Here is a 68222-nt window from a genome sequence, read left to right on the forward strand (position 1 = left end):
CAATCAACCCATAGACTGATGCTTTATAATTCTCTAGGCCAAGATACACATAGATCTGAAGTAGCAACTTCAGATCTGGGCTTCTAACTCGAAATGGTTCATGAACTTGTCCTAAAAGCCCCAAATCCCATGATAAAGGTTGATCTATAGGCAAAAGAGGGAAGGTCACGACTCATTACCTTCAAATGCTCTGGAAGACCTCACAAACTCTGGATCTACTGCCAATTCTTGAATCCCCAATGTGTGCCTTCTTCCTTCTTCCTTCAAATCACCCAAAATGGCAAGAAAGCTTGAATGAGCAACAATGGAGGCTTAGGGTTTCTGGTTCTGGACTATAGGGCCGCAACTGAGCCCTTAGGGAAGAGAATAAGATGCTTAAATAGGGTACCAAGTCCCGAATTTAGGGTTTCCAAACCCAGACCTGACTCGCCGAGTCCACTCGCCGACTCGCCGAGTCGGTCACTTGCTTTACACCCGGATCCCGCTCCGACTCGCCGAGTTCCTCCCTGGACTCGACGAGTCAACCCTCTTCAACTTAGGGTTTTTCCTTTCCTTTCTTGACCTTTCTGATTTCGGGTGTTACACAACTTTATGTGATAAACATGCCTTGGGAAGATTAATCTGCAATATGGAGCTGTGGAGTGGCTTAAAAAGCATCTGAATGGACAAAGGACTGAAGGGACTCGACGAGTTGCATGACCAACTCGACGAGTCCGATGACGATTGTCGTGCAAGGATTTCTGCATGTACTCGGCGAGTCAGTTAGGGTTTTCCCGACATTTAGACATGCATGAACTCGGCGAGTGTGGCAACCCGAAATTTCTATCTTGTAAAGTCAATTAATTCAATCAAAAATCAAACTTGTTTCTGTTACCTTTATGTTGTGTTAAGGGTCTGTTTGAGAGTTTTTAAGCCTGGTACACTCAAGGGTTGTGTGTTAGGAAGTGTTAGCTTGAGATCATTGAGTTGCAATCGAGCTGGAAACACCATCAAAAGGATTTCACGACTACAAACTAGGTTCACGGTCGTGATCCCATCCTAGGGTCGTGAAAAACTCTCATATATATGAAGTTGGCTCATTTTTCTTCACTTCTTCAAACTCCAGCCGTGAACATCTCCCTTCTCTCACAATTATCTTCAACCGTTATCACTTCTAAAGGCCTCAAAACATAAGAATCTAATCCATCTTCTTGTTGTCCCTTTGAAACACTTGATTCCACCCTTGATACAACACTTCCTTGCAAGATCTTCAAGATTTCACGGCCATGAACCCTTCATAGGGCCGTGAACCCTTCATAGGATCAAGCTTGGGCCATGAAGACTTCATGTGTTCTTGGCCGTGAACACCACAAAGGCCGTGAACTCCTAGAATTCGGCCGTGAACACCTTTCAGCTTCCTATTTGTGATTCTAACACTTCATTGAAAGTGTTTCCTAGATCCTAAGGTTGTTCCCTATACACTTTAGTTGTTATAAACACTAATTGTATGCCTATATATGTTATAATATGCTTAATAGGATCCATTTGTGCTCGGGACTTCACTAGTGATACCAAGCATCCTATATTGAACTTTCATCCGAATCACTCACATTAGGTGAGTTCATACCCCTAAAATACACTCTTAAATACTTTTAAATGCTTTTAGGGGGTGTAACGACCCAATTTTCACGTCCAAAAATTTCATTTTTAAATCAATACTTTGGAACGCATTTGTGAATAAACATCGTTTGATCATATCATTTCATAAACATATTTCGTGTCTGAAAACCAAAACATAAAAACAACAATACTATCAGAGTACAAAAACCCAGAATAACTCATGGTACGGAAAACAATGTGCGTGTATGATGTGCAGCTACCGCGCCAGCTCCTTCCCCTTCGATGAAGAGGTACCTGAAAACAAAACTGTAAACTGTAAGAACGAAGCTTAGTGAGTTCCCCCATCGTACCACATACCATAAATCCACATAACATACAATTACTGTCAGGCATATCTGGGTGCCCGACCTACCCCTTCGGTCCTTTCGACCGGATACTGCCTAGCATATCTGGGTGCTGGCCTCCCCTTCGGTCCTTTCGACCGGATACTCGGGACTATTTCACCCCTCTACTACTACCACATAACATGTATCACATAATCACATTCGATCTAACGTAACTGGGCATGACTACCCCTTCGGCCCTGTCGACCGATGATCTCGGGGACTATCTCCCCTACCGCTACTAGCATATAACATATCGTGTTGGTTCGTAGCATAACAGATAATAGCAAACCCAGATGATATCACAAAGACCATCATCTAACATACGTCTCCTACTGGTGGGCCGGCATTGTGGCCTTAGACCCACCGCTACTGGAAGGCAACTCACCTCGAAGTACCTGCTAATCTGTGCGGGAATCCCCTGACCAAGTCCAAGTCAAAGTCAACTTCTAGTTGACCCGACTCGCTGAGTTGGTTCGCCAACTCGCCGAGTCCCTATCCTTCCATATGACCCTATACCCGTCTATACTCGTCAAGTTAGGCGATGACTCGACGAGTTTTCCTTCTACTTGAACATCGACTGAATCTTCATCCGACTCGCCGAGTTGTATGAACAACTCGTCGAGTTCATTTCCAACTGATACACAGGTCCAGTCCTTGACTCGCCGAGTTGTATGAACAACTCATCGAGTTCATCTTCATCCATAAGAAGATTGCCTTGGACTCGCCGAGTCTGCTCATGCACTTGCCGAGTCCCATGAATTTCCAGGACAATGGCTTAGTCCGGAATGTTGGGTCACTCCCCAGGACTCCCTAAAACCTTTCCACACTCCACTGGGTCCTTTTAACCCTCAAATGATATAGGGCAGAAACCTTGGACTTGTCGATTCCAAGAATGGACTCATCGAGTCGGTCACATCCCCTCACTAAAACCTCAATTTCTGATGTACAACCCTTGATCAAAAGATGGATCTGTGCTTCTACAATCGATCTAGCATGTAAATTTACAACCTTTACATGCTTGCATGGGACTTTGAGCTCAAAAGGTCCTAAAACAAGCTCTTACAACGCATGGGGCCTCATTTGAGTGCAAAAGTCACTCCTTTCTGACTTGTAACCCCTATAAGGACCTAGATCTGAAACATCAACCCCAAACCATGCTTGCAATCATGGTTGGTGACCAAAATGGCTTAGAAAAGCCCTAAAACTCCACAAAGTGGGATCTATCAAAAGAACAAACAAGGTATAGACTTTATACCTTCTGTAGACTGCAAATGATGCTCAAAATCGGATCCCTCTAACCTCTTCTTGATCCTTCAAGCATTTTCCTTCCTTCCTTGGATCAAAAAACACCAAAATCACTCCAAATGCCTTAGATTGCTTCAATAACGGCTAGGATTTGCTATGGTGGTCTTCTGGGAGCTAATGGGACAAAGGAGGCCGAATTAAGGTGTTTAAAGATGGTGCAAACCCTCGGGTTAGGTTTTTTTTTCCAAACAGGGCCTACTCGCCGAGTCTGGGACCCGACTCATCAAGTCCACAGCTTAAACCCCATGTCTCATCCCGCTTCTACTCGGCGAGTTGGTTCTTCGACTCGCCGAGTCCAAGGCCAAAATGAAAAAATATTAAGAAAAGACTACGTACCAAGAACCAGGTGCTACAAATCTCCCCCGCTTATTTTAGACTTCGTCCTCGAAGTCTGCTGTTCGATCCTGAAACAGCTCGGGCTAAAGCTCCACCATCTCATCCGCCGGCTCCCAAGTCCACTCCGACCCCTTCCGGTGTTGCCATTGCACCTTTACGAGCTCCACTCTTTTGTTCCTCAAATCCTTCGACTTCCGGTCGAGGATTGCCGCCGGTCGCTCAATGTAGTTCAGGCTGCCATCAACCTGAATGTCCTCTTAGGGTACCACTGTTGAGGCGTCCACTAGGCACTTCCGCAGCTAATAAACATGGAAAGTGATGTGTATCTGACTGAGTTCGGCTGGCAAATCCAGCCTATAAGCCACCTTGCCCACCCGGGCTACAACCCTGAACGGTCCAATGTACCTGGGGCCCAACTTGCCCCGTTTCCTAAATCGGATAACGCCTTTCCATGGCGACACATTCAGGAGAACCATATCCCCGATCTGGAACTCCAGGTCTGATCAGCGCTTATCGGCATAGCTTTTCTGTCGACTCTGAGCAGTCTGAAGCCTGCTCCGGACCTGCTGAATCTTCTCTGTTGTCTTGAGCACTACCTCAGTGCTCCCCATCACCCTCTGGCCAACCTCGCCCCAACATATCGGGGTCCTGCACTTCCTCCCATATAGCATCTTGAAGGGAGGATGGTCAATGCTCGCATGATAACTATTATTATAGGAGAACTCTGCCAATGGGAGGTAGGTATCCCAACTACCCCTAAAGTCAAACACGCATGCTCGCAACATATCCTCCAGGGTCTGGATGGTCTGCTCGCTCTGACCATCCGTCTGCGGGTGAAAGGCGGTGCTAAAATGCAGGTGACTACCCAGCTCGTCATGAAACTTCTTCCAAAATCTGGAAGTGAACCGCACATCCCTGTCCGAAATCACAGAAACTGGCACACCGTGCCGCGCCACCACCTCCCGGATATAGATGTCGGCCAACTTCTCAGCCGAGATGCTCTCCTCAATGATGACCTAGATCGAATCCACTCCCCGCGCGGTCCTAGGAAGCTTTGTGATAAAATCCATCGTGATGTCTTCCCATTTCCACAGTGGAATATCCAACGGCTGCATTTTGCCGTGAGGTCTCTGATGCTCAGCCTTGACCTTCCTGCAGGTCAAGCACCTCTCCACGAACCAAGCCACATCCCGCTTCATGCAGGACCACCAATAATCCAGACGAAGATCCCTATACATCTTTGTCGCCCCAGGATGAATGGAGAACCGATATTTGTGTGCCTCCTCCATCAGAACCTGGCGCACACCCTCGTGGTATGGCACCCACACCCTATGGTGTAGTGTCAGTAATCCTCAGCTATCATAGTCGAAGGAGGAGACCTACCCCATGATTCGCTCGCTCTTCCGATGTTCCTCCTTCATGGCCTCCTGCTAGGCCTCCCGAATCCGCTCCAACAGCGAAGTCACCACTATCATCCTCAGGCAGATATCCCTGATCGGCGTTGTCTTGCGGCTAAGCGCATCGGCCACCACATTGGCCTCCCCCGAGTGATAAAGGATCTCACAGTCGTAATCATTTACCACGTCCATCCACCGACACTGCCTCATGTTTAGATTCGGTTGATCCATGAGGTACCTCAAACTCTTATGGTTCGTGTAGATGGTACAGCGAACCCCATAGAGGTAATGACGCCAAATCTTGAGGGCGAATACAATAACCCCCAGCTCCAAATCATGTGTCGGGTAGTTTGCCTCGTGAGGCTTCAGCTGCCTCGACGCATAGGCCATGACATGCCCTCTCTGCATCAATACTGCTCCCAAACCTGAGATGAACGCATCGCAATACACAACAAAATCCTCTATGCCCTCTGGCAGGGCTAAGATTGGCGCCTCGCATAATCTCTGTCTCAGTGTCTCGAACGCAGCCTGCTGCTCAGGCCCCAAACGAAAGACCACGGCCTTCCTTGTTTTCCTGGTCAGGGGTACGACTATCTTGGAGAAATCATGGATGAATCTCCGATAGTAGCCGACTAATCCGAGAAAACTCCAAATCTCAGATGGAGACTTCGGAACCTCCCATCTCATCACTGCCTCCACTTTGGCCGGGTCCACTGAGATCCCGTTCTGGTTGACGAGATTCCCAAGGAACTGCACCTCGCGCAACCAGAACTCACACTTGGAGAACTTAGCATACAAGTCCTCCCTCCTCAAAGTCTCTAGAACCTCTCGCAAATGTTCCTCGTGCTCCTCCTGCGTCTTGGAGTAAACCAAGATATCATCAATAAACACTATCACAGACCGGTCTAACATCAGTCTACACACGCGGTTCATGAGGTCCATGAACACGGCAGGAGCATTGGTGAGCCCGAAGGGCATCACCACAAACTCGTAGTGGCCATAGTCTGTCCAAAACACAGTCTTCTGCACATCCTCCTCTCTGACCCTCATCTGATGGTATCCTGAACGCAGATCAATATTGGAGAACCAAGATTCTCCCTGCAGCTAGTTAAAGAGGTCATCAATCCTTGAGAGTGGGTAACAGTTCTTCACTGTTACCTTGTTCGGCTCCCGTTAATCTATACACATCCGATGCGACCCGTCCTTCTTCCTCACGAACAGAATCGGGGCTCCCCAAGGAGAACTACTCAGTCTAATGAATCCCTTGTCTAACAGCTCCTGCAGCTGTGTAGACAACTCCTGCATCTCAGGAGGAGCCAGCCGATACGGTGCCTTGGCTATCGGAGCCGCACCAGGGACTAGGTCAATCCTGAACTCCACCTACCTCTCCAGAGGTATCCCTGGCAACTCCTCGGGGAATACATCCATAAACTCTCGCACCACAGGCACTTCGCCCACTGTCGCCTTACCCGCAACTCGGGTGTCCATGACATAAGAGACATATCCTGCGCAACCCTACAAAAGGTAACGCCTAGCCCTCGCTGCTGAACATACCGTTGGTCCCTGCTGTGGCCTCTCGCCCTGAACTACCAATTCTCCCCCACTTGGGGTTCTGATCTGAACCAACTTCTGTGTGCAATATATCACTGCCCCATTGGGGCTCAACTAATCCATGCCTATGATCACCTTGTTCCGTCTCAACGGAATAGGGACCAGGTCTACCAGATAACGCTCCTCGAATAATCTCAGCACACGGTCTCGGAATATCGTCGATGCTCGCACTGATCGGTCATCTGCAATCTCTACCTCTAAAGGGAAATCCAACACGCCCGAAGACTCAGGAAACTTCTTGCTAAGTGCAAGAGAGACAAATGATCGGGTATCCCTCGAATCAAATAATACCTGAACTGGGATATTGTTCACAAGGAATGATCCTAAACAGAGCACATACATAACATATCAAAATCACAGCAACGCATCATAAAAGTATAAAGATAAGAAATCATACCCGTCACCACATCGGGTGCAGCGCATGCCTCCTCGGTAGTCAACTGGAATGTCCGACTCCTCACCACTGGAGCCTCTGCCTTACCCTGCCGGCCATCGGTGATCCGCAGGGTCGCTGGAGTTGGCACCTTCACTGTCGCGACTGTTGTCAACTGGGGGCAGTTGGCCTTCTTGTGTCCCCTCTAGTTGCAATGGAAACATAGCAACTCAGACGTCTGAATAACTGGTACAGGGGCAGTACAGTCCCTGCTAAAGTGCCCTGACTTGCCGCACTTGTAGCAGCCCGATGATCCCAATCTACACGTCCCCTCATGTGCCTTGCCGCATTTCCTATAGTTGCCTCGGCTCTGTTGGTCTTTCAGCCCAGCATCTGATCCCTTGGGCTTCTTCCCTGAAGCCCCTATAACTTGCCCCTCCTCTATGTTCCTCTTCCGGATATGCTCCAGATCGATCTCCCTCTCCCTAGCCCTGACAATCATGGAGTCCAGGGTAGGGCAAGCCAAAAAACTAACATGCTCCCGAATGTCGGCTCACAGCATGTCATGATAGTGGGTCCTCTTCATATCCTCATCCCCCGCATACTGGGGCACCAGCAATGCCCTCTCCCGGAACTTGGCGGTGATATCCGCCATAGTCTATGTGGTCTGTCTTATGTCCAAAAACTCCCTGGCTAACTACTGGAGCTCCACTGCAGGTGCGAACGCCGCTCTAAACCGGATCACAAAGTCTGACCATGACATAGCCTCAACGGCCGAAGCTCCCAGAGAGTCACCAATCGACTGCCACCAATCCCTAGCCCGGTCCCTCAGACATCCTGCTACAAATTGTACCTTCAACCCCTCATGGCAGAAGCTAGTCAGTTGTGCAGACTCAATGTCTGCAATCCATCGTCTGGAAGCAATGGGGTCCTTCAGCCCATGGAAATATGGTGCACCACTGCCCCTAAAGTCCTTAAAGGACAGTGTGCGAGATCCTAACTGGCCAGATGTCATGTCACTCCTGAACGCCCTGAGGCGGTCCTCCATCAGCTCAATTATCCCTTCCTTGATTGACCCGAAAATGATGGGGGTCGACTCAAGGATGCTTCTGGTGATCTCTGACACGATGAAATCGCGTAGCCTCTCATCTACTGGATCGGAACCTGATCCCGAACCCAATCCCTCTCCTGAACTGCCAACTGCTGGCCTCGGACGTAGTACCACCATTCTGCAATACATACAGGCAACCATTGGTGATACTGATACCTCTAAAGGAATCACATCCATTACAAGTTCACTGGTCTTGCCTCAGCCCTCCTTAATTCGGGTACAGATCCTCTGCTTTCAGTAGTACGAGCCCATACTACCTTCCACATCTATCCGTACCTTCCTCAAGGACAGCTTTGACTCCACCAGACCCCTATTACCACTATTGATCACTGCTATTCTCATCCTAGGCTTACCCTAGGGAACCTCTGACCCTACCCAAACTAGTCCTCAACTACTGAAAGCATCTTTGTAATGCCAATTAGCCATTACCTGAATACAATCACGTGCAACGAGGCTCAGATAATCCTTCGAGTAAGGGACTCATCCCTATAACGGTTAGGACTCAGACAAGAGCTACGCAATAAGGTCAAATCTAACACTCTGAGATTATTCAACCCTGATCACATGTGACTTTAACGTATCCACCTAACAGCTACCTCCCATCACTCCAAACCCCTCAAAGCACAAAGCAAGCAACATTCAGACAAGAAGGGAACAATCTCACGCAAATCTGTCCTCATAATGAGAAACTATACTAGCATACAATGTTGAGCTCATACTATCAGGAATAACCTAAAAAGGCTATCCTACTGATGTCTACTCAATACTAGCATGCAATTCTCATAAGCTAAAGCGCATAAAGCAGGCACATAAGGCATCATTCCTAGATCCTTAGTCCTATTCTAGCATGCTTCTACTGAAACTGATAAACATAATCCAACCATTGTATGGATACTTTGGGGAATACTTACTTGAGCTCGGTCGGTCGCGCACATCACACACTTGTTCTTTCTCAAAAACTCTTATGTCTTATTCTTTAGAAAACCATTTTTCCTAGAAAAATCTTTTAATCCCTCGATTTGAGTCCAGACACCCCCGAAGGTGTGTCTGAATCCCTTAAACCACGGCACTGATACCAACTTGTAACGACCCAATTTTCACGTCCAAAAATTTCATTTTTAAATCAATACTTTGGAACGCATTTGTGAATAAACATCGTTTGATCATATCATTTCATAAACATATTTCGTGTCTGAAAACCAAAACATAAAAACAACAATACTATCAGAGTACAAAAACCCAGAATAACTCATGGTACGGAAAACAATGTGCGTGTATGATGTGCAGCTACCGCGCCAGCTCCTTCCCCTTCGATGAAGAGGTACCTGAAAACAAAACTGTAAACTGTAAGAACGAAGCTTAGTGAGTTCCCCCATCGTACCACATACCATAAATCCACATAACATACAATTACTGTCAGGCATATCTGGGTGCCCGACCTACCCCTTCGGTCCTTTCGACCGGATACTGCCTAGCATATCTGGGTGCTGGCCTCCCCTTCGGTCCTTTCGACCGGATACTCGGGACTATTTCACCCCTCTACTACTACCACATAACATGTATCACATAATCACATTCGATCTAACGTAACTGGGCATGACTACCCCTTCGGCCCTGTCGACCGATGATCTCGGGGACTATCTCCCCTACCGCTACTAGCATATAACATATCGTGTTGGTTCGTAGCATAACAGATAATAGCAAACCCAGATGATATCACAAAGACCATCATCTAACATACGTCTCCTACTGGTGGGCCGGCATTGTGGCCTTAGACCCACCGCTACTGGAAGGCAACTCACCTCGAAGTACCTGCTAATCTGTGCGGGAATCCTCTGACTTTCTGCCGCTGCTGCTCCGGAAATCCTCCGGCTATAATTCCCACAAAACACTTAGTCATACACTGCTAACTGTACTTACGGTAAAATGATCATTTTACCCCTAACCAAGTCCAAGTCAAAGTCAACTTCTAGTTGACCTGACTCGCCGAGTTGGTTCGCCAACTCGCCGAGTCCCTATCCTTCCATATGGCCCTATACCCGTCTATAAATCGTCGAGTTAGGCGATGACTTGACGAGTTTTCCTTCTACTTGAACATCGACTAAATCTTCATCCGACTCGCCGAGTTATATGAACAACTCGTCGAGTTCATTTCCAACTGATACACAGGTCCAGTCCTTGACTCGCCGAGTTGTATGAACAACTCGTCGAGTTCATCTTCATCCATAAGAAGATTGCCTTGGACTCGTCGAGTCTGCTCATGCACTCGCCGAGTCCCATGAATTTCCAGGACAATGGCTTAGTCTGGAATATTGGGTCACTCCCCAGGACTCCCTAAAACCTTTCCAACTCCACTGGGTCCTTTTAACCCTCAACTGATATGGGGCAGAAATCTTGGACTTGCTGAGTCCAAGAATGGACTCGTCGAGTCGGTCACATCCCCTCACTAAAACCTCGATTTCTGATGTACAACCCTTGATCAAAAGATGGATCTATGCTTCTAAATCGATCTAGCACGTAAAGTTACAACCTTTACGTGCTTCCATGCGACTTTGAGCTTAAAAGGTCCTAAAACAAGCTCTTACAATGCATGGGGCCTCCTTTGAGTGCAAAAGCCACTCCTTTCTGACTTGTAACCCCTCTAAGGACCTAGATCTGAAACATCAACCCCAAACCATGCTTGCAATCATGGTTGGTGACCAAAATGGCTTAGAAAAGCCCTAAAACTCCACAAAATGGGATCTATCAAAAGAACAAACAAGGTATATACTTTATACCTTCTTTAGACTGCAAATGATGCTCAAAATTGGATCCCTCTAGCCTCCTCTTGATCCTTCAAGCTTTTCCTTCCTTCCTTGGATCACAAAGCACCAAAATCACTCCAAATGCCTTAGATTGCTTCAATAACGGCTTGGGTTTGCTATGGGGGTCTTCTGGGAGCTAATGGGACGAAGGAGTCCGAGTTAAGGTGTTTAAATAGGGTGCAAACCCTCGGGTTAGGGTTTTCGTCTAGACAGGGCCTACTCACCGAGTCCGGGACCCGACTCGTCAAGTCTACAGCTTAAACCCCACGTCTCGTCCCGCTTCTACTCGGCGAGTTGGTCCTTCTACTCGCCGAGTCCAAGGCCAAAATGCAAAAATATTAAGAAAAGACTACGTACCAAGAACCAAGTGCTACAAGGGGAATACAAGTAGAACACAATACAAATGTGTTAACCAGTTACATGTGAAAACAGTAAACAAAAGGATTTCTTATACTCAAAACTTGTTTAAAACTTTTATAAACTTCTTTTATATCAAATCATATTCAACTATCTATTTGAGTTTAAGTATGCTTTAACGGACTTAAGACTATTGCTAAATACCTTGACTCTTGTTCCTTGTTTGGTTGTGGGCTTAGGGTAGGATCACTAGTTCAACTGTCGGTTAAATCATAGTTATACTCATCAAATACATATATGAATATTAAACCCATTTTTATGGAACATACTTAACTTAGTTGCTTATGGTGAGTAATTGAGTCTTTTCTACGAATCAGTAACAGTTCAAACAAATGTACTAGTAAACTATAATAGGTATAGTTTAAAGGTTCATTACATACTATTTCTAGAACAGAGAAACATACAAGAGTCAGTACATTCATACTATACATTACAATACATACTATAACAAGAACAGAAAGGAACATACATAGTATAACAAAAACAGAAAGGAACATACATACTATAACAAGAACAATATAACAATAATGTGAAACCACTATTTCATGGAATAGCAATATACTTGTTGTGTCACGTTTTATAACCAGAGTCTCCTGGAGGGAGAGCGTGAGTTTGTTTATAGATCTATATGGGATTGACCATCCTACACCTAGTTTCTAGCTACAGTGGGACCTGCAGGTCTACGAGTGACAAATGTCATACCATTTTCGACGTCTAAAGAACGTCGTGTTTTATACTAGTCAATCAAGCATGGTTATAACTTAATCACATTTTTACCTTAATTAACAGTTTGGTTTTAAGGTATTTAGTGCTTCAGTAGAGTATTTTTATACAAACACTAATGTAGATCTTCATTTTCCATTATATTCATACAGTGATATTCTCACGTAAGAAGTGCATACTATTTTTCGTGTAAAGATAGCTTTACAAATATGGGAAACCCACATTTAAACTATTACAAGTACAAACATACATATTACATCATTTTTCAAAGAGAAACAAACATACAAAACAGTTGAGTCTTGGTAGAAGACTACTTTTCATTTTAGTAGAAAATATAGGATTTTCTAGGAAGTATACAAGCATTTACATCTAAACACTTACAAACATTTTCTTGAAACAGATGAAAACTTTTGACACAAAAATGTTTATGAACTCACCAGCTTAAATGCTGATCTACTCTCTTTTTAAAATAACTTGTATTCTCAGGTCATCAGTAGACAGGTACATCTACACAGGTTTGAGAAGACGGAGCAGGATCAAGACTCGTCTTTCATTTTGATATATATATATTTTTGGTGTCTTACAAACTATACACAAGACACACATGTATAAACTATATTATTAATGCAATGGATGATGTTGTTGCTTGTTTTACTATTTTTCAATTCTATAATACTGCACATGACATCCTCTTCCCTCCGAATGTTTCCGCCAATTCGGTTTGGGGGTGTGACAGCGAGTTGCAGGGAAACTCGACGAGTCAACGGGGGATTTCACGAATTCTCAAGTTCTGGAGGGACTCGACGAGTCGGTGAACTGCACTCGATGATTCGGGTCAACATGGACTGTTTACATTGACCATTGACTTGGACTTTGACCAAGGGTTGACTAGTTGACTTTTGGGGTATTTTGGTAGATTAGAAATGTATGGAAATGGTCTTATGGTAAATATAGGTGGTGGAGTTCGTGGCCGTGGTTCAAGAGTTTGAGATTATCACTTCGATTCGACAGTTGAGAGGTGAGTCACCCTCACTATAATAAGGGGTCTAAGGCACCAATGTCGGTCCATTGGATCTGATATCCTAGTAGTTGGTGATATGTTGAGTATGAGTTACTTATGCATGCTAGTGTTATGCCAGTTTGGTAGATCTGTAGGACTACCTGTGTTACTATCTGATTACCTGTATGTGCATTAGTTATGTTATATATCGACATATTATGTGGGTTAGGTTGAAGTTATACTGCTCTGTGCGGTAGCCAACAAACCCTAGAGTATTCCAGATATGAGCTGAGGCCCAAGTGAGGCATGTCAGACTCATACTGAGGACTCGGGAGCATTCCAGATACGAGCTGAGGGTCGGGTAGGGCATGCCAGGCTCGTACTATGGGCACAGGAGCATTCCAGATACGAGTTGAGGGTCGGGTAGGGCATACTAGACTTGTACTATGTAATGCCCTGATTTTCAGGTATTGGTTTATGTAAGTATTTTCTTGGTTTCAAGGTCTACTCGACGATTTGGCTGGCCTACTCGTCGAGTAGCAGCGGGTTGGTCCATGTGTTTTTGTGATCTACCCGTCGAGTCCAAGAAGGGACTCGACGAGTAGGAGCAGGCAGATGAAACCCTAAATCCCTGGATTTTGCACCCTATTTAAAGGGTCATTGGCCTTCCCCAGCCTCCACTTTACAACTCCTTGGCGCCCTTAAACCCTAATCGTGTGTCTGTGTGTTTCTTTGGTGTGATAGAGCTAGGAAGAGAGATCTTGGTGAGGAACACTTAGGGAAACAAGTAAATCGAAGCTAGGAACTCGTGGGAAGCAAGGATATACATCAGTTGACACTCTCTGGAAGGTATTAAGTTGTCTCTTTGGCTCATCTTGTTGGATAAGGTATCTAAGTCCATAACTATATATGGTATGTACTTGACCCGACCCGGCATGGTCCATTTGGGCTGCATGACATCATGCATTTGGATACACTAAATGAGAGAAATAACACTTGTGATTTATTAATATATTATAATTTCTAATATATTAATAGTATTATTTAATTCGTATTGATCAAGAATTAATTTGGAATTAATTAAGTGATCAAAAGATGACTAATTAAATATATGGGTTGATTATGTAAATCACTCATACTTGTATAGTGGGCTTAAGGCTCCATGGATTGTCAAGTTGGGTTAAACCCATAGGATGATCCATGGATGCTCCATGGGAGATACAAATTCATGGGTCATGGAAATGAAGAGTCATGTCACATTAGGGTTTACATGGTGTAACCCTAGACGTGACACACTATATAAGCAACATGTTACTGACCAAAATCGGTTACACTAAGTTACAAGAAGGATAGGACGATTTTTAGAGTGTTACACATTCTCTCAAAGTCATTCCAAAGCATTTGGTGTTGTGTGAAGCATTTGAGGCATCACACTTGGGGTGCTAGGCTCTCAAGGTTTTCAAGGAATCAAATCAACTACAAGGTATGTAATTCTAGCCATCTTTTAGATTAAAAGTTCCCCATGTATGCTACATAGGATTATGAACCTTGGAAATCATATTTTGCATGTATTTTAGACAAACATAGATCCAAGGTTTTCTAGGGTTGCATGTACACTTAGGGGTGTTAGAATGCTCAAAACCCATCAGTGGTATCAGAGACTAGGCTTGTTTGTGAATACTTGATGCAAAATAGTGTTGAAAATCGATTTTTTTGCTGTCTACACAGGGGACTCGACGAGTCCATGGGGAGGACTCGACGAGTCCAAGTAAAAATGCAACCAACTCGGCGAGTTGGCCATGCAGAATGCAAAAATTCGATTTGTGCTGCTGGAAATGGAATACAAACATTACCCTAAACCGTTTTGGTGTTATTAAACTTTTTTTAGATGGTGTAATGGTTGTTCTAATCCATTTACAATGGCTAATATCAAAATTACATGATTATATGTGTTCGTATGTTCTTGAAATTTTGATATGAATGTTCATGTTCTTATGAGTTCTTGATAGATCATAGGAATTACTTGTTTAACAATTAATTCATGATCTTTATGTGTTTTAATGGAGTCCATAACTTTTCCTCAAGTTATGGATAACCAAAAGTCTCTTTGTGTTAAAAGCCATTAAAAGAACACATAAGTTATAAAATGAAGAGTCTTCATTTTACTAACTCATAAGTTATGAATGTGAAAGGTTTTGTAAAGTTACAAAACTTGCCCTCAAGTTTTGGAACATGCAAAGTCACTTAATAAACTTTAGTTCCAACCCCTAGATTTTCAAAAGTTAAAAATCAACCCTTATACTTTATAATATTATAAGTTAATTATATATATATATATATATATATATATATATATATATATATATATATATATATATATATATATATATATGTATTTATGTATAAGAGCAAGTCGTCATACCATTAGTAGGCCTCATTCACGAAGTCGGTCTATAAGGGGGGTATAAGGTTGTTGTCTATAAAATGGCAACTTAATGGGTGTCCACTCTCACCCACCGCTTCCTTGATCGGTGGAGGGTCGTTAGCCGAACGAGTAGGACAAGGACTATAAATTCTCATTAAAAGTATGATGAATAGTATAAAGTAACTAAATGTTTTAGTAAATTCTCAATCTTAGTTACTTTAGGAAATTGTGAATAAGGTGCTAATCCATGAAATTACACTTTACACTTTGATTAAGTCGTTAGTGGAGCGTGTATGGTTAATCGGCACACTAACCTGGACTTAACAAGGTAGGTAAAGAGTGACTTAAGGTTTATCATAGTATCGGTGGAGCGCGTGTCGTTAACCGGCACATCGATTGAGTGATAAACATTAAGGGTACCAAGTGATTTGCATGGTTACTTCACAAATCGTTTTGTGATCCTCGGTATCCCAGTCACAAAACTTAGAGGGCACACTCGAGATTGAAACATGCCTTTGAAAAGTTCATTGAATCTCAAAAGAATCTAGGAATTTCGAAGAACTAAATTAAAACCTAATAATTTTTAATTTTGGGTTTTTGTGGAAATTGGTGAATCGTCATTCACCTACCTTTCAAATATGTTATAGCTTAGATTATGGCATACCTCTTCTAAGTTATAATATATTGTGATTGGATCCTAGCCTTAATATTATATTTGAGTGTTTTATTAAGGACTATCTTTATATCTAAGCTAAACTTGTTCTCTTCTTTTCAGATGTCTTCCAACAACACTGCTTCTGGCTCAAACCCTACCGGATCCTTTTCCCTCATGAACCTATGTGGGAGGGTCATCTTCGATGGTTCCAACTTTATGGATTGGATCCGGAACATCAGGATGGTGACTCGCTACGAGGACAAGGAATATGTCCTCGATAAGGAGCTAAAGGAGATCGATGAGTCCACTGCTACTCCTCAGGAGATCGCTGACTTCCAGACTCATGAAAGAGATACCACCAAAGTGGCATGCATCATGATGGCCACCATGATAGCTGAACTCCAGAAGTCCTATGAGGACTACTACCCTTTTGAGATGCACCAAGATATGATGGAAAGATACCATCAGAGTGCTCGTCGAGAGCAGTATGAAATAATCTCCTCCATGATAACAACCAGGATGAAGGACGGAGAATCCGTCACGAGCCACATGCAGAAAATGCAAAGGTATGTGGATCGTTTACTGAAGCTTAATGTGAACTTCCCCGAGGAGCTTGCAATAGATATTACTTTTCACTCCTTACCCTCGTGTTAAGATCAACTCCGCATGACATACCACATGAATAAGGAAGAAGTCACACTCAGCAAACTTCAAGGACTCTTGAAGACCGCCGAAAGTGGTCTTAAGGGTAAGTCGGTTGTTAACACTCCTACTCCTACTCCAAACGTCGCCCCTATCTTGGAAATCGGGAAAGGTAGAGGGAAGAAGAGGAAGAGCTTTTCGAAGGGTACCAAGGCTAGGACCCTTGATGGCTCTTCTTCGAGTGGAACCAAGAAAGGTTTCGTCACTCCTTATTCTGTCCCAAAAGAGGCTGAATGCTTCTATTGTCATGAAAAATCACATTGGAAGCGGAACTGCACAAAGCACCAGCAAGATGTGAAGGATTGGAAAGTTAAACCCAACCATGCAGGTATTTACACTATTCTATCTAATAACTCACCCTATTCTAAATCTTGGGTCCTTGATACCGGTTGTGGTATTTATATTTATTCTGATTTGCAAGGACTAAGAAGAAGTGAGAATGTGGAGCATGGAAAGATAAACTTGATCATGGGGAACAGGAAAGCTTCACCTGTCACCAAGATTGGATTTTATTCTTTGTTGCTAAGTAGTGGGTTTATTTTAGATTTGAATAAATGTTGTTATTCGCTAGAAATGGCAAGAAATATTATTTCCTTTCATGCTTTGTACAAACAAGGGTTTACCTTTTCTTTTGATAATGAAAATGGTGGAATAAATGCTTTCCTTAATAATGTTCTTTATTTTAAAGCATTACCTTGTGATGGTGTGTATGAAGCTGTATCTGTTGTAGATAATCTAGGAAATTATGGCATTGTCGTCTTAGACATGTGAGCAAGAAACGCACAGGCCAACTCCAAAAGGATGGAGTCTTGGAGTCATTTGACCTAAAGTCAGATGATAGTTGTGAATCATGCTTACTTGGAAAAATGACAAAGTCACCCTTCACTGGTTCTTGTGAAAGGGGTGAAGGTTTGTTGGATCTCGTACACACGGATGTGTGTGGAACCTTCAAAGCTGCCACAAGGGATGCTAATCGTTATTATTTGACTTTTACTGATGATTATAGTAGATATGGATATGTCTACTTAATCAAGCATAAGTCAGAGACTTTTGAGAAGTTTAAAGAGTTTAAACAGGAAGTCGAGAATCAATTGGGCAGGAACATTAAGATGCTTCGATCCAATCGAGGTGGTGAGTATCTTAGTACAGAATACCTCGACTATCTCAAGGAATGTAGGATTATCTTACAATGAACACCTCCCAGGACACCACAGCTTAATGGTGTGGCTGAGAGGCACAATCGAACCTTGTTGGATATGGTTCGTTCCATGATGATTCGAGCTTCGCTACCAATCTCATTTTAGGGGTATGCCTTAGAGACTGTCGCCCATATCCTTAATCTGGTCCCTACAAAGAAAGTTGCCAAAACTCCTCATGAGATGTGAACTGGTAAAGTACCCAAACTAGACCACAACAATATTTGGGGTTGCGAGGCTTTCGTGAGACGCGAGACTCATGATAAGCTCGAACCTCGAAGCGAGAGATGTATTTTCATCGGCTACCCACAGAAATCCTTTGGTTACCTCTTCTACAGACCTAGTGACAATGTGGTCTTTGTAGCAAGGAGGGGTGTCTTGAGAGAGAGAGAGAGAGAGAGAGAGAGAGAGTTCATAAGCTAAGGAAACAGTGGGAGACACATTGATCTTGAAGAAATTCAAGAGTCAAGTGGTGAAGGAATTTCAAACCCTAGCACTCAACCTGAGGAGGAAACTCCTGTTGAGCCAATTGACAAGTCTGAACCTCTGAGGCGTTCCACAAGGGTTAGGAATGCACCTGCGCATTATTATGGTTTCCATATTACTGCGGAAGGTGATACACTTATCAGTGATGAGACTTTGGTAAGTCTGGATGAACCTAACAGTTACGCGGAAGCCATGGCAAGCCCCGAGTCTGCCAAATGGAAAGAGGCAATGGACAACGAGATACATTCCATGTATGACAATCAAGTTTGGAACTTGGTTGACAATGTACCATGTCATAAGACAGTTGGGTTCAAATGGATCTTCAAGAAGAAGACCGACATGGACAGTAATTTACACACTTATAAGGCGCGACTGGTTGCAAAGGGCTTTTCTCAAACTCCAGGAGTTGATTATGATGAGACCTTTTCTCCAGTGGCCAAGATTAAGTCCATTACTTAATGGAATTTTGGCTGGAGATGTTTACATGAGTCGGCCAGAAGGTTTTGTCAGTACAAAATACCCTAATACAGTGTGTAAGCTTGAGAAATTCAATTATGGATTGAAACAGGCACCTCGCAGATGGAATCTTTGCTTCGATGAGAAAGTCAAAGAATTTGGCTTTTCTAGGAGTGAAGATGAATCTTGTGTCTATGTCAAAGCTAGTGGGAGTATAGTCAGCTTTTTGGTACTATATGTGGATGGCATACTACTCATAGGAAATGACATCCCAACCTTGTAGGAAGTGAAGTCCTGGCTTGGGAAGTGTTTCTCTATGAAAGACCTAGGAAAAGCCGCCTATATTCTGGGGATAAGGATTATGAGAAACCGGAGTAAAAGACTGATTGGACTCAGTCAGAGTACCTACTTGGAGAAGGTGCTGAAGAGATTCAGCGTGCAGGACTCCAAGAAAGGAGAGCTACCCATCCAAAGTAACACCAGACTGAGTAAAACTCAGAGCCCGAGTACTGAGGTTGAGATAGCAGAAATGAGTCTAGTACCTTATGCTACTGCAGTAGGATCGATCATGTATGCTATGACGTGTACTCGACCTGATGTAGCCTTTGCTTTGAGAATGGTTAGGAGATATCAGGGGAACCCTGGCAAGGCTCACTGGACTGCGGTAAAGAATATCCTCAAGTACCTGCGGAGGACTAAGGATTGGGTCCCTACCCTCGGTGGGAGTGATGACTTGAGAGTTGTAGGGTATAGTGATGCTAGCTTTTAGATTGATACGGATAATTTCCGCTCTCAGTCAGGCTGGGTCTTTACCTTAAACGGAGGAGCAATTAATTGGAAAAGTTCCAAGCAAGAGACGGTGATTGATTCAACTTGTGAATCAGAGTATATAGAAGCAAGCGAGGCAGCAAAGGAGGCGATATGGCTGAAGATCTTCATTGGAGACCTTGGAGTTGTACCAGCTATAAAGGAGCCAATGGAAATTTTTTGTGATAGTGAAAGTGCAGTTGCCTTAGCCAAGGAACCAAGGGATCATGGGAGATCCAGAAACATCGACTGAAAATACCATTTCATCACTCATCGTGGCAAAGAGGGTATCATCGGATGAGAACCCAGCAGATCCCCTCACGAAGGGACTAATTCGGGCTAAGCATCTCCAACATGCTCGGAGCATAGGGCTGAAGGATGATATTAGTTTTAGTAGTTAGATAATTTTGAAATTTGTAAAGTGTAATTGACATTTGATGATAAATAAAAGTTGTGTTTATTTATGAGTAAAGTGTTGTTATCTCTTGTCAATCGTTTACTATATTTCTTTTGCATGTTTTGACTTCCACAATAATTATGTTTGGTATATCATATTATTCGAACCTCCACAGTCGGTCATATGTTGGAAGTAGGTATGAATCAAGACTGTCATGAGTGGTTGCAGAGGTCTAAGTTGTTGGACATGGATACAACACTCATGAGTGCTCATAAGTTCTGAGCATTCGAATCAACCCACGCTCACTGGTATCACTTCATGGAATTTATCTCGAGTGATCGTGAAACGGTAATATCATATAAGTCCTCAAACCTAGAGATATGACTTGTTGCCTATGAGTTGGTTATGCATTGATTGTACGAAAACGCATTAGTAACTGGATGTTATAAAACGTACTTTTGTGTGTGATTTAACAAGTAGTAGAAAAAGCATATGAGTCGAAGTTTATCTGTTCCTTCTTGGATTAGAAGCGATATATGGGCCCCTCGATGATTTTGTTTTGACCTATGTACCAGGCCCGGTCATAACCGAATTGATGTGTTCAATTTAGTTCTATGTCAAACAAATCGGAAATCGGGAAACAAACTGTTGGACAATAAGAAAGACATTGTTCCATGTATTTTTTCGGCTGATATCTAGAACAGAGGATTATATGATCACTTATCTTAAATGGCGCATCATCATTTTCTTAGTTCCAAGAGACCTTGAAAAGAGCTACGATTATTGATCGGTTCCTAAAGTCATACTTACAGATATAGTTATTAGACTTATTGTAACAACGTGAAATTCAAAACAATTTTTCACTTTTTAATAACACAATTTCATTCATAAAAAGATTCCAATTCTCAAAGTGTCGCATAACAAATTCATAAAATCATATCCCAAGATCAAACATATAAAACTCCAATAGTGTGTACTGGTAATGTCGGCCCCTTCCCGCGATCCTCACCGGTACCTGAAACACATCACACAAACACTGTAAGCACAAGGCTTAGTGAGTTCCCAAAAATACCACATACAACACATATGCCTCTTGACGATGCACAGTTTATATGACTAGTTCCAGTCCGATGTCATTGGCCACGTACCAATAACACCAGACTGGGGGGACTTGATGATATGTGGTCCATTAGCATGGCCCAGACTGCTCTAGCGCGTCAGCCTGGCCTGGCGCGCTCCTGCCAACCTTGCCGAGGACTCCCTTGCCAGCCTCGCTGGGGACTCTCCTATTAGTTTGTATGACTAGTTCCAGACCGATGTCATTGGCCGCGTACCAATAACACCAGACTGGGGGGGACTTTATGATATATGGTCCACTAGCATGGCCTAGACAGCTCCGGCGCGCCAACCTCGCCTGGTGCTCCCTTGCCAGCCTTGCTGGGGACTCTCCTGCCGGCCTAGCCTGGCGCTCCCTGGCTTGGCACTCCCTTGCCAACCTTTCCTGGTGCGCGCCCTCCAACCTTGCCTAGTGCGCACCCGCCAGCCTCGCCCGGCGCCTCCGAGCGGCCTCGCCTACCTCCTTGCTAGCTGGGCCTAAATTGGGCTGGCCCAAGGCCTGACCTAATTCCCCTTGACCTAATTGTCCCCTATATAATGCATAGTATCTCCTCCATGGAGACGGATCTTCCCCGATGGCTCAGCCGCCACTATACTCCGGCCGGGTGGCTCAATTGCCACCCGTCGCCGTCAGCCACCATACACCACCACCAGCACCAAGATGGTTCTCGGATAAACTCGCACTCGAACACACTAGTCTAGCCCCCGCCTAAACACATAACAACATTCTAAATAAGTAATGGCTCTCAAAGGCTAGATTAGATCCACTCTACAATTCCACAGAAGGACAAAAGACCATTTTACCCTTCCCTGACCCTAAAAGTCCAAAGGTTGACCAAAACGCTAAAAGTTAACGGAAGTCAACAGAAGGCAGTACGCGGCGCGTACCCTCTCTGTACGCAGGGCGTATGCCGGCGAGTCACAAACAGGGTCTCAACCCCTTACGATGCGCGTTCTGAGAGTTACGCCCAGTGTAAGTCTCAGCTTCAGCCTTTCCTTGATTTTTGGTCTTAAACGGTTAAGACACTCATTCAACTTTCATATCTGACTCATTCTAGACCTCTTATCCCATAAAGTCGGAACCTTTAAGCCTTTGCATGGCTGTAAAGGTCCGTACACCCTCTAACACTTTTCCATTCTCTTCAAAAGGTCTAGATCTCATGCATGGCTCAATATCCAGGTCCAAGATTGCATTTTTATGATCATACAACCCTTAAAGTCCTGAAATATGATAGATCTAGGTCAATGGAGACTATTTGCTCATAAAGTCTCCATCTTGGGACCAAAAACCCTAAATATTGGTCCAAGAAGCACACAACACAAATGACAAGCCAAGATTTGAGATTTTTACCTCAGGAAGAAGCTCCAACCTTTGAAAAGCTCAGATCTACTCTTGCTCACAACTTCTAGTCTCCAAAATGGCCTCTACTTCTCTTCCACCACCATGAAATTACACTTAGAAGCTTAGAACACCAACATACTAGCTAGAAATGAAGGAGGACTCTCTATTATGGTTTCACTCTCTGGAATGGGAGCTGAGGTCCAGGCCATAGCATTCCTTTTATAGTGCACAAGCCCCAAATTAGGGTTTTCACCTGCACTCGTTACGCCCAGCGTAACCCTGGGTACGCCCAGCGTACCCAGGCGAGTCCGCGTCCAAAATAAGCGCGCGAGTACGCGCAATGTACTCTTCTGTACGCCCAACGTACTCACAAGCCTAACAATTCATTTAAGGGCTTAACTTGGTAACTTGGGAAAAGAAGAAGGGTTTAAGAAACACACCTGAATTCGGGATGTTACACTTATCCAAATGGGAGACTGTTGGATAAGGTGTCTAAGTCCATAACTAAATTTGGTATGTACTTGACCCGACCTGGCATGGTCCATTTGGGTTGCATGGCATCATGCATTTGGATAGACTAAATGAGAGAAATAACACTTGTGGTTTATTAATATATTATAAGTTCTAATATATTAATAATATTATTTAATTAGTATTGATCAAGAATTAATTTGGAATTAATTAAGTGGTCAAAAGATGACTAATTAAATATATGGGTTGATTATGTAAATCACTCATACTTGTATAGTAGGCTTAAGGCTCCATGGATTGTCAAGTTGGGTTAAACCCATAGGATGCTCCATGGGAGTTACAAACCCATGGGTCATGGAAATGAAGAGTCATGTCACATTAGGGTTTCCATGGTGTAATCCTAGATGTGACACACTATATAAGCAACATGTTACTCACCAAAATCGGTTACACTAAGTTACAAGAGGGCTACGCCGATTTTTAGAGTGTTACACATTCTCTCAAAGTCATTCCAAAGCATTTGGTGTTGTGTGAAGCATTTGAGGCATCACACTTGGGGTGCTAGGCTCTCAAGGTTTTCAAGGAATCAAATCAACTACAAGGTATGTAATTCTAGCCATCTTTTAGATTATAAGTTTCCCATGTATGCTAGATATGATTATGAACCTTGGAAATCATATTTTGCATGTATTTTAGACAAACATAGATCCAAGGTTTTCTAGGGTTGCATGTACACTTAGGGGTGTTAGAATGCTCAAAACCCATCACACCTCATCTTTAATCTCTTTTTGGGTGGGTTTTAGGAAGGGCTTTTGTGTTTGAGCCAAGATCTGAAGCTGCAACTTCAGATCTGGACTCCCTTTGCTCTCTAGATCCATAAAGGTAGCAGGTTTGACAAGTATGAGCCTTCCCTCAAGTGTTGGACTTCATTTCAAGCTTAGTTTTGTCATTTTAGGGCCTTAAAGTTTTGCATGCACGTAAAGTTTTCAACTTTACGTGATAAGCAGGCCTTGGAAGGTTGGATCTATAATCTAGAGTCTTTGCATGGCTTACAAAGCATCTGTATGGATGAAGGTCTGAAGGGACTCGACGAGTGGAATGGTCGACTCGGCGGGTCCGATGAAGTTGGTCGTGGGCTCCATGAGTCCGATGAAGATTGCCCTATACTCGACGAGTCAGTGAGTGACTTGGCGAGTTGGTAAAATTAGGCAAGAATTCGGCGAGTGGTTGAGGGTGCTCGACGAGTTGAGGTCAACAGGGACTGTTGACCTTGACAATTGACTTTGACTTTGACCAAGGGTTGACCGGTTGACCTCTGGGGGTATCTCGAGAATTTATGAACTTTAGGATGTGTTGGATATAGGTGGTGGAATTGGTGGCAGTGATACGAGAGTTGAGCTTTCTATTTCCAGTTGGCAGTTGCAAGGTGAGTTATCCTCACTATACTTAAGGTTCTAAGGCACCAAGACCGGCCCTTTGGATTGTTATCTGGTTATGTTATGTTAGTATGATCTATTAGATCGACATACTAGAGGGTAGGATAATATTATGTGGTATGTGGTATGATCTGTTAGATCGGTATCCTAGAGGGTAGGATAATAATATGTAGTATGTGGTATGATCTGTTAGATCGGTATCCTGGTAGCTAGGATGGTATTATGTGTTATGTGGTATGATCCGTTAGATCAGTTGTTGTCTATAGACTGATATGTGATTATCTATTTTATATATATATATATATATATATATATATATATATATATATATATATATGATTCTATGTGTATTACTATGAGTATGGGTATTTTTTTTTGGGGGGGGGGGGGGGGGGGGGCTCACTAAGCTTTCGGGCTTACAGTTTCAGTTATTGTTTCAGGTACATCAGGGGATCGCGGCAAGGTAAAGGTGTGATCGTACAGCTCCTCATATTTTGTTATGGTTTCTAGGAAAACTCTGATATAGACTATTTGGAAACAAAATTGTAATAACAATTGGTTTTAAATGTTTTTGAAAAGTTTAAAATTGGCTTGACTTTTATGGGTGTTACATATTGTGGGCTCAGTGGCAATCCATATGTGAGTTATGGGCCCGGAAAGCAATCCAGACTCATACTGTGGGCCTAGGGGTAATCCAGTCTGTAAAGTGTGGACCCAGTACATGCTGTTATTTGTATATGTGTTATTTGCAGTGTATCAGTATTATGGGGGAACTCACTAAGCTTTGGGCTTACAGTTTCAGTTTTTGTTTCAGGTACATCAGATGATTGCGGGAAGGCAAAGGCGTGATCGTACAGCTCCTCATGTTTATGACTTTGTTTCTGAGATACTCTGATATTATACTATTTTGAAAACAAGTTTTGTAATGATTAATGGTTTTGAAATGTTTTTAAAAGTTTAAATTTGGCATGATTTTTATGGGTGTTACAAATCAAGTTGGCTCATTTCCCTTGATACTAAAAGTACCTGAAACACTTTAACTTAAACTATAAGCACAAAGCTTAGGGAGTTTCCTAAAGTACCACATATCATACATAACAATGCCTTCCCTCTCCTAGGAGTATATTTCAACCCATATGCATGTTATGATCCCACTATAGTCTTACCGGTACTTCCATTGCTACAGCCCCGCTGTAGTCTTTCCCACCATGGTCTTCTATGCAAGTGTTATGATCCAACCACAGTCTTTCATACAAATGTTGTGATCCCACCACAGTCTTTCATGCAAAAGTCACACAGGCAATCTAACATACCACGACACCTAGTGTCCTACAAAGTATAGTGAGAAAACTCACCTGGTCAAAAAACTGTAACCCTATACTCGAAAATATCACAAAAGCAACTACACGAACCTATTAACCAATCACAAACCAAACCTGGGCTACCACTCAAACCCTCTTCAAGTTTGACTACAAGTCAAACTGGTCAAAAGTCAACGGTCAAGGTCAATGGTTAACAGTCAAATTCAACCTCAGTTGGCTGCCACGTCGTGGCCAACCATAGACCACACCGTGGAAGCTTCACGACAAAACAGTAGTGAGAAGTCTCGCCACTACGTCGTGGTGAGCGTACCATCACATCGTGGAATCTACATTAGACAACTTAATGGATTAAGCCCTTAATCCATTAAGCCTTATACTCTTACCTTCCAAAAAGCTTCCTTACACTCATAAGCATCATAAAAATCCTTGCTTTATGGACATGCATGTCCAATGCATGTCATGCACTCAAGTTAGGTCTATTAGAAGAATGACGTTAAAAACCTCATACATGAAACTAAAACTTCATATATGGAGCATATGACCACATTGGGACCTCAAGGATACATAAACTTGCCAACTTTATTGGATCTATTCACTCAAACCAACACAAACATGAAGAAATATGCTTCAAAACCTAGATCTATAAATGTTGGACAAAAAGGTAAGAAGTTGTGGACTTACAAAGGTCCAGAATATGCATAGGAAGGTAGTGGAGAGCTTGTTTGTTGAATCCTTGCACTTAGAGCACAACTCTTCCTTCTTCAAAGCCACAAATAAGCTTCAAGATGAACACAAGAGGGCTAGGGTTGGTTTCTGGACTTTGAGGAGTGATGGAGGTTGAGGCCTGAGGGTAGACAAACCATCACATCCCTTAAATAGGGCTCTAGACCCAAAAATTAGGGTTTTTCACTCTAATCGTGGCCATGCTCTTGCCAAGTTGTTGTAGATACAAGATGTGCGTTCCTTTTCTATTGCGACCACGTCGTGGTGCTTCTCCACCACCACGTCATGGTCACCAAAAATCTCATATTTTGAGAGTCTAAAAAATGACACAAACCCAAAAGAAACATAACTGGAACGGGTGTTACAATGATCTTCTTTAGTTGGTTGTTCTTTCGGATGAGAATGATTGATAGGTATTGGAGTTCAATCCCGTGGGTTATTATTCGGTTTCCATAGCTTGGAAGGTTATATATAATTGCAGTTTTGAGGTGAGAATAGTACAAGGAAATTGAATAGAATTTCTATAGATTAAATATGGATAAAAATGAATGGATGTAGATTCAATTTTGTGCCCCTTATGTGGCGAGTATTTTCACTATTGATGAACTTTCAATTTTGTGTCGTGTGGCAAAGTATAATTGAAGTCATGTTGATCGTTTGTGGTATATTGATATGTCGAATCATATGAAGATTATTGTTGCCTAGAGGAAATGTATGGACCAAAGGGCTTCTAGCCCAGCGGTATCAGGTGGTGTCCTCTCTCTTTGAGGTCGAGGGTTCAAGCTCTGTCGTGGACATAGGTGGAATTAGGTGTTAGTTTAGGAATAGATTAGTATATTTGTATTTGCTGGTTAAAAAAAAAAAAAAAAAAAAAAAAAAAAAAAAAAAGGAAATGTATGGATACGGTCATTATAACAACTTTTTGGGTTTTTGCGAAGTTCCGTAAGTGGTAGATTTATAGAACGGTTAAGCCAAAAAGAAATTAATTAGTTGTAGTGTTTTGCCATCATATTTTTAATTTTTCTATGTAAGATTTAACTCAGTTAGTTGGCTTTACAAAATCATTATTTTTCTCTTTTTTTATTTGCTTTTTATTCTAGCTCATTAGTAATTTTTATAATTTCAAAAAAAAAACCATTTTAAAAAAGAATGATATTCACGTACATGCACAACAACTTGAAGTGGTGATAGTTACATCGCAAGATTGCAGAATCAAGGTAGATGGTCCACCTTACATTACCTTGTACACTAGGCTATTTCTTGTGTACCTTTAATACATTTTTATTTATTTTGTCACTTATATATTTAGTTCATTATATGCTCTTTAAGATATTTAATGTGAATAATTTATCTGATTCATATAGAATATCTATGTATAATCAAAGTTTTAGGTCTTTTAATAATATAATGTCGTCTCCAAAAAAATAATATGACATGTATATGATCTTTGAACCACTTTAGGATCTTTGCAACTCATATATATTATGCCTTATAATAAGATATGCAATACACGTATTTTATATTATCCAATTCGAGAGTTTCCATAGGCCGCATATCGACTAATGAATAATTTGCTTAATATCTATACTTTAAGCATGCTTTTTAATCATTTGAACAAGTTCAATATGCCTTGTATTTCAGAAGAATTACATGGATAACGCCATAAAAACATCTAAAACTACGTCTGATTGGATATGACAACATTATAGGATTCAATATATAGTTTTTATACTTGTTGAGATGTACAAATATTACGCTTAAAAATCCAAGCATTTGAATTATTGTTATATGACACACGGTTAGATGTCGACTGCATGCACATGCCACACTGTCTACTTGATTAAATGTGTACAAGTACAGCAACATATTTGGTGTGGATAAAACCAAACTAGGTACATTTGATTCAATGTATTTTGATTAGATTGATCATTCATATATGTCCACAAGGTACTATGTTATTTGCATGTTTTTAGACCTAAGAATAGTGAAAAGCCCCGACATCATCACTCACCAAGGTTTACTGATCTGTAACTTGATTCGACAGAATTTTAAATTAATTAAAATCGAGTTTTATAGTCAGTTGTCAAATATTTATAATATATTTATGATTTCATCAAATAAGACAAGCTGTGATGAACTACAACTCTTGGATTTGTTACAGTTAGACTGAAACAGGACCAAGAAATTAAAACACGTCAAGCACACAGTTATTTCACAGTATCCTTTGAAGGAGACTAAAACCACGATGGAAATCATTTATACCCCACAATTTAAGGGTTATAATGTGGTCAAGTTTCTTCCTTTTCTATACATATGGTAAGAGTTGTTACAAAAAAAAACATTATCGATCGAGCTCATCATTATGAAGAGTAATTAGAAAAAAGGAGAATTTAAAGACTTGTATTGGTGGTGTTTTATTATGTGATGTATGTTTATAAACTATGATGATTATATTATGCCTCGTGTAACTTATTAGACCTTTGAAGTCATTTGGGTTGTGATAATTTGGTAAGACATATGAAAGATATGGTGGATAACTTATTGATTCATAACTACTCAGCCTTTGTGTTCTTTGAGGTTCGTCTACAGTGACTCCAACGTATGAGGTAAAGCCTCATTTTGCAACAGCGGGGAATTAGTCGGTACGCGAAATCAGACCCGAAACCTTCGTTTGAAAATTCCCTTTAAAAAAATAAAAATAAAATAAAATAAATAAATAAAGTTATTAGACTTTTTTTTTAATCTAACAACAATGATTAGTGAAAGACCTTGACGGTGATGGTTTGGGATTAGAAATAACTTAAATATTTTATTTTATTTATTGTTTTAATACTTCATTCACGTTGTACTTTAAACAATATTTGATTTATTTCTATAGCTTATGAAATTTGGCACTTTGGTTATTACTAAGACCATTCATAATCGGAGTTTAATAGAATAAATTTGAATATAATATAGAGGAGAGAGGAGAGAGAATGTAGAGTTGAATCACAATAAAATATGTTGTGAAAAGTTATGGGTTTTTTTAATAATTTAATTGAATATATATATAGTCTTTCTCCTAGTTGACACTCTATTCAACTCTCCATGGGTTTAATGCATTGGAGATGGCTTAACAGGTGTTTTTCAAAATATTCTAACATGTTATTTCAAAACGACCCTATATACGAGGGGTGTAATATTGACGTTTATTTGGATTAGTGTACTAATAAATCATAAATCATATCACTTACGGTTAAGAGAGTGCCCAAGGTAGCGTGTGCACAAGGGCGAATTTATGTGGAGAATAAGGTGTTGTTTGTCTTTTCGAAGCAAAAATGTCTAAAGTATGTGTACCACCTTTGCAACCCTCTGTAGCAGAAGAGGAAAACCAAACGGCTGCAACATGTAATAAAAAAATATGTTTTTTTTTAACCTTTGCAGACTGTTGCAATAAGTTAAAGTAAGATGTGAAGATGTTTGAAGCAGAGGGTCAAGTGTTGCGCCACGCAGCACACGCTCAACAATTTTTAAGTCAGAAGTCTTATAAAAAAACAAACAGCTACGAAGAGCCAAGTGCTGCGCGGCGGTCGGAAGTGGTTTAAGGAAAAAAAACAAACAACACCTAAGGGTGTCCATGGACACCTCTTATTTGTTGAAATTTTGTATTGATATTATGAAAAATTTTAAATGGAAACCTTTTGCTTATAGACTTGGACACGCCTTGTTTGAAATAAAACCAATAAACAAGAACCCAATTTAAATAAGATGAGTTCAGAAAAATATTAGTTTGCCCTCGTTAATTTGTAAAAATTAGAAAAAGAAAGTATAAATGTAGCATCGAAGTTTCCTTAGCTTGAAGCTTCACCCTCTCTCTAGAACCGCAGTGTTTTGCACAGGGGCGGAGCTTGAGCGATTGACATGGGGGGGCCGAAAGTATTACAAACTAAAATTAACGTTTTTATACATGAAAGAACCAAAAGAAAAATCAGCAATTAAACACCAAAAATACCTAAATTACTCACCAAAAATTCCTTAAGTTACTGTCTTACACATAAAAAGAAACCAATTTTTTTTCAACAACTAAATACCAAAAATACCTAGAAAAAGAATTACAACTCAGCCCAACGACCTTTAAGGTCTTTAAATTCATCAATTACTGACTTCGTATCAATGTTTTCAGCAATTTCTCTTTCTATATAAACCACCAAGTTGTTTGCGAGAAAGTCATCTGACATCTTATTGCGAATGCGGTTCTTGAATATTTTCATTGCTGAAAATCCCCTCTCTGTTGTTGCGGTAGAAACTGGAAGTGTCAAGATTAACCGGACCACTCTATCAAGCAAATAATACGTCTCACGTTTCTGAGTTTCCACAAGACCCTTGCATAGGTCAGCAATAGTTGATACACGACTTAGCCTGGGATTCTTTGTCATATCGATATTAAAAATATCCAACTGATATCGTAATTGAATTCTCTCTTGCTCTGTAAAATCTTCAGGATAATACTTCTCAACAAGAAGACAAATCTGATCAATGTTAATCACTTTAGGGTGTTCTTTTGAAACTAAAGTAGAACTAAGACTTAACAACTCCATCGCCTGATCATTGAATCTACTATTCAACTCATGTAACTGTTTGTCCAATGTGGATGTAAACAAATCTACTCGATAAAAATGTGCAAAAGTAAACTGATTATCGTTTTTTCGAGGCCGATATCTAGTAGAAGTATATGGAGCTTGCATATCCGGCACATCTACTTGATGTTTCTCACAAAAAATCTTTACCTGTTCAAGTAAAGAATCCCATCCGTTGTTCCTGAAATCATTTAGACTCTCCTTTGTTGCTGAAACTAACTCCATGGCATTAAGAATATCTTGGGATTTCTTTTGTAGAGCTTGAGAAAGTATATCAGTTTTTCCCATTACTTCTTTCATCAAGTGAAGAATAAACACAAACTCAAATGATTTCAGGTAACAGTAAGCTGCATCAGCATCTCCGCGTTGAGAATAAGTAGCAGATACATCATCAATTATTCCCTGGAGAACAACACGTGTACAATCAAACATGTTAAGCAAACTGCAAACAGAACGAAAATGAGAACCCCAACGTGTATCACCAGCTCTTCTTAATGTCCCAATTTGATTCAATCCTTTACCTGATTCAATTTCACCAAGTTCTAATAAATGTTCAATCTCAGTTTCCTTTTCCTTTTGTAACTCATCATGACGCTTACTGGAAGCACAAACTACATTAATTGTAAAAATTAAGTTTGTAAAAAATTGGTGTATAGGAATAATTTCCCTTGAAGCAGCCACCAGTGTTAGTTGTAATCTGTGAGCGAAGCAGTGAACATAATACGCATAAGGACAATCCTTAAGAACAAGTGCTTGTAATCCATTCCATTCCCCTCTCATATTACTAGCACCATCATAACCTTGGCCACGGATTTTGCTAACATCAAACTGATAGTGCAAAAGTTGTCTCCACATATTTGTTTTCAAGGTTAATGATAAGGTATCCCTAACATGAACCAAATCTAAGAACCTTTCCTGTATGATCCCTTCTGCATCAACAAATCTCAAAACTATGGCCATTTGCTCTTTTTTAGACTCATCTCGTGACTCATCAACCATGACACAAAAGTACGAATCCCCGACTTCACTACGAATATGCTTTCGAACTTTATTTGCAATAATACTAAGAATTTCTTTTTGAATATCTCCAGAAGTATACTTTGAATTATAAGGAGCATTCTCTAATATAACATTTGCAACTTCATCATTATAAGACGCTAGAAGTTTTAGTAGTTGAAGAAAATTACCTCGATTTTTGGAATTAGGCGATTCATCATGTCCTCGTAATGCACAAGCTTGGAATGTCAACCAACGAACTGTGTCAATTGAAGCTTTTAATCGTAACCGGTTCTTCAATATTTGTGCTTCATTTTGCTTCACTATAATATTTTCAATGTGTGTTGCTTGGTTCATCAAGTTTTCAGCAAATGTAACAACATTTCTATGTTGTGAACAACCAATGTGCTTCAAGAATGCACAATTTTTTCCATCATTAACTTTTTTCCAATTGTCAAATCCTTTAACAGTAAATGCATCATAACCATGGCACTCACTTGGTTTATCATTAAATATATAACAAATAAAACAATAAGAAGCATGTGTTGTTGGAGAATACTCTAACCAATTAGGGAAAATGTTGAACCAAGAATATTGGAATCTACGAGGATGTTTCTTTGAACCTTTAGCATGATATTCTTGAAGACGTATTTGGAAAGGTCCTAAAGTCATATAAGCTCGTCTTACTTGTTCCCTTAAATTAACTGGATATTCCCACATTTGTTTTCGTTTAGCGGGATCTCTTTCTAGATGCTTAAGATCCACTTCATTAGGATTTGATTGTGTAGCTTCATCAATATCATTCTCTTGTTGATTTTCATGTTCTTGCGGTTGCGGCTCACTTGTTGAAGCTTTGTAACGTTTACTCTGTTGATTATCATTATGAGTTTCTTCATCATCATTCTTTCTTTTGAAAAAAGAATCAATGGTTTTCATTTTTCCCATGAAATTGTGAGATTTATATGATTGTATCTGTAAAAATCAAAAGTGAAATCATAAGCTCATAAACCAACAACCCAAATTCTGCAAAAAAAATCTTATTTCTACAAATCTTATTTGATATTTTTGCAAAATTTTGCAAAAATCTGAAATCGGTTAATTAACAATGCCTCAAAATTCTAAATTACTTAAATACAGTTGTAAATGTTTAACATAGATAACAGCTTGTGTGTAAGATTTAAGTTTTTTCTTGACAAAAAAGAAATTGTTGGACAATAATGCAGAAACATCTAGACACACGGATTGACTTTATATTATAAGATTTTCTTTATAGGGGTTAAATATCATTACTTTGCTCTATCTTTTTATAATTGTTCATGTAGGAATTTCATAAATACTACAAATTCAAATAATGGTCAATTAATGATATTCATCTTCATCATTATTGTATTTAAATAATTAAATTAACAAATAATTGGTCTCACTGAATATGTTACATTCTATAGTATTTTATGTAACCAAATATAACCTTATGTTTTTTGCAAATGTCAACAGGTTTCATCATATTCATACCAATTTACCAACACTCAAAAAGAGTATTAGGTGATAGCAAAGAATTTAGTTATAGTGTCACATAATGAATCTAGAACTTTATAGTTTATTATCAAATACAGTGGCCCCAATTAATATATATTAATATAAGGATTCCTTATTTTTTGTATCGTTAAATTAATCTTTATAATTGTAGCCTTGTAGGTTCATATCCCTCATTGTGAAAAAAAAAAAAAAAAAAAAAAAAAAAAAAAAAAAACCTGCTTAAGTAATTATGATTTTTTTTCCAGGCTTCACTTCACAATTCAATATTCACATTGATCAATTGATTCCAGGCTTCCAGCGACCAGCAAGACTTTAGAGTTCAGACTTAGACTTGGAGAATAAGGCAGGAGACAGAGTGGACTGATCACTGATCTTCTGAGTTCTGATCAGCAACACAGGCAACAGTGTGACAGCACGCAGTGATGCAGGCCACAACAACGATTAAGGAGTGTTTGGTTCAGATTTCAGACGAGGCACGAGGGTAGGGACGAACGATAATGACGATCTGATTTTTTGTTTGATTCGGACTATTGGAAAAGCGCAGGAGGGGCCACAGCCCAATTTTTTAATGTCTAGGCCTAATATGGATAAAAAAATATGGACTATTTACAATTCTAATAAAAAAATCAGGGGGGGCCACAACCCCTCCTGGCCCTTAATATACTTCGCCCCTGGTTTTGCACAAGTAATATGTTGCTGCTTCAAGTTTATTTCTTTGGCATCCCTCAAAAATAGGAAGCAGACTCGAAGGTAATAATAAACCCTATAAAGTAGTTTTATCACTCTTATAACCCTTTAAAGTTTTTTAATTATTATCCATTTGAACGGGGATCCTTGTAATCTTGTATCATTGTGTGACGAATGACGAACATGTAGAATGACACGTGGATCTTTGTTTAGTATATTACCGTATAAATGTTTTTCAAGATACAATTAAGTTGGAGGGAGTGGTATCGCACTGACTCATGAAACCGCAGTGACACGTAGGCGACACCTCACTTATTACCATAAAAGTGTGGTTTCATACCACATCCAAGAAGTGGTGTCACACTTACGTATTTTTATTTTATTTTTTGGTAATAAATAAAATGGACTAATCAGAAGGAGGTAAGAAAAAAGAACTAATCACATTGTTTGAAGTAATGCTCCCTTGAAATGTTGCATTGCACCCTCTACGGCACCAATTGGGTGGTGTTTGTGCTTATGTGGCAAAGGGAGTGCGGCCTCAGCCGCACCCACTCCCTCTAGCCTTATAGACTTTATTAATAGTTTTACTTTTTTTAAAGATGTTTTTCGTCTTCTTTTTTATTTATTATCTTATTTAAGTTGGATATGTGTGAATTTTGATTCATGAATTCATCACTTAAGCAATTAAGTTCATAAAAATATCAATGTACATCTTCATCAATTTCCCTAAGTCATCCATATCTATTATAATAAATTAAGATTTTTTTGTCACATGTGACACTCTCATTCAATTTGTCAAATGTCATTTTATGGTTATTTTGAATTAAATTTTTTTCCACATGTCATTTTATGACTTTTTCTATTTAATTAAATTCAACATAATATTTTTAATGTAATCATTGCAATAAATGTAGGAATAAATGGATATCAATTTCATTAATGAACTTACATTTTAGACAAAACTTCAAAAATGGTCCCTGTAGTTTCCAAAAATATCAAGTTTAGTCCCTAAGTTCAAAAAACCTCACGGATCGTCCCTGTGGTTTCGAAACTTTTAACAAATGGTCCTTTTCGTTAACTTCGTTAGATTTTGGCCGTTAAGTGAAGGGCATTTCGGTAATTTCACTACTACAGGGACCATTTATGAAGTTTTGTCTTATTTAAATATATATATATATATATATATATATATATATATATATATATATATATATATATATTTAATATAAAAGGGGCCCACCCATCTCTCTGATCATCATCTTCGTTATGGAGAAGCTGTGAAACAAGAAACAGCCAGCTTGGGGTGTAAACAAATTAATGTCATTGGGACATTTCCACAAACAGTTGGTGTGCAACTTAAGAAAATCACCATGAAATCCTTGTTTTTACTTCTAATTAAAATCCAAATTGGAGTTGAACTCAATACATACAGATGTATAATCAAAGAAATTGAAAATAAACACATAAACCCACCTTCTCTCCCAATCCTAATCCATGAAATCCTCCTGATTCCAATAACTATTGCACCAGAACCGGTACCTAAATCCACCCACAAACCTTCATTCAATTCTTGACTCTGCTTGATCACATCTTCCAGCAGATTGATTATCAACTCGGTTTCAGGCTTTGGAATCAGATCACCTTCTTCGACACTAAGAACCAAATCCCCCATAAAGAGTAAAGATCACCCAAGTAAGCTCTTAATTGCAAAAGAGTGTTGTGTTTGGAGTCGTTGAGGGTTAGTAATGGTTTTGGGTTTTCTATAGCATCTTCGATCAGCCAATTAAGTTCTCTGTGTAAACTTTTAGAGTCTGGTCTGTTATCTGAATCTATGAAAGATGAACCGACAGATGACACTAAGGTTTTCGCCCAATTCGGCCATTGTTGCAGGTCGGATAAGGTTTCGCTGAAGGTGGGTGGTCGGAGAAATAAGGGGGAGGTTAGGGTTTACGGCAGTGGGTGCATGGTAAACGAAAACCGATGAAGAAGGAAATAGAGCGACTGGGGGTTCTTGATGTGAATGTAGTTGAGAGAGAAGAGTGTCATGCCAAGCTCGAGAGATTCAAAACCCATATGAAATCAAGCTTGTGGAAATATGAATTTATGCGGGGGTTGCTTCAAATCGCAAAAGGATGCTCTCTTTTTGTGTATGAAGAGTGAGAATTGACTGATGTTTTGGAGTTTATGATAAAGTGAAGAAGGAGGGAGGAGATTAAAAGGGTGTGTTCTTTTTAGGAAGAAGACGTACATAGAGAGAGAGAGAGGAGGAGGAGGAGGAGGAGGGAGATGGATGGGGCCCCTTTATATTAAATAAATAAATAAATATATATATATATATATATATATATATATATATATTAAATAAGACAAAACTTCATAAATGGTCCATGTAGTAGTGAAATGACCGAAATGCCCTTCACTTAACGGCCAAAATCTAACAGAGTTAACGAAAAGGATCATTTGTTAAAAGTTTTGAAACCACAGGGACGATCCGTGAGGTTTTTTGAACTTAGGGACTAAACTTGATATTTTCGGAAACCACAGGGACCATTTTTGAAGTTTTGTCTGTCTACATTTTAATTTCAAAATTATCAAATTAAAGCTCATTGGTTTCTTTTGTTTATTTATTTAAATTATTTGTTTAAATTTAAAAGATAAAAAACATTTCAATTATAATAATTCATTATTTTTCTTATATTCTTATAAATTCAAAGTTTTCAAATATTTTGATCTTTATATTTAACTTGTTTTTTTTTAAATTAACTCATGTAATATATGAGTCTTATAACTAGTGTATATTAAATCATGGGGAAATGACTAAACTAATCATTTTATTAATTACTTATCACTTTTAGCCGAAAAATACAAATTATCCCAAAATAGCCACTGAAACCGTAGATATCTCAAATCGTCTACTGTTTCACCTTGATACCTACAATTTCGGAATATGTGTATAAGATTTTTTTTTCTTCAAAATACCATATGAAACTGTAGGTTTCTAAATGACCTATGGTATCCTCTGATAAGCCTATAGTTTCCAAAGCCGTAGGTTTCATAAGAACTTACGATGTATAAGTAGTCAATGCACAAAACATGTAGTGATTGCTTGTACACCGTAGGTTCTTAGGAAACATACGGTTTCCCTTATATTTTTTTGTGTCTTTTGTAAAAAAAATAAAAAATAAAATAAAAAAAACACCACGTCGTAATTATATGTCATTATATACGATCTACAAAAAAGAAAAAAAAAATACGAAAACAATAGGCCTCATAAGAAACCTAAGGTGTGTAGCCAATAAATGCACGTTTCTTAATAGACTGCTTGTACGTCATTGGTATCTTATGAAGCCTACGGTTTTGTTTTTTTTTCGATTTTTTCCAAAAAAAAAAAATAAATTTTATGTATTGAATCTCATCGCAAAAAAGAAAAAACAAAATAATAATAATAATAATAATAAAAGTCGAAGATTCGAAGAAATACTTGGTCGTTCTTTGAAGGCTCCATTAAGAGAGTTTTCTTAAGTTCAAAAACACAAAAAATGAGCAAAAAAGAAATTTTCAACTTTATATATTGTGGGCTAATGGCCCTGAAATAATAGACGACCCATGAAATAGTAGCTCATTGCCCGAAAAAGAAGTCAATACAACGTTGACCATAGTCAACCCTATGTTGACCGTAGGTTTTTTAATCACTCACGATTTCAGTGGCTAATTTGGGATAAATGTTAATTTTTGGTTAAAAACTGAAAAGTAATCAAAGAAAATGGTTCGTTTGGTAATTTACCCTCCTTACAATTATGTTTGAATAACCGCGCCGCTCTGACAATGTTAACATCTGTCGAACTTAGGACAAGAGTTTATGTACCATCTAAAATAAAAGCACGATATTCTTTATTCATGGTTTTATGCTAGTGGGGATCTTGTAATGCCCATAAGTATAACCAAGAGACAGAAGAGGTGATGTTGAGATTTAGACGTTGAACGGTTTTGAAACCATGAAAATTCATCGCTTTCAAAAGCGTACAATATATATATATATATATATATATATATATATATATATATATATATATATATATATATATGAATGTTTCCTACAAGTATTGTACGCATGTATGGACCAATGAGAATTTAGCAATAATTTAATAATTAAATAAATTAATAGGGGTAAATTAGTAATTGTGACTCTAAAATTATGGTAATTGAGATAAATGGGGGATTTGATTTAAAATCACCAAAATGAATATGTTGACCTAATAATAAAACCTTCAGATTTCTTCCATTCGTTTGTCCTCAGAAACCTTCTTCCCCCTAATTAACCCTCTGACACGTTCATCATCATCCCTCACAACATATCACCATTTTCTGTTCTTCTTCCTCCCTCTTCACCGTCGGACTCCATCATTATTGACAAAGGTCGAACGACACCTCATCATCATCTCGTGTTGCGATCTCCATCTCCAACGCCTCCTTCCCAATTGCCGACCGCCATTGCCACCTAATACCACCGCCAACTACTACTTTCTTCCACGATAATCAGGTTCAGCTTTTTCAGAGTCGTCTTCAAGTTGTCAGGTACGATTCTCCCTTGGTTTGATTTCTCTTTTGTCTTTGTTTGAAATTAATTTGATTTCATTGATTGAGAATTCAACAATAGAATTGGACCTGTCTTATCCAAGTGTGGTTTATTTCGCCATCACCAGAGCATAACTTAGCCGATACGAATTTGCTCCTTCTTCAATCCAGATGTGGTTTTACTTTCCTTTATTTTTAGTTTTGGTTTATTTTGCAATTCGTTTGTATGATTACAAAATTCCAATCTGAGAATTCAATAATTGAATTGGACCTGTCTTATTATGTTTTAGGGCTTGAATCCTAAGAAAATATTGAAACATTGTACTTAAATTTTCTATCTACTAGTTATGATTTTGGAAGTGAATCAGAATCAAGAATTAAATTTTTTTGTTATCAATGGTTTTGAATGTTGCTTGTATTGTTACGTTTTTTGAATGTTGACAATAACATGCCTTCCAAGTGTTTGATATAATGTCAAAAAAAGAAAGTTTTTGTGTAAAAGAGGCAAGTTTGACATATTGGAATTTTGTTGAAATATTCTATTAGAAGTAAAGTAGATAATATTTTGTTAGAATTCTTAAGGAATTGAAGTTTAAGCAACAAATAGAAACAAAATATTCTTTTAGAATTGATGTTAATATGTGTAGTTATGTTATTTTGGTGTTTTTATTTTATAAAAAAAGACGTTGTAAATTCTATTAGAATATAAGTTAAAACTTGAGTGTATTCTGTCAGAATTTATTTATATAAATGCATTTTATCAAAATGTCTTTAAGCATGTTTTGTTAACAACAAGTATATTTATTTAACTGGTAATACATTCTAGCAGAATTACGAGTAATGCATGTTATTAGAAAAGTGATAGTATATTCTAGCTGAATAACTAGTAATGCATGTTGTTAGAATAAATTACAATTGTTTGATGTCTACTACATTCTATCAGAATTTATAGTTGTTATTCTTTTAGGATGCTTCGAATTTTTTAATATTTGAAAGTTAATTATGATTTTTTTTTGTGGATTTAGGTTTTGAAGAGACTGTCATTGATATGGAAAACGAGAAAAAACATGGAAAACTAGAGTGTATTCTTGCAAAATGTATTATGCTAAAATGTATAAAGTGTTTCTTAACAATAATATTCTTTTAGAATTGATTAGTGTTTTTGTTAGATTTTGATATTTTTTCTTTTTTAACCATTTTTAGTTTTAATCTTTAAGAATAAATGTAATTCGTATTCTTTACAAAATGTTATTGTTGATAATATGTTGTATAATTCTTTAAGCATGTTTAATATAAAAAGTATCTTGAATGAAACAATATTTTGCAAGAATAAAACCGCAAATATATTTACTAGTTTATTGTTGACTTTTTGTCATTCTGACAGAATAAAATTGGTTATTATTAAAAATAATACTAAAATTTAATTAGAATTAATTTAACAAATTTGGATTTTTAAAAAATAAGGGAATTAATGATCCCTTAAAATCTGAAATTTTCCTTTTTTAAAATAGCTTAAATGACCAAAATATCATTTTGCTGAAATTTGTGTGATTATATGATACATGCTACCCTATGGTAATATCATAGACCTTCATATATATATATACCTTAAAAAACATTTAGCATGTTTAGCTAAATTTTAAGAGGTACAACCCTATATGCGATTTGTATTGTGAATTTATGCATTGCAAAATAGATAAAACTTATACAGTCAACATCTTGAAAAAGTCAAGCAAAATGATAAGCAGATTCAAATTGAAGTCCTGAATTATAGCTTTTTATCTTCAGCTCCAATTCAACCAGTTACCACCTACAGGCAATTCCAACGTCATGATCGCGACCACCATCATCCTTTACCACCTACGTCTGCCAGTACAAAAAATTTTGGTGGTTGTCGAGGCCAACACAAATAATAACCTTAAATATCACACACTAAAATAGTGTATAGTGGTAAAGGGGTCGAATCCACAGAGACTGGTTCATATGAGAAATCTCTTTGCAAAAATACTTGGAATATGACAATAAATTGAAAATGGGGGTTTTTGATGTTTTGAGATGTTTAAAAGAAAACTAGAATTGCACTAAGATTTAAAAACACAAATCAACAAAAGAAAAGTTTGATGTAAAATCAATAAAGGGAAAGATGGTTGACTTTAGACTTTCATTACTTGAACATTTGGTTAAATAATCATGAGAATACCAAGGTGCAATACTTGTGTTTGTAATCTAATTTGGCTATAGCAATTTATAAGCATAACTTGCCTCAACTCTTCTTTTTGTATTAAAATGACTAGAGAAGCTCATAGCACATTTCCTAAATCAAAGTCACAAAACTAATGAAGCATGTAATTTTGTGAAAATCAATTAGCATTAGGTTTTAAGAGTCACCAAATCCAAAGAGTAATCTATTGTTTTCATTACCACTATGGAGAAAATGTTTTCTTAGTCTAAATGAAATGAAAACAAACATTTAAACTAATTGTTGCTTGTTAAATTGAAGACCTATTACTTAGTCAAGAATTTAACCAACAAAGATGACATTCATATATCAATATTCATGACTAGAGATATATAAACATGAATGAATTTTTCATAGAAAATATAATCATAAATATTCAACACAAGTTCATGGAGTTCTTCAAAATAACCAAAACATTCAAGCAATTATATCCAAGTCAACCAAATGAAAATATAGCCAAGCATGGCTAAGATTAAACAATAACAAGAGGGATTAGAGGTACCAAACATTGTCTTAGATGCAAGATGTAAGGAAATTACACTAATCTTGCAAATATTCTTCAAATCTTCCCAAAACTTCTTAAAGAGAAAAAAAATGGAATGTGTTCTTTTTTTTGTTTTCCCCAAATGAGCCTCCAATCTCCAGCTAAAGAGGGTCAATTTCCGGATTCAAAAAGAGACCAAAAGCTACCCACCAAACTTCCACAAATAGAGTCAACAAGTCAAAACCCGGAAACAACTCAGCACAATTCACGCGGACCGCGTATGGATCCACGCGGACCGCGTGGGTCACGCTGAATGTGAGAGTTGGGCCATTTAACATGCATTTAAGCCCAGTCTTCATTTCTTCAACTTCAGCCCATAATCATAACTCTGTAAGACCCATTTGCCATTCCAAAGCCTTCTAAAAATTGACCCAACGCTCCTCCAATTTCTTGTAGCTCGATTCCGCGCCGTCTCATCATCATCTTTGCCCATAAATTAGATCCAAATTGATTTCTTCTTTTACGCATGCACCTAGCCCAATCGCACCACTTCAAGTCCGCAAGCAAATCACATGCCTCCATGAGTCCCGCATCCTTCTAAGCCTCCAATAACAAATAGTCTTCGGAAAATCCTGCAATTAAGCTCAAAAACTAGAAAGTACCCGGTGAAGGAGAAAAATGACAAAAAAGAGAAAATATGCATGAAGATTGACTAAAATAAGATGGATTGTGCTAAAAAAACTATAAAAAGAAGTAAATAAAATGAAGTTATCAAATCACCCCAAGCTTAAACCTTACTTGTCCTCAAGTAAGGCAAGACTAAAATGAACTTGGGACTAACTGCCCTAGAAATAAAAAGAATGGATAGAACCATGGAACCTGTTCATCGTTAGTCAACATGGTCAGAATTGATATCGCTGCTATCTCACAACTTTTTCATCCGATGACAATGGAATCATAAACCACAGTCGGGACAACTCCTTTAGGTGAGTAAGGAGGGATGAGCAGTCGCAGCCTCAATGGAACATGCATACAATGAAGAACATCTGTAGTAGGGAGAAAGCAACTGGATGGGCTCGGGTGGAGCTCTTCTTTAAATGTACACTCTGATCTCACGTCTGCCGGTTTCTCTCGTGTGTAACTAGGTTTAATCACTCGGGCACCGTTGTAGGAATCGGCCCACTTGGTGTTGGCCCAAACCTCCCGTAGTATCCGACTCGACAGTCTCCCTAACATCACCAATTTGTGAAAAACAACTCGATCTATATACAATAAAACATACCTAAATAAATGAATATCAAACGCTGGGTGACCAAAATGTTAGAAAATTTAGTTCAATAATTGAACCAGTCACCCTTCTCAGATTTCTGCAGCTGGGAATTTGTCTGCCCCCTTTTTTTCATACTTGAAGGTAATGTAATAACAACCCTTTGACTCAACATTTGGTTCCTAAAGTGTGTAAGTGGAACTGAAAGGGTAGTAATATAATCTGAATGGTCTAAATGAGAAAATGACCATGTGTGGAGCATAAAGATATAATGTAAGCTCCTCTTTAAACTTGTGATTTTGAATTTTTTTTTCTTTTTTTTTCAAAAATAATGAAAATGTCCACATGAGGATTAAAAGACTTCTCTAAAATCCTAAGAAAATCGCAAAAAGATATGGTGGTGTAAAGAGACCGGATATGGATTCTACTCGAGGACAAGCACTAGTGCTTCATCCTAACGGTTCAAACATGATCAAGTATGATCCTCTCGGCAGTAGTGACCGTAAGGCTAAGAACATCCATTGCTATAGTATATCCTACAGTTGTTAGTATTGTATGCATAATTTTTCATGAGACTACCTGGCCATGATCACTTACCCCTTTAAGCTACCAGCATCTGATCCCAAGTATGAGGTCCCAAACTGCAGCTAGTGGTTCCGATTCGATGGGTGAGATAGCAAGAAGATCCTGGACCAATAATGATACAATAACTGTGAACCTGTTCCATGGCATCCAAGAGAGGTGAGAATAAACAGACAACAAAAATGCATGAATGTTAATACCTTAAGCTAAATGTCATGCAAAAATAAAAAGAGAAAAAGAATAAAATAAAATCTTTTTGGAAATTAAAAAATTAAATAAATAAATAAATAAAAACTAAGATGAATGCAATTTAAGGCTAAGTGTTATGCAACCTAAGCTAAAATGCATGAGATAGAAAAAAAAAAGAAAACAAAAAGGGAATACCCCACCCCAAGCTTAGAAATAAGCATTGTCCTCAATGCTTGGGGCGAGGCAAAAGTACCTAAACCGGCGGATCGGGAGGAGGATACGGGTATTGGGGGTAGGGGTAAGGGTAAGGTGGAGGGGGATAAGGATGGGTGGGTGGGGGGTATGGATAGGGAGGGCGGAAGTGGGACGTTCTCGAAATGGTTTTAGGATTGGTGCCATCCCCACATATGGTGCGTTTGTTGGGACATGATTTGGTGTGAGACACAAAGCGCATCGAATCGCTTGGCAAAATTGGGGGGAAGCGGGTAATACCCGGGAGGGGCTTGAGGCTGGGCAGGCTGTGGACCATGGGTGGGCGCATCGCCGGGCTCGTCATCCATAGGCATCTCGTCATCATCTTGGTCTTGGAGCACATCCTCATTGACTGACTGAGTGATGATCCTCGCGAGTCTCCACTGAGTGCGATCGTGGAAGGTGAAGTTGGTGACTCGAGGGTCGGGAAGAACGAGATACCCGACCCCTTAAGGACAAAACCACGTGAAGCTGCTCCTGTTCCTGCGACGGATGTGGTGCATGTTTATGAGGGTGCGCTCATCCAAAAGATTTTTGCTGTCAACAGGCTGGAATTCATCAGGAACCTCGATGTCAAGACCGCGAGCCAAAAGTGTGACAAATCCCCCAATGCAAATATCACCGGACGTCTTGGATCTCATGTGGGCGCATTTGTGGAAGAAGAATGAAGCAAAGTCCGGGATTGGCGGCCTTTCACGCCTCTTCATACACCAAAGGAAGAAGAGTTCATTTTTTGTGACCTGGCCGGCTTCTTTGCGGGCAAAAACCGTACACACCAGGATGCGATGGGCAATGCGGAGGCATGGGTGGATGATAGATGTTGCTTTATCCTGACCGGCACACGAGAAGATACCCCCGGTGATTTCCGTCCAAAATGTCTCGTGATTGAACTCAACAGGTAGGACGTCAAAAATCGTGGATGTGTTTGAAGAAGGCAAGCCCAAGATGTCGTTTATCGTTGCAAAATCGATGTACCTTCGGTCCCCTAGAAGCTGGAATGCGGCTTTCTTTTTTTCACTGTCGTACCCGCTGTCGGCGAGAAACTCTCTAGTGGGGAGCTCGTAAGTGTGCGCCATGAGGTTGAGAAGGTTTTCCCACCCAATGCTACGAAACAATTGGGTGACCCCTTCAAGAACCCCAAGTGATATAAGCGTGGGCTTGCACACGAATTTGGTAGATGCAACTTTTCGAGGTAAGCTCTTTGTGTAGTTTTCGGATGCCTTGGCATCCCGAAACCTTGGGACATCGGGAGCATCGCTTTGATCTCTTGCTGGGGCTTTGCCTCGGCTAGCAGCCGAACGCTTCCTAGAAGTAGACATGGGCTTCCTGCACGAAAAAAAATGACCACTACACGAACCACAATTTCAACAAACAATATGTCCACCCCAAATCACCAACTAATTTCCTATGAGCTTCTAAGGCTATTCAATAATCAAAGCAAGAAGGGATTCCTAAATTCATTGGATACAATAGCATATGAATGGACATGCATCTTGATCAATTAAACAAAGGAAAGAAAATACCCGTTTTAGTTGAAAGTTCAAAGTTTGCGCGCGAAAACTTGGTATTTGACAATCTTGCAACTCTTCACCCCAAGCTTTAAACTTTTGTTTGATATCCCGAGAGAAGCAATTTACCGCGAAAACCCGACGAATCCGGCAATGGCTTGAAATTCTGGCGAAATGTTCCGGCGAGCTTTGGGAAATATTTTTGGTGGGGTTTGTAGCCTTGCCCAAGAGGAGCACAATGGTGGTGGTGGAATCGCGAGAGGTGGCCGGAGTTGGCCGGAAATCGGCCGGAAAGTGGCGGCGTGAGAGTGGTGGCGCCCCGAGATACAGCAACAAATCGGACCATTGTTTTAGTGGGGTTTGTAGAGCTCTGAATTTGGAGAAGAATGGCGGTGGTCTCGCGAAATTCCGACCTGCCGTTTGACGGGAAAGTGAGTTTTAGTGATGGAGATGAAGGTTCTTTAATGGAGGTTAGGGAGAAAAGGAGAAGAAGTGGGGAAGAAGAAAGGGCCGGCTGGATGTAAGGTGGGGCAATTGGCGGTCAAACCCTGGTCAAATAAAAAGTCAACGCTGGTCAACAGGTCACGCGGACGAGTTATCGAGTACACGCGGACCGCGTGAGTTTCACTGCATGTGTTCTGTTTCCTTTTTAATGGACACGAACGATATAGGGAGGATACGCAGAACGTGTTAATAAACACGCGGACAAGGGCTCGATAACACGCGGACCGCGTGTGTTGGGATGAAACTCTTCTGTTTTTTCTGATAATGGACGCGGATGATAGAGAGACCACACACGGACCGTGTTAATAAACACGCGGACAGGGGCTCGATAACACGCGGACCGTGTGTGTTGGGATGAAACTCTTCTTTTTTTTTCTGATAATGGACGCGGACGATAGAGAGACCACACACGGACCGTGTTAATAAACACGCGGACAGGGGCTCGATAACACGCGGACCGCGTGTGTTGAGATGACATACTCCAACATTCTTTTTGCTCAATCACCATTACGAACACCGGGCCCTTAATTCCAACATTCTTCTTTTTTTTCTCAATAAAGGAGAAAAGATGTTAAATCCAAAAATGAACCAACCACGACATTTATTCGAAACTAGAAAAGTTGAAAACTTTTAGTTTTCCAAAAATGTCCTTCTTTAACGTCTTTGGCGAGACGTGCTCCCTTCTTGATTTCAGTACACCGGGGCATCCAATTGGATGACTTCTAAGATATTCGCATTAAAACCTTCATAGAAAGGTTTCAATCGATGCCCATTGACTTTAAAAACTTGCCCCGTTTCTTCACTTTGAATTTCAACTGCTCCATGTTCAAAAACTTTTAACACAACAAATGGACCTATCCATTTTGACCTTAATTTTCCTGGAAATAACTTCAATCATGAATGGTAAAGTAAGACCCTATGCCCCGGTTCAAAATTCTTCCGGGTGATGGACTTGTCGTGGAAGAGCTTCGTTTTTTCCTTATAAATCCTTGCGTTTTCAAAGGAGTCGTTTCTCAATTCTTCTAGCTCTTGAAGTTGAAGTTTCCTATGCCTTCCCGCCTCGTCAATGCTGAAATTGCATTGCTTGACCGCCCAAAATGCACGGTGCTCTAACTCGACGGGAAGATGACATGGCTTTCCAAAGACCAACCTAAACGGGGACATTCCTATCGGGGTCTTGTACGCAGTCCGATAGGCCCATAAGGCGTCGTCAAGTCTCAAACTCCAATCCTTCCTTGTCGGATTCACTGTTTTCTCTAGAATAGACTTCACTTCACGATTCGAAACCTCCGTTTGACCATTCGTTTGAGGGTGATAGGCTGTAGAGACACGATGGGTCATGTTGTACTTTTTCAATAAAGCCTCCATCATTTTGTTGCAAAAGTGCGTCCCTCTATCACTAATCAAAGCCCTAGGCACACCAAATCTCGCAAAAACATTAGACTTTAAAAACTCGATAACCGTTTTGGCATCGTCCGATCTTGTGGCTTTGGCTTCAACCCATTTAGAAACATAGTCAACCGCGAGTAAAATATAAACGTTGCCAAATGATACGAGAAATGGGCCCATGAAATCAATCCCCCATACGTCAAAAATTTCACAAACAAGGATTGGATTTTGGGGCATTTGGTTCTTTTGTGAATTGTTTCCCGTCCTTTGGCACCGCTCACAACTTTTGCAAAACATATAACAATCGCGTGACATGGTTGGCCAAAATAATCCACACTCAAGGACCTTTCTCAAAGTCCGGCTAGGTCCGAAGTGTCCCCCACAAGCAAATTCATGACAGAATTGCAAAATGGATTGGTGCTCTTGTTGGGGTACACATCACCTAATGATTTTATCGGGACAATGTTTCCACAAATAAGGTTCATCCCACACATAGTATTTTGCATCACTTTTCAACTTGTCTTTTTGAGCACGTGTGAATGTGTCGGGATACCTTTTTGTGACCAAAAAGTTAACGATATCGGCATACCAAGGAATAGATTGGGTAATGGAAAAGAGATGCTCATCCGGAAACTCGTCCCGTAATGGGAGAGGAGTTTCATTTGAAGTGATCCGACTTAGATGATCGGCAACGAGGTTCTCGCATCCGCTCTTGTCCCGGATTTCCAAGTCAAATTCTTGTAACAGTAGGATCCACCGGATGAGTCTCGGCTTTGAATCTTTCTTCGTCATCAAGTACTTAAGAGCTGCGTGATCCAAATACACTATGACCTTGGTACCAAGTAGGTATTGTCTAAATTTCTCCAAGGCGAACACTATGGCCAATAGCTCCTTCTTCGTGGTAGAGTAGTTGCTTTGAGCATTGTCTAGTGTCCTTGATGCATAATAGATCACGTGGGAGGCCCTCCCATTCTTTTGACCCAAAACGGCGCCTATTGCATAGTTGCTTGCATCACACATGATCTCAAAGGGGAGATCCCAATTTGGTGCTTGCATGATGGGAGCGGATGTAAGCAACACTTTGAGCTTGTCAAAAGCTTCTTTGCACGCCTCATTGAACTCGAAATCGACTTCCTTTTGCAAGAGTTGGCACATTGGTCTTGTTATCTTTGAAAAATCCTTGATGAACCTTCGGTAGAAACCTGCATGGCCCAAAAAAGAACGAACTTCCTGAACACAAGTCGGGTAATGTAAGCTTTGAATAACATCAATTTTGGCCTTGTCTACCTCAATTCCTTTTTTAGACACAATGTGACCCAAAATGAGACTTTGACTCACCATGAAATGGCATTTTTCAATATTTAAAACCAAATTTGTTTCAATGCATCTTTTTAAAATTTTGGTGAGATTGGTCAACACTCTTGAAAGGAGTTGCCATGTACCGTGAAATCATCCATAAAAACCTCAATTATGTTTTCAACGTATTCCGAAAAGATACTAACCATACAACGTTGGAAAGTGGCCGGGGCGTTACACAATCCAAATGGCATTCTCCGGTATGCAAAAGTACCAAATGGACATGTAAATGTCGTCTTTTCTTGGTCTTCCGGTGCCACCGGGATACCTGTCGAGGCAACAATAATGAGATTTCCCGGCCAACCTTTCTAACATTTGGTCAATGAAAGGCAATGGGAAATGATCTTTTCTTGTGCTTGCATTGAGTTTGCGATAGTCAATACATACTCTCCACCCGTTTTGCACATGAGTGGGGACCATCATACCTTTGTTGTTCTCGACCACCATGATTCCCGTCTTCTTTGGAACGACTTGCACCTGGCTCACCCACTTGCTATCCGAGATTGGATAGATCATCCCCGCGTCTAGGAGCTTCAAAATCTCTTTCTTGACCACTTCCATCATTGGCGGATTCAACCTTCTTTGTGCGTCCCGGCTTGGCTTGCATTCATCCTCCATTAGGATCTTGTGCATACAAGTGGAGGGACTCAATCCTTTAATATCCGCAATCGTCCAACCCATTGCTTCTTTATGTTCCCTCAACACCTTTAGGAGTTGTTCCTCTTCGCACTTGGTTAGGTGAGTTGAAATGATGACTAGGAGAGTCTCGTTGTCTCCCAAGTACGCGTACTTCAAATGTTGAGGGAGGACCTTCAATTCTAATTCGGGCGGTTGGACAAGGGAGGGTGGCAATCTCGTGTGAGTTTGAGGTAATTCAATCTGCTTCACACTAAATTGGGTGGTCTTCTTGATTTCCAAATTGTTGACTAATCTTTCAATTTCGGGGTCTAATGAGTAAAGCTTCAATTTCTTGGCCAATTTTGCACAGTCAAACCCTTTGCTCAAGATCATCTCTAACATGTCATCATCACACAACTCGAACAACTCTTGGGTCATTGGTTCAATAATATCAACAAAACACAAAGAGGAAACATCACTAGGATATCTCATAGCATCATAAATGTTGAAACTTATTGTTTCACGATCAAACTCCATTGTCAAGCTTCCCGCATACACATCAATCTTCGTTCTAGCCGTCTTCAAGAATGGTCGCCCAAGTAAGATTATACCCGATTTTGAGGATACTTGTTCGTCTAGGTCAATCACATAGAAATCCGCCGGGAAGACCAATTGGTTTACTTGAACTAGGACATCTTCCAAAACACCTCTAGGAAAGACACTTGATTTATCCGCGAGAGATATTATGACACCGGTTTCGCTTAAGGGTCCGACATTCAATGATTCATACACCGAGTAAGGCATGACATTTATAGAGGCACTAAGATCAAGCATAGCACTACTGAAGGTGACATCTCCAATCTTGCAAGCGACTGTGAACATTCCGGGATCTTTACACTTGGGTGGAAGCTTCCTTTGTAAAACTGCGGATGTGTTTTCGTTCATCGAGATTTTCTTGTTCCCTTTCAACTTTCTCTTGTAGGTGAAAAGCTCCTTCAAGAACTTTGCATATCTCGGAATTTGTTTGATCGCATCAAGTAAAGGGATGTTCACTTCCACCTTTCGGAAGGTGTCCAAGATCTCTTTCTCCTCCATATTCTTCTTTGAAGTTGCAAATCGGGAGGGGAACGGTGGGTGAGTGGCTATTGGTGTCACTAGAGGAGTAGTCTTCTTTGGGACTCCGGCTTGTGCATCATTCTTAGCTATGGGATCCTCAATAGGGAGGATCTCTATTTCTTCCTCTTCTTCTCTTGGTTTCTTCTTTGAACTACTTTCTCCGGTTTGTTTGCCACTTCTCAAGGTCACCACATTGACATTTAGGTTTTTTCGGTTTGAGAAGGGAGTTTACCACGGGATTCCAACTTGCTTATGGATGTAACTATATCTCCCATTTGTGCTTCAAGGTTGGAGATACTAGTCCTTGTTTCTTTTTGGAATTGTTGGGTACTAGTGGCTAGAGATTTGACAATGTCTTCAAGAGACATTCCGGAGCTACTTGGTTGAGATTGAGGAGATTGTTGATGATGATGTGGAGGGTGCGGTTTGGGTTGATAGTGTGGTTGTTGATGTTGGTATTGAGTTTGTGGTGGTGGATAGGACGGTCTAACCAATGCATTTTGAGGCAATGGTCTTGAGTTGTAGCTCATGTTGGGATTTGGCTTCCAACTCGAATTATATGCATTTTGGTAACCGGATGGTTTGTGGTGGTAGTTTTGGAATTCTCCCGTGGCATTCACATGTTCCGCATCTTCTTGAAGGATGGGGCACATATCCGTAGGATGTCCCATTGTTGCACATATTCCACAAACCATCACTTGTGGAGTTTGTACCATGGCTAGCTTTTGGACAACGGAGGTTAGATCTTTTATTTGAGACTCAAGATTTGATGTTCCCACTTCATTGACTTTGTGTTGTGTGTCTCTCTTCATGTCTTGGCGAGGGCCAAAATGTTGTGAATTTGCGGCTATGGTGTTGAAAATTTGTCTTGTTTGTTGTGGGGTTTTACTAAAGACATCTCCACCACTTGAGGCATCAACTAGTCTTCTCTCCATTGGCAACAATCCCTCATAGAAGTGTTGAATGAGGAGTTGTTCCGGAATTTGGTGTTGTGGGCAACTATAGCACAAGTTGTTGAACCTCTCCTAATAATCATGGAAAGTCTCATTTTGACCTTGGCGGATTCCACAAATCTCATTTCTAAGACTTGAGACTCTTGAGGCGGGATAGAATTTATCAAGGAAAGCTCTTTCCATGTCGGTCCATGAGTTGATCGACCCCGGTGGAAGATAGAATAACCAATCTTTTGCTCTATCGGCCAATGAAAAGGGGAATGCCCTTAGCTTAATTTGGTCATCGGTTGACCCTTGTGTCTTCATGCTAGTGCAAATAATGTGGAACATCTTCAAATGCTTATGAGGGTCTTCATTCTCCAATCCATGAAAAGTTGGTAGATGATGGACTAAACTTGACTTCAACTCCGAGCCTCCTTCCAAAACCAGGTAATTGATACCGGTTGGAGTTTGTGTAACATCGGTCTCCATCATTTGCCTCAAAGTTCTTTCAGGAACTTCTCGTCCGTCCGCCATTGCAATTGGTTCAATAGTGGGTGGATTTTGTTGTAGGGGTGGTGTTTCGAGAATTTATTGGCGAGGGTCGGGACTAGAATCGGGTTCTATATCACTTAATGAAGCGGTTTCAACCTCCGGGTCCCCGTGGGGGTTAGAAGTTTGACCATGTTCAACTCGTTTTTCCTTCGCCAAACGCCTTGCTTCTTTTTCGATTTCCGGATTGTAAATCAAGTCACCTGTACGCTGAGATCTCGGCATAGAGAAACAAATTAATTAAAAATAAACCAATCCCCGGCAACGGCGTCAAAAAATTTTGGTGGTTGTCGAGGCCAACACAAATAATAACCCTAAATATCACACATTAAAATAGTGTATAGTGGTAAAGGGGTCGAATCCACGGAGACTGGTTCAATTTATAACTCTATGAGAAATCTCTTTGCAAAAATACTTGGAATATGACAATAAATTGAAAATGGGGGTTTTGATGTTTTGAGATGTTTAAAAGAAAACTAGAATTGCACTAAGATTTAAAAACAAAAATCAACAAAAGAAAAGTTTGATGTAAAATCAATAAAGGGAAAGATGGTTGACTTTAGACTTTCATTACTTGAACATTTGGTTAAATAATCATGAGAATACCAAGGTGCAATACTTGTGTTTGTAATCTAATTTGGCTATAGCAATTTATAAGCATAACTTGCCTCAACTCTTCTTTTTGTATTAAAATGACTAGAGAAGCTCATAACACATTTCCTAAATCAAAGTCACAAAACTAATGAAGCATGTAATTTTGTGAAAATCAATTAGCATTAGGTTTTAAGAGTCACCAAATCCAAAGAGTAATCTATTGCTTTCATTACCACTATGGAGAAAATGTTTTCTTAGTCTAAATGAAATGAAAACAAACATTTAAACTAATTGTTGCTTGTTAAATTGAAGACCTATTACTTAGTCAAGAATTTAACCAACAAAGATGACATTCATATATCAATATTCATGACTAGAGATATATAAACATGAATGAATTTTTCATAGAAAATATAATCATAAATATTCAACACAAGTTCATGGAGTTCTTCAAAATAACCAAAACATTCAAGCAATTATATCCAAGTCAACCAAATGAAAATCTAGCCAAGCATGGCTAAGATTAAACAATAACAAGAGGTATTAGAGGTACCAAACATTGTCTTAGATGCAAGATGTAAGGAAATTACACTAATCTTGCAAATATTCTTCAAATCTTCCCAAAACTTCTTAAAGAGAAAAAAAATGGAATGTGTTCTTTTTTTTTGTTTTCCCCAAATGAGCCTCCAATCTCCAGCTAAAGAGGGTCAATTTCCGGATTCAAAAAGAGACCAAAAGCTACCCACCAAACTTCCACAAATAGAGTCAACAAGTCAAAACCCGGAAACAACTCAGCACAATTCACGCGGACCGCGTATGGATCCATGCGGACCGCGTGGGTCACGCTGAATGTGAGAGTTGGGCCATTTAACATGCATTTAAGCCCAGTCTTCATTTCTTCAACTTCAGCCCATAATCATAACTCTGTAAGACCCATTTGCCATTCCAAAGCCTTCTAAAAATTGACCCAGCGCTCCTCCAATTTCTTGTAGCTCGATTCCGCGCCGTCTCATCATCATCTTTGCCCATAAATTAGATCCAAATTGATTTCTTCTTTTACGCATGCACCTAGCCCAATCGCACCACTTCAAGTCCGCAAGCAAATCACATGCCTCCATGAGTCCCGCATCCTTCTAAGCCTCCAATAACAAATAGTCATCGGAAAATCCTGCAATTAAGCTCAAAACTAGAAAGTGCCCGGTGAAGGAGAAAAATGACAAAAAAGAGAAAATATGCATGAAGATTGACTAAAATAAGATGGATTGTGCTAAAAAACCTATAAAAAGAAGTAAATAAAATGAAGCTATCAATATCTTTCACCCAATTCAACCAGTTACCACCTACAGGCAATTCCAACGTCATGATCGCGACCACCATCATCCTTTACCACCTACGTCCGCCAGTATCCTCGCCTCTAAAAATTCCTTCCAATCGAAGTTCCTATAAATAATTTTGATTTTAGGGTTGATTGATATCGTATTATATTTACTGATTTCTTTTGAGAAGAAGAAGGCTAGAAAGTCACCGCCATTCATTGCCCTCATTACCCAGGTTCTATTTTTTTCTCTCTCTCTCCCCTCCCTCTCTCTCTCTCTCTCTTTCTAACCGTGTTGTGGTCAATTTCAAGTTTCTTTTTAGTTTTTGATTTTTCAAGGTTTTATTTTGATTGGGATGGATTTGAACGACTCCAGTGATCTTGATGATTTTACATTCGATCTATCCATCTTTCATGATTTCACGATTTTAGGTCTCTCTTTTTTGTGAATGTTTATCAGGTTCCTTTTTTTACAAGTTAGGGTTTTTATTGTTTTCGAGTTTATTTCCATGTGAGGCTACCACCAGATCTCGATTTACAGATCTTCAAACCAACTCTTGTTATTAACCTTGTTCTTGCAGGACTTCTACAGATACCATCTCTATAATGACCAACTTTAAAATACTTTGAGCTTTTCCACTTTAGGTATGCTCTCTTCCTCTCTTTTTCTATTCTAGCTTTTCCTCAATCTCTCCCTCTTTGTCTCTCTCTTTGTGTTTGTGTGTGTGTCTTAAAACCTAGACGTTACTCTATCACCATTTTCAAATTGATCTTGGATTTTAATGGGTTGTGCAAATTGATGTTTAAATCTTTGTTTTTTGTTTTTTGATCAAAAGAACGAAATATTGACTCCAAGGTTTGCTTCGATTCGAAGATGGATTCCAAATCTGATTCAGTTTGAAGATTTACTTCACGGTCTATTTCATTTTTGGGTTTGTTCTTTTTATCTTATTTTATTTAGGACTTTTAAAGGACCTACTCAAGAAATAAGTTAGAGCAATATGCAATCAACCAACGTCACCCTCAGTGACTAGTTAATGTCCTCTCTTTTGGTCTTGGTGTTATATTTTTGCTTTATAACCCTCTCTATGTGCTTCTTCAATGTTCTTAACATGTATGTGGGTATTTTCTCATATCCATTTTTGTATATTAATAACTACGATTGTCTATGATTTTGTCTACTAATCTATTCATTTTTTCAATGTTCTTGAAGATGGTATTATGTATATGGATTGATAACTTCTTAACTATCAAAATGAAGCACAATGGATTATTTAGAACTAAATACCTCCATGGAAATTAGCTTGTAAAAGAAGATAAAACCAGTTGAAGCAGGTATGTCTTCATCTTCCCAACTGGTTGTTAACTTAAAAAACCAAGATCCATATGTGAAATGGCCCAACATTACAGAAAATTGAAATTAGATCTGATAAGACAAAGATGATGGTTGAGTTTTCGAGAGCCTGTTTTCCGATATTTTCATCTTTTAGATAAAGAGATTGCAAGGAAATGGTGCATAGGTAAATTCCATATGGAAATTTGAATTTAGCACTTTCAAGTTTTTTTAATATTATGAACTTTTATCTTAATGTAATGATTTTGTTTTTGTGAAATTAAGGTTTAATGGACTTTGGAGGGTCTTTTTGCTTAAAAAGGAATATCACTAAGATGATTAAGATGGGAATGAACGGTTCGATTTATATAAATCATCTACAACGGATTCATGATTATATGATTTTACAAAGGCAAAAAAAACTAAATTTGGTGTGCAGTGTAAATTATATGGTTACATGTGGCATAAGGAGTACCTTTATTAGGACCTGCAGGAATTTGATAAATGCTATATGTTTGTACATAAGCAAAAGAGAATGGGATGCCATTTGTTTTTATCTGGTGCAGTGTTCACAGATAATGGGAAATGTGAGGCTGCAAGAATAAATCAAAAGAGAATGGGATGCCATTTGTTTTTATCTGGTGCAGTGTTCACATATAATGGGAAATGTGGGGCTGCAAGAATAAATCAAATATTTTTATTTACAAGGAGAAATATAAGTCCTTATTTTCCTTTATGAACAAATAATATATTATCATTCATGGTAAGCTTTTTTGGTTTAAATGATTGTTTGTTGTGCTTGTGTGTGATCCTAATTTTATATATCCTGATGAGATTAATATGATATCCTGAATACATGTAAGAAAAGACCCACAAAATGAGATTAACAGTTGAGGCACTAATTTTGTAACGCTCTAAAAATTTCAACCAATTTAAACTTTTCAAAAACAACCCGGTTTCATAAAGTTATTACAAAAAGGTTTTCAATACAATTATTATCAGAGTCTTCCCAGAACCACATCATAAAACATAATCATGAGGAGTGGTACGATCACGCCTTTGCCTTGCCACGGTCTCCTGAAGAACCTGAAAAACATTAAACCACAACTGTAAGCCCGAAAGCTTAGTAAGATACCCCCAAAATACCAACCACATATACCATACACGCACAACATGCCATATCATAACAAAACACAGAACAACCATGCACTTCGGGTCCACTGTATGACTAGTCCGCCGCACCGGCCTTCAGTCCACCTGGTCCACCCTCCGAGTCTAACCACATACATCGAGTCTACAGTGTGATTGGTCCGCCCGCACCGGGCCTTCAATCCACCTGGTCCACTCTCTGAGTCTACAGTATGACTGGTCCGCCCGCACTGGGCCTTTAGTCGGCCTGGTCCACTCTCCGAGTGTAGCACCTGGTTCCTGGTACGTAAAATTTATCTAAGTATTTTACATTTTAGCCTTGGACTCGGCGAGTTGTAGGCCCGAATCGCCGAGTAGAGACGGGTTTGGGGGCACGTTTAAGTTGGCAACACGGCGAGTCCACATTCTGGACTCGGCGAGTCCCCGCTGTTTGATGAAACCCTAAATTCCAAGGGTTTGCACCCTATTTAAACCAATCTTATGCGCCCTAACCTCGCCCCCTTCACCCTCAGAGCTCCCAACATCGTTCAAACCCTTATTCCTTGTGAGATTGAAGTGCTTTGGTGTGTTCTTGAAGATTTTGAGAAGAAAGAAGAGTAGATCAAGAAGAGAAGAAGGAGGCCAGGCATCCTTGTGCTATCTCGGTGATTTCCTTGAGGTATAACTCGGTTTCCCCCTGTTTTCATGCTTATAGTCCCATATAGCTCCATGAAAATCCTTCTTGAGCCTTTCCCCAAGCTTGAATGTGTATTAGGGTTTGTAATAAGTTGCTTAGCCTCTAGATCTAGGCATGATTGAGCTCCAGGAGCTTGGATCTACTACCTTTATGGAGCCATATTGCATGAAAGCCCTAGATCTACCCTTTTAGTGCATTTTGAGCCCTAAAACCTTCTTTGGTGATTATTTACATGTAAAGTTGGAAACTTTACGTGTTATTCATGCCCTAGAAACCCAGATCTATGAATGGCATGAGTTGGATTCAAGAAAAATCGAGTATATAGTATTTGCATGTGACAGACTCGGCGAGTCGTTCATCGGACTCGGCAAGTCGAGTCGCGAGTCCCCGAGTTTTCCCCCTTTTCGTGGTTGCGGGGTGGAGTAGTGAGTCATGGGGTGGGACTCAATGATTCGGAAGCCAGACTCACCCATGAAGCAACTCGGCGAGTCAATTCCATGACTCGGAGAGTTCAAGGCAATCTTCTTGCCTCAAGAACAAACTCGGCGAGTTGTTCATACAACTCGAAGAGTCACAACATAGAGTGTTCTTCTGATGAAGATGAACTCGGCGAGTTGTTCATACAACTCGGCGAGTAGGATGAAGGACTAGTGGCCTTTGGTTTAGAAGGAAAACTCATCGAGTCAATGCCTAACTCGACGAGTAGAGATGGGTTTATGGTCAGACAAAGGGATAGGGACTCGGCGAGTTGGCAAGCCAACTCGGCGAGTCGGGTCAACTGGCAGTTGACTTTGACTTTGACTTTGACTCTTGGTTAGGTTAGGGGTAAATGGTCATTTTACCCTGAGGTCGGTTAGCAGTATTTGACTAAGTGTTTTGTGGGAATTATAGCCGGAGGATTTTCGGAGCAGCAGCAGCAGAAGACAGTCAGTTCCCACACAGATCAGCAGCTACTTTGAGGTGAGTTACCTTCCGGTAGCAGTGGGTCTACGACCACAATGCCGGCCCACCAGTAGGAGTTGTATGGTAGATGATTGTCTTTGTGATATCATCTAGGTTTGCTACTACCTGATATGTTATATGCTGGCATGATATGTATATGTGATAATAGTAGAGTTCGGTTGTTGGTACCGAAGGGTAGGTCAGACACCCCAGATATGTCTGACAGTATGTGATGATATTTTTATATGCTGACATGATATGTTATATGCGATAGTGGTAGTAGGAGGGGAATAGTCCCCAAGTTCAATCGTTAGGACCGAAGGGTAGATCGGACACCCCAGGTATGTATGATAATACGTTATGTTATAATATATGTGACAGTAACAGTAGGGGGTGAAATAGTCCCCGAGGATTGGTTGTTAGGACCGATGGGTAGTCAGCACCCCAGAATGGCTTGACATGGGTAGTCAGCACCCCAGAACGGCTTGACACGGGTAGTCGGCACCCCAGAATGGCCGTACCGGGTAGGTCGGGCACCCCAGAATTGCCCGGCAGTATGCATGATATATGAATGTATGGTATGTGGTATGTTGGGGGAACTCACTAAGCTTCGTGCTTACAGTTTTCAGTTTTGGTTTCAGGTACCTCTTCTTCGAAGGGGAAGGAGCTGGCGCGGTAGCGGCCCATCACACACATGTTTTGTATTCCGCATTATGAGATCTTCCTGGGGATTGTACTCTAACACTATTATGCTTTATAAAAATGTTTTCCAGACATACGATATCTTTTGTGAAATGATATGATCGTTGAACGTTTTATTCCTAATGTTTTGCTAAGTACATGTTTTAAAAATGAAATTTTTGGCTCGTATTTTTGGGACGTTACACCAAGCCTCGGCATGTCTGGTCCGCCCTCTTGGGGCCTACAGCCTATCCGGACCGCTCACTGGGCCTTCGGGAAAACCGATCCGCCCTGGGTATGTTGGCCTACAACACAAAGCAGGACCCGCCTCAACCCAACCCCAGTCCAACAACCATGTGCACATAGACATTCAATCATATAATAATCACATTCAATCAAACCGATCTAGCAGATCACATAGCATAACATCATCCTAACCAGGATACCGACCTAACCGGTCACTAGCATAGCATCATCCTATATACCAGGATACCAACCTTAACCAGGTCTCTAACATATACCATCCTAACTACCAGGATGCAACATAGCAAACCAATAACATAACAACGATACCCGGATCACAATCCGATAAAGGGTCGGCCTTGGTGTCGTAGACCCTGTCGATATAGTGAGGATAACTCACCTCGCAACTGCCGACTTAAAAGATAAGCCCAAGCTACTCCGACCACTGACACGATCTCCACCACTAGCCAACACCAAAACACTGAACTCAAAACAAATGCCAACAATTACCAAAATGCCCCTGGAAGTCAACTGGTCAACCCTTGGTCAAAGTCAAAGTCAAAGTCATCCTCCTGACTGACTCTACTCGCCGATTCAACCCGATGACTCGTCGAGTCCCCATGCTCAGAACTTCCCCAATCCGCGACTCAACTCGCCGAGTCACCCCGAGACTCGCCAAGTCCCACAACTCTGAGTCCCCTCGCACTCAACTCACCGAGTCCTCCCTTGACTCACCGGTTCACGGCTCAACCAGAAGAAGGTTAGGACCTCTCGACCGGACTCACCGAGTCCAAGGCTATCTTCAACTAACTCGCCGAGTTGTTCTTCCAACTCGTCGAGTTCCTGCCCACCTTCATGCAACTCGCCGAGTACACCCATGTGACTCGCCAAGTGCCACTAGCTCTTAACCCATACAGAGGCTTTCCAAGCCATGCAGATGATCCAAACCATAGATCTACCCTTCTACAACTCATCCATCACGTAAAGTGGCAAACTTTACGTGAATCCAAGTAGATCTAAGCATTTTACACTCTAGGGTTTGGGTTTGGGACAAGATGGCTTCACCAATCACTCAAGAACAGGGAATTTAATGCACTCTAGACCTTCTCCATTCCAGATCTGAGGTAGCAACCTCAGATCTAACCTCCAAACTCAAAACATCACAAGCTATTCTTTCCAAATACTCCAAAATGAAGAATAATAGCCCAAGCAACGAAATAATACCTCAAAAGGAAGCTCCAACAGAAGAGAATCCGAGTCCTAGCAAAGCCCCTTGCTCCAAGCCTCTTAACTCTCCAAGATCTCTTCCAAAATCTCTTCTCCAATGTTCAAAAGCCCTCAAAATCACTCACAAACGCTCCTTAGGGTTTTCTGGACTTCAAGAGAGGGTAAAGAGGCTGGGGGAGGGTATAATGTCCTTTATATAGGGCTCATCCTCCGAAATTAGGGTTTTCTCCACACAGCACCGACTCGCCGAGTCCAGCCGTTGACTCGCCGAGTTGGCCACTTAACACGCGACCAGAGTCGCGACCCTACTCACCGAGTCCACTCATGGACTCGCCGAGTTGCCCTTTCACATTTACACTTTGAACCCTGAAACTGCACTCCTGAAATCGGGATGTTACAATTCTCCCCTAATTAAATTAGGCTTCGTCCTCGAAGCCTGCGGCAACACAACTCCAAAACTACTCTCGCAATGCACCACCTAGCATTAACCAGACCAGGCTCCTCAAAATACAACCACCGAAACCCGAAACCCAACTTTCCCTCTTGCAGTGCCCTGACCACCGCTTCAAGCCGGCCACCGGCCTCATCCTCAAATAACCACACTAAACAACCAAGTACCACTCCATGATACTTCACTCGCTCCAAAACACAACAATCACTTGAATCATACGAGCTAGAAATAACCCTGAACCACCAGAATCCCGATCTGAGACCAACTTTGTCCACCCCATGCTGACAGGATGACACATCCTTCATCCTCAGAGCAACTCCCATGAGTTCTCCACCGCAAACTCATACCCATGCTGAACTGGCTCTAGCATCCTCGGGTTGGGAAAACCCGATACACTGACGACACCTCCAAACATCCCCCAGGATGAATTACTAATACATACATAAATCCTTGATCAAAATCAAACTGGAAATCCAAGATTCCATCCCTGCACTCCTTCCGAGCCTTTTGGCTCTACACCCTCGGAATTCCTTCTGTGACCTCAGCAAACATCCAACTCGGATGTGATTCCATGCCACAGTCGCAGACACACTACTCAACAACCATAATTGGAACACCCCAATCATAACTCTGCACTACTGCTTTCACTTCCGTGAACTTACACTCCCTCTCGGAGCTACATTCCTTTCCCTTTCCTTACCAAGGAAATCCACTTGCTCGCCTTGTCACTACAACAAGTGTCATGGTGCTCACCCAATACTACACCATTCTCTCATAGCATAACCGCTATCCCATGCACCACACATGGTCTGGATCCGCTCGCAAGGACTCTCAAGTCCAAGCTCTACCTTCCACTCACCACGATCAATACCCGGGGCCAGACCTTCTGATGTTAACACATCGAGACATACTCATTCCATTTCCTCATACCGATCAATCAACACATGCAAAGTCTTCAGTATGACTGGACTGCCTTACCAGGCCTTCAGCCAATCTGGACCACTCTCAGAACCTTCAGCAGGTCTGGACTGCCCTCCAGGGCCTTCAGCCTGCCTGGACCGTCCTCCGAGCCTTCGGCCTGACTGGTACGCCCACCGGCCTTTAGTCTATCCGGACCGCTCAACTAGCATTCATCATCCCGAATTATCCTTCCAGGAAAACCCTCCTATGCATACTGTTCTAGCCCTCTAGGGACTCCGAACTCAATCTCCATCCTACATACTCAATCCTGGCCTGATCCCAGGCCTTCCACAATCAATCACCCTTGGTCTGTATCCCGCCCCGCATGCCTGCCACTTACTCATACCAGCCTATGCTCTTGGCTGTCAGAACCACTGCTGAATCCCAAGCAGCTAAACAACCTCTCCTTCTCATCGATCTTCCGGAGAATTTTCCAATTCTCCCCCACTTAGAGCATTGACTATCAAACACCGGTCGCCATCACTGACCTCCCTTATCAACCCTACACCACACAATCCCTTACACACGAACTAGTTCCCACTAGAACGAGCAACCTTCACAAAATTACATAACAACACTGATCATCTCGGGCTCGAAAGAAACCCGACCTTCAGCTAACCACTCCTCAGACTGCAGATGCTACCCGACATTCCGACCAAAAGCCAGATTTCCCACTAACATCCTCATGAATGATAACCAACGAAATTCCTAACACCAAACCCTTAACCATACCAAAACCCTCGACGAACAACGAAAACAATACCAGAAATCACACAACGCGACTAGTAGATATACAATACTCCATAATAATCACAAGATAACAAGACCTCAAGAAAGAAACATACCCGCAGCTGCATCCGGCACTGCCCTGACCTCCTCTGATGTAAGCTGAAAAGCACGACCCTGAGCCATTGGGGGCTCCGCTCCACCCTGACCTCCACCCGTAATCCTCAAAGTGGCCGGTGCTGGAGCCTGCACCGGTCCTGCATCAAGTTGTGGATAGTTGACCCTCAAGTGTCCAACCTGATGACAATGATAACAAATCCTCAAATCCCGAACCGGGGCTGTCTGCCGATAATCCCTCGCATAATGCCCCTCCTTTCCGCACTTGCGGCATGCACCACCGGACCTACAAACTCCGGTGTGACCCCTCCCACAATTCCCACAAGTGCGGCTGCTCTGATCTCCCAATCTAGAATCAATGGTCTTAGACCGTTTCGGCGCCGACTGCGACTGTACCGGGGCCTGCCTCTGCTCTCTCAACTGCAACTCAATCTCCAACTCACGCCGCCTGGCGGCCTCCTGCAACTCTAACAAGGTCTCGCACCTCTGCGTAGACACAAACTGCCTGATATCCCTATTGAGCATACTCAGATATCGGGACATCTGAGCCTGCTCCGAAGCAAACTCAGGGGAAAACATCGCCCTCTCAGTGAACATCCTGGTAATCTCCGTCACCGACTCTGAATCCTGCTTCAGCTCCAGGAACTCTTGAGTCAACCTCTCTCTCTCTCCACCCGCGGAACATAACAAGTGTTGAACATCTCCCGGAACTGATCCCATGAAACCGCAGCCCTCTGCGCATCTGAATATGACCCCGTGGTCAATCTCCACCAATCCTTCGCCCCGAGCCTCAACAGGTTCAGAGCACACCTCACTCTCTGATCAGCGAGGCATGAACACGTGAAAAAACACCCCTCCACATCCGACAACCATCTCATAGCAACAATCGGGTCCTGAACTCCATCGAAGGTAGGGGGATTCATATTATCGAAGTCCCGATACTGAAAACCTCTGTCGGCTCCTCCCCCTGCCGCTGCTACAGCTGTTGTAGCCGCCGCGACAGCCGTCTCTGTGAGAGCTGCATAGCGGTCATCAAAATACTCAACCATGGCGGTCTTGATCGACCCAACCAGTTCCGGAAACACGGCCCGAAACAACGCAGCAACCTCCTCATGCAAGATCTCACGAATCCTAGCATCCAACTCGTCTGTGCTCATCTGACCACTAACCTCGGGCGGTACTGACCCTCCCTGACAGCCCTCTCCTACTCCCGATCCTGACCCGGATCCGCTCCCAGCATGCCTCGTAACCTCCATACTGAAAAACATCGCGAGATCTCAGATACTTCCCACTATCCCGGGAACCAACCCCCAACCCAACCCTAGAGGTTGTGGATTCTTTGATAAGCGTATGGGTCCTATGCTTTCAGTAGTACGGGCCCATACTACCTTCCACACCTACCCATATTTATATCAATTATCACCACTACACCCTAGTGAAGAACATACATAACAAGCACTCAACCCTCACTCCTAGAGGAACACTGGAAATCTCCCACAGAAGAAACCCTAGGCTAGCAGGCATCATAAATCACGCAACATTATCATTAAATCCTAAAGATCCCTAGCCTAGTACTAGCATGATGTTCTATCAAAGCTCAAAAACAAATATCATGTATGGTATTTTGGGGTTACTTACTGGCTCCGGCTGATCGTACCTCCGCGTCCTCCTTTACTCATGTTGAAAACCATTTTAAATTCTCTTTTGAAAACTCTCCTTGATTTGACACTGGATTCACACGAATGTTCCTCCAATTCACTCAAACCAAGGCTCGGATACCAACTTGTAACGCTCTAAAAATTCCAACCAATTTAAATTTTTCAAAAACAACCCGGTTTCATAAAGTTATTACAAAAAGGTTTTCAATACAATTATTATCAGAGTCTTCCTAGAACCACATCATAAAACATAATCATGAGGAGCGGTATGATCACGCCTTTGTCTTACCAGGGTCTCCTGAAGAACCTGAAAAACATTAAACCACAACTGTAAGCCCGAAAGCTTAGTGAGATACCCCCAAAATACCAACCACATATACCATACATGCACAACATGCCATATCATAACAGAACACAGAACAACCATGCATTTCAGGTCCACTGTGTGACTGGTCCTCCGCACCGGCCTTCAGTCCACCTGGTCCACCCTCCGAGTCTAACCACATACATCGAGTCTACAGTGTGATTGGTCCGCCCGCACCGGGCCTTCAATCCACCTGGTCCACTCTCTGAGTCTACAGTATGACTGGTCCGCCCGCATTGGGCCTTCAGTCGGCCTGGTCCACTCTCCGAGCCTCGGCACGTTTGGTCCGCCCTCTTGGGGACTACAACCTATCCAGACCGCTCGTTGGGCCTTCGGGATAACCGGTCTTCCCTAAGTATGTTGGCCTACAGCACAAAGCAGGACCCACCTCAACCCAACCCCAGTCCAACAACCATGTGCACATAGACATTCAATCATATAATAATCACATTCAATCAAACCGATCTAGCAGATCACATAGCATAACATCATCCTAACCAGGATACCGACCTAACCGGTCACTAGCATAGCATCATCCTATATACCAGGATACCGACCTTAACCAGGTCTCTAACATATACCATCCTAACTACCAGGATGCAACATAGCAAAGTAATAACATAACAACGATACCCGGATCACAATCCGATAAAGGGCCGGCCTTGGTGCCGTAGACCCTGTCGATATAGTGAGGATAACTCACCTCGCAACTGCCGACTTAAAAGATAAGCCCAAGCTACTCCGACCACTGACACGATCTCCACCACTAGCCAACACCAAAACACTGAACTCAAAACAAATGCCAACAATTACCAAAATGCCCCTGGAAGTCAACTGGTCAACCCTTGGTCAAAGTCAAAGTCAAAGTCATCCTCCTGACTGACTCTACTCGCCGATTCAACCCGATGACTCGTCGAGTCCCCATGCTCAGAACTTCCCCAATCCGCGACTCAACTCACCGAGTCACCCCGAGACTCGTCGAGTCCCACAACTCTGAGTCCCCTCGCACTCAACTCACTGAATCCTCCCTTGACTCACCAGTTCACGGCTCAACCAGAAGAAGGTTAGGACCTCTCGACCAGACTCGCCGAGTCCAAGGATATCTTCAACTAACTCGCCGAGTTGTTCTTCCAACTCGTCGAGTTCCTGCCCACCTTCATGCAACTCGCCGAGTACACCCATGTGACTCGCTGAGTACCACTAGCTCTTAACCCATACAGAGGCTTTCCAATCCATGTAGATGATCCAAACCATAGATCTACCCTTCTACAACCCATCCATCACGTAAAGTGGCAAAATTTACGTGAATCCAAGTAGATCTAAGCATTTTACACTCTAGGGTTTGGGTTTGGGACAAGATGGCTTCACCAATCACTCAAGAACAGGGACTTTAATGCACTCTAGACCTTCTCCATTCCAGATCTGAGGTAGCAACCTCAGATCTAACCTCCAAACTCAAAACATCACAAGCTATTCTTTCTAAATACTCCAAAATGAAGAATAATAGCCCAAGCAACAAAATAATACCTCAAAAGGAAGCTCCAACAGAAGAGAATCTGAGTCCTAGCAAAGCCCCTTGCTCCAAGCCTCTTAACTCTCCAAGATCTCTTCCAAAATCTCTTCTCTAATGTTCAAAATCCCTCAAAATCACTCACAAATGCTCCTTAGGGTTTTCTGGACTTCAAGAGAGGGTAAAGAGGCTGGGGGGAGGGTATAATGTCCTTTATATAGGGCTCATCCTCCGAAATTAGGGTTTTCTCCACACAACACCAACTCGTCGAGTCCAGCCGTCGACTCGTCGAGTTGGCCACTTAACACGCGACCAGAGTCGCGACCCTACTCGCCGAGTCCACTCATGGACTCGCCGAGTTGCCCTTTCACATTTACACTTTGAACCCTGAACTTGCACTCCTGAACTCGGGATGTTACAAATTGTCCATTTTTATTGAAGAGATGGATGAGGTGAAAGGAGGTTGTGATTGTTTATGAGGGGTTGTTTGATCATTACATCTACCTCCTATGAATTGCATCGTTTACTTTAAACCTCTTACGATACAACAAAATTGAACTGCATCTTTTGTACCATGCCTTCTCATGTTTAAAATTTTGTAAATCAAGAAATATTAAGGCCATTGTTTGTCAATATGTTAAATTCTATGTTAATTTGGTTTTATTTATCAACTTTTCTTTGTAGGATATGTATATAATACTAATTACCTAGCTTGTGCATGATCTGTTGAAGTTGAACCTGGTTCAGTTAGGATATAGTGGCCTAAGCTAAGCATACCCACATAAAAGACCACTTATATCTTACATTGCATATATTAGTTTATATTGCCTTTGTTGAATTGGCTATTTCAAGAGAACATGAGTTGGTTAAATTAGGGGTGAACATTTGGTCCCGGCGACCAGATCTGGACCCTATTTTGGACCCGTCGACCAGATCTAGATCCTATTTTGGACATTAGGGTCGGTTCTCATTTCTAGGAATTGATCAAAATTGGTATGATTTTTAACCGGTTCGGTCCGGGCGGTTTTGGACTAGATTATTAAAAAAATCAAATAAAAAATAAATAAATATTGTGTTAAACATATAACTAAAAATACAATTACTATAATACAAATTGTTTTCGTTATTTATTATTGAGCTAAACCTTAAAGTATGAAAAAGCAAAAAACTAGCATAAATCAATTTCAAAGTTGATCTATAGATAAACTAGATTAAATTTTAGATTATCTATAAAGCTCTTTTTTTTAATAACGTAAACTAGATTAAATAAAACATAGATAAAGAATTACAAGGGTTAACAAATTTGAAAAATGTTTATTCTAAATTAACTAATCATTTACAAGATGGGCTCTATATCTTATAAATTGAGATAAAATACAAGGGAAGTTGTCAGACAGGTCATAATATTTTGGGAAAAGCTCCGATTAAGTCCTAAATTTTTTTTAATAGAAAAGTTCCAATTATTTGATTTTACACGATAATATGTCATTTCCTATTAATAGAAAAAGAAAGATTTTTTCATTACTTTGATCAAAAAATAAAATCTGTTATGTTAAAAAAAAAAAGGACTTAATCGTGAATTTTCCCAAAATATTTGAGCTTTTCTAACAATTTTCCAAGTTAAATATTGTTTTCAAATTTCAAGTTAGTTTAAGTTATATGTCATATTTTCTTATTAAAGCATTATACTTTGAAAGTATAATGCTATTAAGGTTAGAATACAAGTATAATTTTCATATTTTGTATCAATAATACCACTTTTACTACTATGGTCCTTCAAGTATTGATCATTTGGTAATTTTGGAGACATAAATATTGTCTTTCAAGTAATATTTGATTGAGATCTATAAAACTCTTTATATATAGAGAAAAACCAAATCAATGGTCAAATGATTTCATTGGTCTTTAACCTCAAATATGGTCAAGAAAAAAGCATTTGGAACCGGTTTGTGAAAGAGGTTTTCAAACCTATAAAAAATCAATTTTCGTATATTAAATAAATATTTTTTTCATTAATTATTTCTTCAATTTGTTGTTTATAAAAAGTTTGAGAGGTTTCTGAAAATCAGTTTTCACCACATGTACTATCCCGGATGCTAGAAAAATACTTTTCTAGATATTAAAAGTTGAAAAATATCGTTTTGAACCCCATCACAGTCCTAAATACCCGGAAAAATACCTTAGCTTAGTGTAGCCAAGAGTTTTACTTATTTTATTACTCTATTGTACAAATATGCACCTACCTAAAAAAATATCTATTGAAATGAACTATACAAGACAAA

At 40.6% G+C, this 68222-nt stretch overlaps 2 protein-coding genes across 2 annotated transcripts; both read right to left on the reverse strand.

Annotated features, from left to right (window-relative positions):
* Positions 1-30687: 30687 nt before the first annotated feature.
* LOC145059587 (uncharacterized) lies at positions 30688-33144 on the reverse strand. The gene has a single exon (XM_079007417.1). The coding sequence runs from the start codon at positions 33142-33144 to the stop codon at positions 30688-30690; it is 2457 nt and encodes an 818-aa protein (XP_078863543.1).
* Positions 33145-46925: 13781 nt separating this feature from the next.
* LOC145059588 (uncharacterized) lies at positions 46926-53950 on the reverse strand. The gene is made up of 4 exons (XM_079007418.1): positions 53865-53950; positions 49202-50685; positions 47974-48622; positions 46926-47703 (listed from the first exon to the last, which is right to left on the reverse strand). The coding sequence occupies exons 1-4, from the start codon at positions 53948-53950 to the stop codon at positions 46926-46928; spliced, it is 2997 nt and encodes a 998-aa protein (XP_078863544.1).
* Between the last annotated feature and the right edge of the window lie 14272 nt (positions 53951-68222).

This window comes from Lactuca serriola, chromosome 6 (assembly GCF_051521515.1).
Source record: "Lactuca serriola cultivar US96UC23 chromosome 6, Lser_US96UC23_V15, whole genome shotgun sequence".
NCBI classification, from domain to species: domain Eukaryota; kingdom Viridiplantae; phylum Streptophyta; class Magnoliopsida; order Asterales; family Asteraceae; genus Lactuca; species Lactuca serriola.

What these genes read in the sequence shown, in the direction of transcription:
- LOC145059587 (XM_079007417.1), bottom strand. Translation starts at nt 33,144, where the DNA reads ATGAAAACCATTGATTCTTTTTTCAAAAGAAAGAATGATGATGAAGAA.
- LOC145059588 (XM_079007418.1), bottom strand. Translation starts at nt 53,950, where the DNA reads ATGACGTTGGAATTGCCTGTAGGTGGTAACTGGTTGAATTGGGTGAAA. An exon ending in TTATTTACTTCTTTTTATAG is followed by an intron (nt 50,686 to 53,864) that starts GTTTTTTAGCAC and finishes GACCTTGAGAAG; the next exon opens with TGGCAAACAAACCGGAGAAA. An exon ending in GGTGGTCGAGAACAACAAAG is followed by an intron (nt 48,623 to 49,201) that starts GTATGATGGTCC and finishes TGGGCCATGCAG; the next exon opens with GTTTCTACCGAAGGTTCATC.